A 72089-nucleotide genomic window follows, 5' to 3' on the forward strand; every position below is an offset into this window, starting at 1 on the left:
GTAGAGCAACAATTCTTTATTTCAGATCCTCAGAGAGTTCTTTGCCATGAGGTGCCATGTTAAACTTCCAGTGACCAGTATGAGAGATTGAGAGTGATAACACCAAATTTAACACATGTGCTCCCCATTCACACCTGAGACCTTGTAACACTAACGAGTCACATGACACTGGGGAGGGAAAATGGCTAATTTGGCCCAATTTGGACATTTTCATTTAGGGTTGTGCTCACTTTTGTTGCCAGCGGTTTAGACATTAATGGCTGTGTGTTGAGTTATTATGAGGGGACAGCAAATGTACACAGTTATACAAGCTGTACACTGACTACTTTACATTGTAGCAAAGTGTAATTTCTTCAGTGTTGTCACATGAAAAGATATAATAAAATATTTACAAAAATGCGAGGGCTGTACTCACTTTTGTGAGATACTGTATGTCAAATTCACCTTGTACATAGCAATAAGAAAATGCTACTGTAGTTGCCTGGCTATTATGTTGATATAGTGGCTCCAGAACTTTCTAAGCCTCTGACTTGGAAAATATATTGAGATGACTGGCCAAATAGTTGTTCAGGATTAGTGACTCAGATAGTACTGAAACCAGAGCACTAGCTTGTCAACCAGGGAGCTAGCATTTTTAGAAGAAGGTTGCATTTCTTATGTTTCTTAATTTCTTTTTGTTCTTTCTCAGATTCCAAAATTTAAGTAAAGAGTAAATATTACATTTTATGAAATGATTATTATAGCAATTATGGGCAGAGGAGGGATTTGGGGTCAGGAAATCTCAGACATGGAATACCCATGTAAAGTCCATAGTGAGGGCAGCATACAAGGCAGGGATCTTTAAACTACAGCCCTCCAACTGTTGCAAAATTACAAGTCCCATGAGGCATTGCAAAACTCTGTCATTCACAGACACGACTAGGCATGATGGGAATTGTAGTTACTGAACACCTGGAGGGCCATAGTTTGAAGACCCCTGATATAGGGTATAGGGAACTGCAGTTCATCAGTATCCTACTGTAGCAGGTGTCAATCAGCCACTCGCGGCCCCGCACCTCCAGCTGTCCGCTGCCGGGATTCACATACTGACAGGCTCATCAGGAACCAGAGCCTGTCAGTTGCTCCCTCCCTCTCCTTTTCCCTCCACAGTGTGCCGAGCTGTGCTCATTCACCCAGCCACCCACTCTTTCCAGTCCCCTGCTTCCTCATAGGGGTCACCAAAAGGCTGCCTGGGAGCAGGGAGGAGAGATCCATGAGGCAAGGGAGAGATCAGATGCAAGGAGAGGGCACTGCTGTTTCATCATCAGCATGACTGTTTCCTCGCCAACAGCTCTACGGTCGGAGGTAATCCCATCACCTCAGGCACCCCATCGTATAGTTGCCAACATTTGAAAAAAATTTCCAGGGACACTTTGCAGCACAGCTATCAATTACTTACCACACCCACTTCCCCTGAAGCTCCACCCACTCTGCATAATCTCCGCCTACTTATCAGATTATAGGGTCTACCCAATAAAGAGAGAATTACAGGAAATGGAAAAGGCTTAATAGGCTTCAAAAAAGGGTGGGCTCGGGGCGCAGAGCACTGCGCCCTGAGCCCACCCAGTTGTGTGACAAAAGCAAATGAATATTCGCTATTGTTCCACGGATTCTCTTCCTGGACCATCAGGAAGCGGATCATGAGACCCGTTTCCCGATTGGCCGAAAGGAGAAGCCATCTTATTGGCGAAGGAGGAGGAGGAAGGAGACACTGAGGAAGCCCAACCAAGGAAGGGGGACATGGAGGAGACTGAGGGGGAAGCCGCTGCCGCCTCCACATGTCAGTCCACGGGCAGCACAGGGTGAGTGAGCTGGCGACCGGGGGGGGGGATGTGGTGTGCGGTGCAGGCTGGAGCTGGTGTGGTCCGTGGTCAGGTCCGTGTACCACCCCCCCCCCCGACACATGGAGTACCAGTCAGCACTGGTGGGAACAGAGAAAAAGGGGGGCAGGGAGTTTTGGAGAGGGCAAGAAAACAATAGAAAGTTAACAGTTAGGGTCCTTTTACACAGGAGATCCGATCAGCCTGTCAGTTTTTCAGGTGGACCTGATTGGATGCTCCATGCACCCCCATGGGGCAGCGAATGTCAGCGGAGACATCTCCGCTGACACCCGCTGCTATCTGATCCTGTCCATCAAATCCGAACGGATGGAAACCCTACTTTCCATCCATCTGGCTGATGGGATCGGATGAGAACAGACATCCGATCTCCCCATAGAGGACAGCAGGGATCTGACAGCTCGGTCTGTGCACACAGAGTGGAGACGGAGCTGTCATCCACCTGCTCAGCAGGGATTGGCGGATCCCCCACTGAGCAGAACGGGCTCTGTCAGATGGTGCGCCGTGTGAAAGGACCCTTACAGAAGTGACTGCTAGAAGAAGAGAGCAGAGTGCTGTTTATTATTCTGTCTGGAAGAGGAGATGGGGAACAGGGAGACAATACAGAGACAGCTAGTTCCCTATCTTTCTTCCAGACAGAATTTTTGTTTTATGGCACTGCTGAGACTATCATGCTCCCTCTCTAGCATCTCAGGCATCCCCTCATTTTCGCCAATATAACCTTTTTGTCTTTTGTCTTTTTGTTCCCCACTCTACAAACAGTACTGACAGACTCTGCTCTCTCCTTGTCCCCCCTTTTGGCACACTGTATGATCCGTGACATCTGTAAATTCAATGTAATATCTCATAACCTGCCGGCACTGCACACACTCACTGTTAAGGAGGAGGAAGAAGAACGTTGGTCAGGTCCGTAGCTGAAAGCTGTGTGCTGAGCTTGAGCGCACGGTGGTGACGGTCACTGCGAGGGCGGGGCCCGGCTCCAAACCGCCACCTATGCATGCGCCACCGAAGTTACACTATTGGACAGGCACAGAGGCCAGCCCCCACCACAGTTCGCCAAATCACAGGGTGCCAGCTGGCCATCCTGAGCATGAAGATGATCATGGCGGCTGGACTCCCCCACGCTCCCCCACTGGCCGGGACAGGTCCCAGCAGAGAAAATTATCCGGGACAAGGTCCTATTTGGCAGGACAGTCCCGTCAAAAACGGGACAGTTGGCAGCTATGCCATCGGTTGTTTCCATTTTTAAGAGACACTGCATGCAGCCACCTTTAACCTGTCTTCTTGCCAGAGCCTGCCCCAGGAAACACTTTACATTAGCTACCCTTTATTCTTGAGCTTCTTTGTATAGAGATCTCTTTGGGCCTTAAGCTAGCTGAAGATACAGGTTATCTCCACAATGAGGACTTCCATGTTTTTTGTTCATTTAGTATTGACTCAGTGAAACTCAAACTCATTAAGGAGGAATTCTAACTTTAAGCCTAAAGTTGAAAATGCATAATGTTGCCTGTTGTATCACATTTTTACCTTCTGGGCCTATGATTTCAGGTTTTTTTGGGAAATAGACTGACCTTCAACATGCTCTCTATATTTCCCTTCATGCCTGAGCACATAGGTCACATTAGAGTAATTTAAGTTGGTTGAATCGTGCTATTTGTAATTTGCATGTGACATTGTGCTATACTGTTCATATACTGTCCTACTTGCGTATACTTTTACTGTTTTCTTGATGCTGAAAAGTCTTCCAGTAAACAAAATTTCTGGTTTACCACAGTTTGTGTCTATTTACTATTGTGTCTGCAGTAACACTGTTTACTAGGTGCTGTTTATTAGGTGTACCAGAGGGGCTGAAGCTGTTTCTGGGGTTGCAAGGCAGAGTACAGAACCAAATAGACTCAAGCAGCTCCTTTGGGGGTGGCGCTGCACTACTATGGCTCACAGTTAGGCTACTTCCATGCTGGGCTTTAATCCAGCAGGAGATTTAGTGTGCCCAGAAGGCACAGGTGCAGCATCCAGTCCTGCTGCATGCAGTCTGGTAAATTCTATGACAGGATGAAATACACTGTGGCTGGATACTTTACTGAGTAGCACTTACATTTAGGGCTGTATGCATTCCAGACTTTTGCTCAGAATGCAGGCATACATCCGTGAATGCAGAGTGCCACTTGGTACAGCATACAGCAGTAGCCTATTTTAGCCTGTCATTGTAGGGGCTGGGCGCATTATTCCAACGAGACACTGACCACCAGTGCTTTTTTCTCAACAGTTGCTGGTTCTTAAGTTGCCACTGACTGTTTTATGAATTCCCTTTTAGCGTAGGCTAAAGAGAAAATGTAATGATAATGTGTAATCGAAAAAAATACAGTGCTGTTTGACTTTGACTTGTGTCACAGTAATTAAAGCATACTGTGTGGGTATGTGTAAGGTCTGTGGCATATGGGCGTTGTGTATGTGGCCTATGTATGTTACATTAAGACTTACCACTGTTAGCATAATTTGGTTGTGGTCACGGAGCTTACCTTTGTTGGAGTCTGTAACGTAGAGATGTACGCTCACCCTTGCAGATATCCACAGTCCAAGGTGACCAGGTAAGAAAGCCACCTGGGCTGTGAATCTGTGCACAGGGGTTTGGCAGGGGAGGTGCTCCAATAAGCAGGACCGGCAGGAATACAATGGAAAGGGAAGTCCAGGAATAACTGTAGTCACTGGAAGACACGAGTCCGGATAAGGATCGCAGAAACAACAAGGAGCGAAGGCAAGGACGGAAGCCGGAGTCAGTCTGGAACACACGCTCAGGAAACAGGAACAAAGTCTGTCAATCAGGAACAATCTGGAACAAAGATCAGCAATGAACTGACACTGCTCCAAGCAAGAGGCAGTGTTTTATAGCTTGCTTAATTGAGCAATTAGCTTCAGGTGGACAATGAGAGACAGGAGTATACTCAGGTGAAGTCCAGCCCCCTATTGCTGCAGGCAATACCAGATTAACAGGACTGGATCCATATGAGCTGAAGTGTGGCTCAGAGCGAAGTAGAACAACAGGACAGAATGTTAAAGTACACAGGTTCAAATTCCATGTCAGGTACTTAACGGTGACCACGCCTGGCTGTCTGTAAGCCATGGCGAGAACCGTGACAGTTGCACTCACCATTTGGAACGGAGCTGTCAAGTACCTGGTTAGTAAGCCTGATGTGCAGAGGAAGGCCTCTCATACAACTCCAGCTCAGGGACCACTGATAGAAGAACATTAGCCACGAGAGCATGGTGAGGTAAGAGATCCGTCCAGAAGTCTGTGCCGGTGGTAGCTGACACTTTACTGGAGGACACCAGGAAAAAGGAGCAGCAGACAACAGGCAGATATAGTACTTGGTTGGCAGCAGGAAGCAAGCACCAAGTGAGAACTTGCTGGACTGAAAGGGATGAAAAGGATGCAGGGTCAGACAAACCAGGTTAGTAAGATACAGGCAGATAAGGCATAAACAGCAGGTGGAGTAGTGAGGTCACAGGCCAATGTCAGCAACAAAGAAGCAAATTAAAAAGGAACAGAAGGTAGAAGCAGAATCCAGGGACAAGCTGAGGTCAGGACTGGTAGCAGACAAACATGGTCAGGAGCAAGCTGGGTCAGGATTATAGGTCAGATACAGGAACTAGGAATAAGCACACCAAATGCTGTAGACCAAACAGCAACTAGTCAGTGCAGTAGTCTCATTTAAAAAGCCTGTTTGGTGCCAGTATTGGTAACAAGTGCGCGCCTGTACAGTTCCCAAGCCGTGCATACTTATACGCCTGGAAACTTTATTTGTACTATGGGCAAGCCTTCCCTGATAGGAGCACAATGTGCCACTTTACTACTCTCCTCCAGGTCCCGGGGGAGGGGAAGGTGAGTATTTTCACTGTTTTTTTTTTTTTTTTACAGTAAATAAGCCCTATTTATTACTGAATATTATTTTGATGACATGAGGTAATATTAAAAAAATCTGCTTTGGGTGCCAAATATGCTGGGTATATCACTCTTTACACTAAGCTTTGGGATAGGGGAACCTTTGCTTTAGGGGCCTGCATCCTCCGCCACTCATAATAACAGTGATTATCCATTAGGAAACATTGTCACCAGCTTTATGGTGAATGGAAGGACAGGGAAAGGGGCATTTATACATGGTGCCCATCCATTCATAAAATTAACAAATGGTCTAAATTGGCAACTAAGCTAGATGTCACCATAGCTAGATGTCCCATAGACTGGGAACCCTGTAATGAAAAGTAGGCAGTGTAGGTACCTAGATAGCCACTTGAGGTCCTCAGAGTAGTGAGTGGCGCATACTATAGATAGTAAGGTAGTGCCTGTCTCACCTCTATCAGTGTGGAGCATCTTATACAGTGTATAAATAATCTGTCAGGAATCTTTTGGGATCAATGGTTGAAAGCAGTACAGGATCAATGCAGCAAAAAATCTTGTAATCTTTGAGGCTCTAGTTTCTGGGGGCTTTCCCCTTGAGGGAAAGAAAGTAAGGATAGGTGAAGGAATAATGGGACTATTCACATCACTTGGGTATGCAATTTAGGACTCTGGCAAACTGCTAAAGTATGGGCTGTTTTCTACTGGATGAATGTGCCATCACCACTGGGATCACTGAAAGTGTGTAATGATGTATTGTATATATCAACTGTGTTCCAGTAAAATGTTAAGGCTGTTGTTGAATGGACTCTTCCTCTCATAACTTCATAATGGGAATTTCTATTGGATATGAAACCTGTGATCCTAGCAGAGATGTATAGTAACTAAGTAGAACTACTTCACTACTGTACTTAAGTACTGAAAGGCGGTATCTGTACTTTCCTAGAGTAGAATTTTTTTCTCCTACTTCCACTTTTACTTCACTACATTTTTTCAATGATTTCAATACTCTGATATTTTTTTTTTGTGCTGCATAGTTACTCGTTACAATTATAAAAATTACCACTCCCCAGAACAGTAGATGGCAGGTTTCATGAAGCTCAAAACATGTGTATTATCAGCGCATACGAAAATAAAAGCTACTGTATGCATAAATAAAAGCTGCATTTGAAATAATAAAAAACAATATGATGTTCAAACTTTTGACTTCTTTCTTTAATAACTACATAACACAGTACTTGTACTTTTACTTTCAGTACTTGAGTAGCAATTTTTTTTACAAAACTACTGGTACTTTTACTTTCAGTACTTGAGTAGCAAAATTTTTAAAAAAACTACTTGCAATACTTAAGTACAAAAAATGTTGAATACTTTAGTACTTCTACTCAAGTCACTTTTTGATCGAGCACTTCCACTTCTACTCAAGTCACTTTTTGATCGAGCACTTGTACTTTTACTCAAGTATGGGTTTCGAGTACTTTATACAACTCTGGATCCTCAGTAAGCCTAGGAGGCCAACTTATGTTGGAAGGAATGGGTTAACTACTTAAGGACCAGGCCTATTCTGACAATTTTTGTTTCCAAGTAAAAAAAAAATATATATTTTTTTTGCAAGAAAATTACTTAGAACGCCCAAACACTATATACTGTATATATAGAGAGAATATATAGAGAATATAATATTATAAAATGGCGGTCGTTGCAATTTTTTATGTTACACAGTATTACACAGTATTTTTGCAGCGGTTTTTCAAACAAATTGTGTATTTTTGGAAATGCAAAAAAAAAACCCACAATAAATAAACAATTCTTGAGAAAAAAATAAAAAATAACCAATTTTTTGTAAAATATGAAAGATGATGTTATGCCATGCAAATAGATACCTAACATGTCATGCTCTAAGTTTTTTTTTTTTTTTTATCACTTTTAGTCCTATCACAAGGAATATTAAACATCCATGGTGATAGAAATAAGGCATGACAGGTCCTCTTTATGGAAAGATCTGGGGTCTCTCTTCTACAATAGAAAGCATCAGATAAAGAAAAAAAACCTTTGATCTCATTTTTTTTTTTTCATGGCCTGTTGACAGCTGATGAGTCATTAGGAACAGTGGGCTGCTGGCTAGAAAAAAAAAGCACGCTGGAAACCGGTGCTTAGCAGCAGTTGACAGAACTTAGGAGCTTCCAGGAGCCATCAGCTTTTTTTGTCAGCTCTCAAATCGCTTTTTAAAAAAGCAAAAAAATATTTTTCTGTTCCTAGAAGCTAAAAACACTATTAGCTTCTACGGGCAGAAAAGAAGCTCAAACTAGCTGCTAGTAACTTAAAAATAAGCTAATGCGCATGGAACCTAAACTGTCACCGCATCCAGTCGCACTCCATCCATAGATTAGCACAGGACCCGTTGTAATAGGAGCGACACAAGTCGCTCCAACTTAGAAAAAGGGTCCTGTACTACTTTGGGGCGACCTGGAGCGACCTGCATTGACTTCAATGATATGAAGTCCGTGCATGCCGCTCCGAGGTCGCGGTGCGAGCTGCGCACCACGACTTCACAGGTCACCTGGCAAAGTCGGGTCGCGCCTATGTGAACCGGCTCTTATAGTACTACTGCATATACTGTATATTATACTATAGTTTACCATAACATTATCTCCAGTTCCAATTTTTTCCTATCCTAGCTACAGACATAGACTCACCAGCCAAATTGCTTGATAACACAAATTGCTAATCAGCCAATCACATGGCAGCAACTCAATGCATTCAGGCATCTAGACGTAGTGAAGACTACTTGCTGAAGTTCAAACCAATCATCAGAATGAGGAAGAAAGCGGATTTAAGTGACTTTGAAAGTGACATGGTTGTTGGTGCCAGATGGACTTGTCTGAGTATTTCAAAAACTGCTGATCTACTGGCATTTCCACACACAACCATCTCTCACGTTTAGAGAGAATGGTCTAAAAAAGAGAAAATATCCAGTGAACGGCAGTTGTGTGGAGGAAAATGCCTTGTTGATGTCAGAGGCCAGAGGAGAATGAGCAGACTGGTTTGAGATGATAGAAAGGCAACAGTACCTCAAATTACTACTCGTTATAACCAAGGTATGCAGAATACCATCTCTGAACGCACGACACATCGAACCTTGAAGCAGATGGGCTACAACAGCAGTAGACCACATCGGGTGCCACTCCTGACAGCTAAGAACAGGAAACTGAGGCTATAATTCGCACAGGCTTACCAAAATTGGACAAGTCTGATGAGTCTCGATTTCAGCTATGACATTCAGATAGTAGGGTCAAAGCTTGGCATAAACAACATGAAAGTATGGATCCATCCTGCATTGTATCAATGGTCCAGGCTGGTGGTGGCGTGTGTAATGATGTGGGGGGATATTTTCTTGCCACACTTTGGGCCCCTTAGTACCAAATGAGCATCGTTTAAACACCACGGCCTACCTGAGTATTGTTGCTGACCATGTCCATCCCTTTATGACTACAGTGTACCCATCTTCTGATGGCTCCTTCCAGCAGGATAATGTCACAAAGCTCAAGTCATCTCAAACCGGTTTCTTGAACATGGCAATGAGTTTTAAAAAATACATTTCATTGCATTTGTAACATATCTCATGAATTTCTTAGCGTTCCAAGTATAAGCATTTTTCCTCACTGACGGCTTCAGAAACACCAACAATGTTTATTGACTCGTCATCAGATTTAAAGCTTAAATCCAAGTTTGACTGAACTATTTCGTAACAGGCGTGCTTGCGTTCAGCCTGTATAAACTGCATGTAGCATCAGATACATGCAGTATACAGTGCTGTGTTCCGGCAGCGGGATGGAGACTTCCTGCTTCATTCCCAAAATAAAATTGAGTCGGAATGAGTGCTGCTCATTCATTCAGGGGAAGCTTGTTTTTTTTTTCTGAATTAATAAAAGGCTGATTGACTGAAGTGAAGAGCATGACATCATCCACAAGCTCCTTGACCTCAGCAAACCAGAGGAAGATCTGTATTGATTAATAAAATACAAAGCTTCCTGTGAATGGCTGAACAGGGCTGAGCCTGACTCGATTTTGTTATGGGAACAGGACAGGAAGTCTTTGTCCTGCTGTCAAAACACAGCACTATTTACTGTATGCAGCTGATGCTACATAATTTATACAGCGCTGACAGCAAATGCACCTGTTAGTTAAGGAAATAGTTTGGTCCGGACAAACTATTTCAAGTTCAATCAGAACTGGAATTAGGCTTTAACCACTTGCCGACCGCTGCACGACTATTTACTGCGGCAGTCAGCCCCCTACAGGCAAAACGACGTAGGGCTACGTCGCTCGCCCACGAGCCTCTAGGGGGCGAGCGCGTGCCGCCGGAGGCGCACTCCTGCCCCCACTCGTTCCCTGACATCCCATCGCGAGTGACCGGCGGCTCCGATGTTCCGATCTCCCGCTGGAGAGGGAGAAAGGCAGGCAGCTTATGTAAACAAAGCTGCCTCTCATTCAACCTGGTGTAACTGCAGAGATCATACGATCGTGCTATGTAGGATTGTATGTCTCTGTGGTTACATCACAAGCCACCCCCCCCCCCAACAGTTAGAATCACGCCCCTAGGGATACATTTAACCAGCTGATCACCAATAAAGTTAGCCCCTTCCCTGCCAGTGTCATTTTTACAGTAACAGTGCATATGTATAGCACTGATTACTGTAGTAATGTCACTGGTACCCCCAAAAGTGTCAAAAATGTCAGTCAAGGGTCTGATCTGTCCGCCGCAATGTCGCAGTCCCGCAAAAAAAATTGCAGATCGCCGCCATTACTAGTAAAAAAAAAAAAACAATAAAAATGACATAAATCTTTCCCGTAGTTAGTAGACGCAATAACTTTTGCGCAAACCAATCAAAATACGCTTATTGCGATTTTTTTTTTACCAAACATATGTAGCAGAAAACAAATTGGCCTAAAATGTTGAAAAATTTAGATTTTTACATTTTTTTGGGGGGGAATTTCATACAAAAAAATTTGAAAAATAGTTATTTTTTTCAAAATTGTCGCTCTTTTTTTGTTTATAGCGCAAAAAGTAAAAATCGCACAGGTGATCAAATACTACCAAAAGAAAGCTCTTTTTGTGGGAAAAAAAGAACGTCAATTTCATTTGGGTACACCGCCGCACGACCGTGCAATTGTCTGTTAAAGTCACGCAGTGCCGAATCGCAAAATAGGCCCTGGTCTTTGAGCAGCCAAATCCTCCGGGGCTTTGACAGCTGTGACGCTAGTTGTATTTGATTATTATTATATAGCCACCACAAAATTGTCTGTTTGCTAATCTGTGTACATCAATATATTTTATTTGTTTTTTTATTTTTTTTGGTTACATTAAACATTTTTTAACAGTAAATGTATATACTGTTTATATTTGTAAGGCTTTATAAATTGGTTATAATTATACAAATGTGAAATCTAAGAGTAAACTATATGTTACAGGAAATCTCGCAGGCATTTCCTACATGTTTTACTGCACTTCCTCTGGGGACCTTCTTACTAGAAGTTGACATCTCTTTGAACCTCAAGTTCCCCTGTGGCCATCATTTCACTCCAGTGTGCAGACCCACCGCACAGGCATTTTTTCAAAGGGCAACATTATATGAGCTGAAAAATAATATTCGTCTTGAATAGACCCCCGAAGAGCGGCTGTAAAAATAAGGGCATATTATCTGACAATTTTAAAACATGGTATTTACATTAAATCTCTTCTAAGTGCATGGTGATGTTTCTTCTGTGAAATGAGAAGCTGAATGGCTTTCTCTGTGTCTGCCAGAACAGCATTAGCAACGATCCCAGTGGATGCAGGAAAATCTGCGATCATGATTTAGCCAATGATGGAAAACAATGTGATCATTAATCTTTTACTTATGAATCAAAATTTTCTTGGCAGGTTTTTTTAAGCAAATGTTTTTACAAACATGTGCTGTGTGTGTCACAGATGTATGTTTGATTTCTCATTATTCATCTCAGCTATGAGAGAATGTAAACACACCTTCAAAAAAGTGATTAATTACAGGGTAAGAAATTCTGCCGTAACATACTCTCTGATATTCATCTACCTTTGCCAAAAAGTAATATATATTATTTTTTAACTGTCAAAAGTTCCTTTTTGTAAGTACTGATGTGTAATAATCTTTGACTTTTTGTCAGTTAAAATATACAGTATGTGTAGAACAAGTTTTAAAATTGACTTGCAGATAAAATTGGTTGTCATTTTGCAGCTTATATACACTTTATTACCAAAAGTAAACGCACATGAATTTAACCACTTAAGCCCCGGAGGATTTGGCTGCTCAAAGACCAGGGCCTATTTTGCGACTCGGCACTACGTAACTTTAACGGACAATTGCGCCGTTGTGCGACGCTGTACCCAAATGAAATTGACGTCCTTTTTTTCCCACAAACAGAGCTTTCATTTGGTAGTATTTGATCACCTGTGCGATTTCTACTTTTTGCGCTATAAACAAAAAAGGAGCGACAATTTTGAAAAAATAACAATATATTTTTCACATTTTTTTTATGAAATTCCCCAAAAAAAATGTAAAAATCTAAATTTTTTAACATTTTAGGCCAATTTGTTTTCTGCTACATATGTTTGGTAAAAAAAATCGCAATAAGCGTATTTTGATTTGTTTGCGCAAAAGTTATTGCGTCTACTAACTACGGGAAAGATTTATGTCATTTTTATTGTTTTTTTTTTTTTACTAGTAATGGCGGCAATCTGCGATTTTTCTGCGGGACTGCGACATTGCGGCGGACAGATCGGACCCTTGACTGACATTTTTGACACTTTTAGGGGTACCAGTGACATTACTACAGTAATCAGTGCTATACATATGCACTGTTACTGTAAAAATGACACTGGCAGGGAAGGGGTTAACTTTATTGGTGATCAGTTGGTTAAATGTATCCCTAGGGGCGTGATTCTAACTGTGGGGGTGTGTGGCTTGTGATGTAACCACAGAGACATACGATCCTACATAGCAGGATCATATGATCTCTGCAGTTACACCAGGGAGAATGACAGGCGGCTTTGTTTACATTAGCCACCTGCCTTTCTCCCTCTCCAGCGGGAGATCGCGAGAGAGGCTCGTGGGCGAGCGACGTATCCCTACGTAGTTTTGCCTGTAGGGGGCTGACTGCCGCAGTAAATAGTCGCGCGGAGGTCGGCAAGCGGTTAATGGAATCCCAGTCTTTGTCTGTAGGGTTCAATATTGAGTTGGCCCACCCTTTGCAGCTATAACAGCTTCAACTCTTCTGGGAAGGCTGTCCTCAAGGTTTAGGAGAGTGTCTATGGGAATGTTTGACCATTCTTCCAGAAACACATTTGTGAGGTCAGGCACTGATGTGGACAAGAAGACCTCGCAGTCTCCGATCAAATTCATCATAAAGGTGTTCTATTGGGTTGAGGTCAGGACTCTGTGCAGAGAGCTAATGTAAACTAATGTTTTACATTAGAGAGCTAATGTAAAATTTTAGTTTTGGGCCAGACAATACTAACATTGAGTTGGGGACAAGTCTTCTAAAGATGAATCATATTGAACATAATTGTCATAGTCAGAGTACTTACAAGGTAAAAATGGTCCAAAAGCATTGGTAAGCAAATGGTAAAAGCATTGTTGAGGTCAGGTCTCTGTGCAGTCCAGTCAAGTTCCTCCACCCCAAACTTGATCATCCATGTCTATATGAACTTTGCTTTGTGTACTGGTGTGCAGTCATGCTGGAATAGGAAGGGGTCCTCCCCAAACTGTTCCCATAAAGTTGGGAGCATGAAATTGTCCAAAATGTCTTGGTATGCTGACGCATTGAGGGCCAAGCCTAACCCCTGAAAAACAACCCCACACCATAATTCCCCCCCTCCACCAAATGACTTGGACCAGTGCACAAAGCAATGTCCATTAAGACATGGATGAGCGAGTTTGGGGTGGAGAAACTTGATTGGCCTGCACAAAGTCCTGACCTCAATAGAACATATTTGGGATGAATTAGAGCGGAGACTGCGAGCCAGACTTTCTCGTCCACATCAGTGCCTGACCTCACAAATACGCTTCTGGAAGAATCATCAAACATTCCCATAGACACACACCTAAACCTTGTGGACAGCCTTCCCAGAAGAGTTGAAGCTATTATAGCTGCAAAGGGTGGGCCAACTCAATATTGAGCCGTACAGACTAAGACTGCGATGCCATTAAAGTTCATGTGCATGTAAAGGCAGGCGTCCCAATACGTTTGGTAATATAGTGTATAGGTACCTACTCTATATTGTCTCTATATGTCAGAATATTGACATAGGCAGAATGGCATCATTCTTTTATTCATAGATAACCTTAGATTCTAAAAAAGAGAGAGAGAGGCACCTCTAAGTGCAGACTATAAAAAACACATTTATTGGGTAAAAATATGCACTCACATCTGTGCGTATGTAAAGGACATCTATCAAGAACCCTCCTGGGAGATTCCAAGATTGATCGGTTGGAGTGAGGTCATCCAGTCCGTGCTGCCAACTCTAGGGGACCGGTCTCCTCTTCACCGCAGCCGGCAGTAACGGCGAAGCTGGAGCGGAAGCGTCCTTAGATTGAAAGCGAGGCTTGGTCAGCAGGAGCATGTGGATGACGTCACAGGTATGCGACGCGTTTCCGAGCGTGCGTGCTGCCGACGGGCAGGCAGCCGCGCTCCTTCTTCAAAGCAACAGAGATAGGAATGCAGCAGAACAGAATACTAGCCTTATATAACAATCGGAGGGGGAGGAAATGCGGAAGTGATTGTTCTTTTGAGTGTAACAAAATAAAGACTAAGATTAAAATTGAAGAAATGAAAGTGAAAATTAAAATAAATATGAAAATGAAAATGAAAATAAAAATAAGAATAAAATCAAAATAAAAATAAAAATTTAAATAAAATAAAAATAAAAATAATATTAAATTAAAAATAAATGTAAATATGAAGATAAACTTAAATAAAAATGATGGAGATAATAAATTAGTAAATCAATAATAGGGGATGGATTAATAAAAAGTAAATATGAACAATTAACAATGTAAATGAGAAGGACAATTAGTATGATAAGGATAATAATAGATGTGTGACAATTAAAAAAATAATAATAATAAAAAATAATAGTGAAAAGAATTATAATAGTAATAATACCAATATACGTAAAAATGAACATATATGAGAACATGTTGGTGTATCCATATATATGGAACATGTCGTGGATATAAATCTTATCCGCATATGTGAGTGCATAAACATGCAGACACATACACGCACACAGCACCAAATGAGATGTTGTACACTAAAAAATCCTTTATAGGAGCGAATAGGGGAAAAGAGGAAAGGGAATGTAAATAGGGGGGGGGGAGGGACTCACATAATGGTAGCAATTTCAATGCCCTCATTGAGGCCGCCAGGCGAAAGGGCGTCCAGGGAATAGATCCAATACGTTTCCCTGGCGCATAACCTCTTGAACCGTTCAGCCCCCGTGAGGGTCCTGGGCATTTGTTCGATGACCCACACAGTAAGGCCAACAGTGGACCCCTGGTGGGCCTCAGCAAAATGTCAGGGGGAACCCGGCTTTTATCTTTTCCAGATTCAATAGAGCGTCTATGTTCACCAAAACGTTGTCGAATCGCTCTAATGGTGCGACCAACATAGATTAGTCCACATGTACAAGACAAGCCATATACAACAAAGTCAGATGAGCAATTAAAGAATTCACCTAACTGAAAATTCTTTCCCTTGGTATGAAAAGAAGTTTGGCCATGCTGAACAAAAGAACACATTTTGCACAGCGCTTTTCTGCATTGAAACATTCCTTTTAAGGGAATGAGGATGGGTACATTGGTAATCACAGTATTAGATTTTAATTTACTTGGGGCCATTTTGTTTTTTAGACTGGGGGCTTTACGGTATGTCACCTTAGGTTTATTTGATATCACTGTTTTCAAGTGGGGATCTTCTCGTAAGATGCCCCAGTGTTTGGCCAGAATTTTTTCCATTTTTTTTGTGTTGGAAATGATAGGTAGTCGTGAATCTAATAGTGGGATCCAATGGATCCAATGGAGACGAACTCCTTTTTGGGGGATTTTTTCCTTTGTACAATTCAAAGGCTTGATTGACCAAGGGTTCCGGGTATGCTTTGTCCAGGAATTTTCTTTTCATGGAAGAACCTTTTTTTGCATTCAGTTTGGAGAACCCTTGGCTCATTGGTTCTGGACGGCTGCCCTATATGCTGGACTTTCCATGTCTTCCCCCTGTCCTATTTTATTCCATTTTATCTATTTATATTTATTGGACATTATATGGACTTGTATGGACTTGTGTTTTATTGTGTGGCCAAGCGCCTGTCATATGTTTTTTAACCTTAGATTCTAGATGTCTATTTTTCATGTGCTATTAATTTGTTACAAGGGTTATGGACAGTAAGTCGGTCTATGGCTGCAAAACTTTGGCCCATGACTTTAGAAGAAAATGGTAACTGTTCTGTTACTTAATATATGTGAGCCATTTAGGTAACATTCAGTAAGTTCACAAAGACGACTGTTGAGTGCCTTCCTTTAGGAAGTGATATGCACAGTCAAATTATTGGCAACTGATGAGTAATGTGCAAGTCTGGGAATAAAGTTTTTTGTGCACAGCCAATACTAGGAGGATGTATCCTGAAGTTTTAGGATTTGAAGACTTATTTTTAAGTGTGAAGTGCAAACCTGATCTATCTAGTCGCCAGTAGCTGGTGGAAGCTGAAATGAGATTAACCTTTTCATTAGGAAGATTCTGGCCTATTTTTCTGGAATTTTTGTATGGTCAGTCTGCAAGATTTGGGCATGGGTAGGTGGGCACTGCCCTGGTGGATATGTATCAATGCAATTTATTTTTTAAATACTTTACCATAAAAGTGTTACTAAACCCACAACAGTAAACTCAGTATATGTATATGCAGTAAAGCATGCGTGTTATACTCACTATCGGACCTAAGGGGTTAATCCTCTGCATTGTGGAAAAAGGATGTTTGATCCTGTCTTCTCTTATCCTCTCCTTCTTCCACTGTCCCCAATCCATCTGCTTATAAGACAGAACCTTTGGAGTCACTCTGCACATACTCATTTTGGTGTGTATTGCTAGAGTTTTTTTTCCTTGGGAGGGTGAATGTGATCAGCACAGGGCCAATCAGCATTGTCCAGACAGAGGGTCAGGGGTCCTGCAGGCTCATAGGACAGTCAAAATAGAATGAAATCTCCTCTTACAAACACTGATAGAAGCCACAAGACTGCTATATACTGCTGATGAGAAAAGGTATTTATCGGTTTATATTTACTAAAATGATTGCATTTCCATGTTATGTGTACTGTGGGAGACCACATATAGTGAATACAGGGTTCTGGGTTTGCTAAAACTTAAAAAATACAAGATTAATTTAACCAACATTCTTGGGAAATGGGGAAACCTGAACCTCATCGCCATCCCCCACACGTGACAGGGAAACAGTGCAGGAGCACAACTGGGAGACAGTTGTCTCCATATAAGAGGAAGTTCTAGGACAAGGGCCTTATTGGCAGGATGATCGGGCGTAATTTTAATGAAAGTTGTATATTTAAAGAGATTGAAAGCAGATTTGAAATTAGATTAACATGGTAAAATTCATATGAAAATTTGGTTATTCTGTTTCATTCTACTATATATCCAACCAGTGTAAATACACATACATATAAATACATTTTTTGGCATTACCTATATTACATGACTTGAATCCCAGGGTCCACATCCATGCAGCTATGTATTTTTAACATTAATTAGCTTTATAGTAAAGATAAAGCTTTTGTGCTCCATCTAATACTGTATCAAGATAATCCAGCTTGCAATTTTTTTCTTTGAAATAATTCTTCACTACCTATTGGAGAATTATTAGTTACTTGAATACAATGAATAAATGTACAAATGTCTCCATACATCAAATATAAATTTAGTTTTATGCTCACTTTAAGTAAATTTGTTCAGATCTTTTTTTTAAAGCCTGTAATATTACCGGAACAACATTAGTGCACTTTAAACATGTAAATCTTAGTTTTACTAAACCCACAACAGTAAAATCAGTCTGTATATGCAGTAAAGCATGCTTGTTATACTTACTATGGAACCTAAGGGGTTAATCCTCTGCATTTTGTAAAAAGGATGTTTGATCTTGTCTTCTCTGTTCCTTTGGAACCTTTCATAGGTTTACCATAAGACAAGGTTGTTAGAACCCAGTTCTCCATCTTTCTTGAGTTCGTTTCTATCTGTCTTCTCAAGCAGGACATCCTTATTCAGTTCTTTGATCTGCATCCAGTTCACCCATAGGAAGTTTCTGTATTTTTGTAAGATGTGGTAGGGATGGAAAGTTTACCTCTCAGCCTTTACTTGCCTCTTGATTTTTAAGACGGACTCTGTACTGATGCTCCGATTTCTAGCTCCATCATTTCAAGTTGACCCAGCAGACCATCAACCAACTCCATGGTCTAGGATTCAGGTTCCTTCCTGTCCTGACAAGATGCACTCTACTAAATCTATGAGTGAGTCCTGAGCTTTTGGTTGCAGACTACGGTTTCTCAGATTGGCAAGGCTGCCACCTAGGCTTCTATTCTACTTTTCCCTGTGTTCTACGAGGGGCTTGAGGTGATTGTAGCCAGATTAACGCACTTAATTGAGCATTTGGTTGCTGTTCATTGTCCTTTTTCCGTTTGTGGGGCAGGCTTTGTGGGTGTTTCCCCTTGAGGGGGGTGTGCTCCAGGGGCCTATCTTGGGGATTTGAATGTTGGTGCAGATGGGGAGGGTATGGCGGATGATGCTCAATTGTTTTTCTACCAGGCGAACATTCGCCCTTATCTGAAGCCAGCTTCTGGTATAAGAATTATTGGGGAGGCTCTTCGAGCTGCAGGAAGCTTACATCCTTGCTATTGTCATGGCATCAAGACCCTGTGGGTGTTTGTTTGCCTATCCCATAGTGAGATTGCTTTGTCCGACTTAGGTGAAGTACTGCTTCAATAGATCCAGATCAATGATTGCATGCTTGCAAACAGTCATTAGCTAGCCATAGTAGCTATACCTAGCTCCCTAGAAACCAACAATGGTAGAAGGCTCCAGCGCATAATCACCTTGCAGTTCCTAAAGATAATTCTAAGGTCCCGCTATCTGGCTGGGCTTCAACCACCGAAAGTAATTGCTGTATGTTCCTCCAGCAGCATCTGAACATCGTGGGCACCTTATGCAGAGATGTCAGCCAACATGACAGGGAGGAGAGCCAATCAGGTTCTATTATGGTGCATTTTTTTCAGCACTACTAATAGGCTTAGTAGTCCTCACTACAGCTGTCTTTGGCAGGAAGCCAGTAGCTTACACACTTTCTTATGATAGGATTTGCTGATGCTTCCCACCCTGTTAGCCAGTTATTGATCTATCACATGTATGCTGCCACAGAGGCACCAGGAAAACAGAAAATTGTATCATACTTACCAAAATTTTCTTTTCCTGGTGCCTATCTATGGCCGCATACTGAACCCACCCAGTTCATTCCTAGAGATGTACAGGGAATGGGCTGTTGTGTGGATGTTAACTTTTTATAGCTATGCACTGGTCCTGTGGGCAGAAGTAGACGGAGCTACTATCACATGTATGTTGCCATGGATGGGTACCAGGAAAAGAAAATTACGGTAAGTATGATACAATTTTCTGTTTTTTTTTCATTATAATCCCTGTCAGATTTTTCTTGCCCATCTGAGTCCCATTGCAGAGATTTACCTTAACTTTCTGTCCCATAACCAAATTAAGGAAATTCATTGGGGACTCCCAGGTCACCAGAAGAAGATTTCCCCTTTATTACTTTTCTGGGGACAACCCAAAACTTGGAATTTTGTTTTACTTTTACTTTCAATAATAACGGTAAACAGGACAAATAGAGAGGGTGAATCTTTTTAACGGGGGCATAGGCAGCAATAAAAACTGTCAAGCATTTTAAACCCTCTGCACTCAATGCACTTTAAAAAGAAAAAAAAAATCCCTTTAGTTATGCTTTAACAATGTATCAAATACTGCCACCAAAGTTGATATTCTCTTATAGTCCCCTCTGTATATCATGATTTAAGCATAACCATCAGATAACAGATGTGCTCATTTATCTAGACTAGAAGAAAGGATAGTGAAGGTGTAGCAGATACCAACCAGATGCCACTTGTCTTTTCCTTTTTATGAATTTTAACAACCGATTGGCTGTGAGCAACTCCCTAATTTTCATCTGCTCCAGTTTACATCCATCTCACTACTCAATAATATTTGGTATTGTTAAAATCCATTGCTGAATAGACTATTCACTGGCAGCATAAATGAAAACAATGACATTTAAGTCATGTAGACTGACAAAAAACATGAGCATTAGCCTTGCCAAATAGAATAAATTATATAAAATGTCATTTTTACAGAAAATGAAATATATTTTATCTGACTTTTGGTTTTCTGCAAAGTCTGCAATACTCACTTCCTCTGCAATAGTTCCACAACCATGACGTCCTTTGCGGGTGCTGACGTCTTCTCCCTGGCTTTTTCCAGGTACCTATCTTCAGCTGTTTTGATTGGCAGGTGTGGGATGGTGGGCCAGCACACAGGTACCGTACTGGAAATGTAAACTGAGCTGCGCATGGGCAGCTCAGCGTACATTTTACAAAACACTGCGAGCAATTAGGTAAGATTTTATTGCATTGCTTATTTCTTGCATTGTCTCTTCTGCAATACCCTGTCTATTGAAAAGCTTTTCATATTTGACTTTAGTTCCACTTCTGTTGAGGAAGAAAAAAAAACAATCCTCTTGGGTGATAATTGTACAGTGCAAAGATTTAACAAGATTTGTTACAGATTCCTACCTGTTTCTGATCTGAAGAAGTAGCTGTTTGACCATATGCTTTGAATACTGATTCTGAATGAGAGGGTTCAATAAAATCACCTGGTGCACTCTGTTTTCTGAAAGGGACAGCTTCTGGGTCTGCATTCCCTCAGGGATAGGGTGACCAGACGTTTCCGGGGAAAGTCCCTGGACTGAGGACATGGTCCCTGGTTTTGTCCCTGGATTGCAGGGGAGGAGCTAGGTGCAGGGCTGATCCTGAGCAGGTGCTGAGGCAGAGTGGGGAGCTACAGCCAGTGGCACACACTGGGGGGTGTCAGGCCGGCATTGCCCACTGTGTCAGCTTTAATTTGAATCACCAGGCGCCCGCCATCACACAAAGTCCCGTCTCCTGGTTTGGCTCCTTTCATAGACAGCACACTTGTCCAATGCCAGGACATGTTCTGTCTATCATAGGTATGAACTGATCCAGGAGGCAGGACTTGTGTGATGCTCGCAATTCAAATTAAAGGTAGAACAGGGGGTGATGCTGGCCTGTGAAGATCCGGCTGGCTCTCCTCTTCCTCTCTTCTCTCTGATCCCCTGCACTGGTAGAGCTGCATTGCTGGGCACTGGTGAGGCTGCATTAGAAGGGCACTGGTAAAGGCTGCATTGCTGGGCACTGGTCAGACTGCATTGGATGGGCACTGGTGAGGCTGCATTTCTAAGCACTGGTCAGTCTGCATTGCTGGGCACTGGTGAGACTGGATTGAATGGGCACTGGTGAGGCTGCATTAAATGGGCACTGGTGAGGTTGCATTAAATGGGCACTGGTCAGGCTGCATAGATGGGCACTGTTGAGGCTGCATTGAATGGACACTGGTGAGGCTGCATTGAATGGACACTGGGGAGGCTGCATAGATGGGCAATGGTGAGGCCGCATTGCTGGGCACTGGTGAGACTGCATTGCTGGGCACTGGTGAGGCTGCATTGCTGGGCACTGGTGAGGCTGCATTGCTAGGCACTGGTGAGGCTGCATTGATGGGCACTGGTAAAGGCTGCATTGCTGGGCATTGCTCAGGCTGCATTGGATGGGCACTGGTGAGGCTGCATTGAATGGGCACTTGTGAGGCTGCATTGCTGGGCACTGATCAGGCTGAATAGATGGGCACTGGTGAGGCTGCATTGAATGGGCAATTGTGAGGCTGAATAGATGGGCACTGATCAGGCTGAATAGATGGGCACTGGTGAGGCTGCATTGGATGGGCACTGGTGAGGCTGCATTGCTGGGCACTGGTGAGGCTGCATTGCTAGGCAATGGTCAGGCTGCATAAATGAGCACTGGTGAGGCTGCATTGGATGGGCACTGTGAGGCTACATTTGATTGGCACTGGTGAGGCTGCATTGCTTGGCACTGGTCAGACTGTATTGCTGGGCACTGGTCAGGATGCAAAGATGGGCACTGGTGAAGCTGCATTGGATGGGCAATGGTGAGGCTACATAGATGGGCACTGGTAGGGCTGCATTGCTGGGCACTGGTCAGGCTGCATTACTGGGCACTGGTAAGGCTGCAAAAATGGGCACTGGTGAGGCTACATTGCTGGACACTGGTGAGGCTGCATTGATTGGCACTGGAAAGGCTGCATAGATGGGCACTGGTGAGGCTGCATAGATGGGCACTGGTGAGGCTGCATGGCTGGGCAGTGGTGAGGCTGCATAGATGGGCAAAGCTGAGCCCTGCATTCTTTATGTAGCGCACTCCCGAGCCCTACATTCCTTATGTAGCGCACTGCTGAGCCCTTCATTCTTTATGTAGTGCACTGCTGAACCCTGCATTCTTTATGTAGCATGCTCCTGAGCGCTACTTAGCCCTGCATTCTTTATGTAACGCACTCCTGAACTCTGCACTCTGTTTTTTCTCTATCTTATCTTCATATCATTTGGTAGTCATATCTCAAAAAATTCTAAGAAGTATCTTTTTTTATCTCAGACGAAATGTGAGAAATAACGTATATATCATACAATCATTCCATAAACACATACCACATACACTGCATATATAATTTGATGAAAATATCCTTTTAAAATAGTTTACCATTTGCCAATTATAAAAAAAAAAAAAAGATAAATCTGTCCCCGGATTTCATTTAAAATACTGGTCACCTTACTTAGGGAGGATCCTGCCAAAAATTAAATTTATTGCAGAGGATGCCTAAAGTCTGACTTGTATCTTAGTGCAGACTTTTGCGGAAATCAAAGAGCCAATTACACAAGTAGGAAATTACATTATTTAGTATACAGAACGCTTTCAAGTGCCATATAGCCTTGAATTTTACAGAATATAACAGCATTGCAGATTGCAATGGAAAGGTAATTTTTAATAACAATATAATGCAATATGGTTGCTTGGATCCAGACTATAACTCTACCCTCTTCCCTCACTGCTGTTGGGGTTCCTCTTTTAGAAGAAAAACATTTTTGTTTTTCATTGAATACTTTACCCTACAAGCTCCCCCCCCCCCCCCCAGGGGCAATAGGGATTATGGGGTACCATATATCAAGTAATGCAATTTTATTTGTGTATGTGTATCAATGTATGATACTAGCTTTATCTATGTTAGTTCTGACTGCTTAAAATGAAAACAAAAAAGTTATTTGTACAAACTGAACATCTTGAATAAGTGCCGGTTCACATTTGTGCGATGCGGGAACGCTGTGAATATACAGCGTGTTCCCGCATCGCATCCACACCCCTGGGCAGTTCACACTATGCGATAGGCTGGAGGTGTCAATTAAAAGTTAACGACACCCCCAAATAAGATCGCATATCGCAGTGCGATCTGTAAGTTCGCACAGAATCGGATCGCACTAGTGTGAACCACCATGCGATCCGATTCTGCTGCGGACAGAAAAAAGGGTCCTGTGCGTCTTTTAGTGCGATTGCGGTGCGAATTCAGCCATACAAACTGTATGGCTGAATTTTCACTGCACAGAGATCGCATGTAATTTTAGGAGCAGTGCGCTCTGAATTACATGCGATCTCTGTGATCGCACTAATGTGAACTGGCACTAAAGACAAACAAAAAAATGGCTTGTGTAAAACTGTACATGCTACATTTTTTATTTGCTATATTTTATTTTTACAAAAGTGGAGTTTCTCTTTCTGAGCCAGCTCCTCTCCTGCATCCCCTGAACATTTCCACAAGCTGTTTATGAGAATAAACGCAAGCATCTGTGCTCTGCGGTGTTTTGCCAAAGTAGTGATTCTCAGCTAGCTTCTTAGTAGTAATAGAGGGTTATAGAGGTTATGCAGCCATGTTTGTGCAGCTTTCATACTCTTTTATTATTCTGCAGTGCCTGCACACTATCTGGCATCCTAAACCTGTTTTGAACGATTGCTACTATCTTTGCACCTGTTTAGTAAGCTGCAAACTACAGTTGCTCCCTGATCCTTTGATCATTTGGCCTATTCTGTTCAAAAGCTACAGTTTTGTTTTAGTTTTTTTTTCTTTTCCTTCATGAGTGACTGTTGATGTACTATTTTTAATCATATACTACTACTTTTCATTTGGGTACATGTTCCCAGAAGTATCGTGCAAGTGTAAGGTTTCTGCAGCGAATATTTGTTAGCCAACACAGAGAAGCTTCTGTTCTTATGAGCCTCTGATCACAGAAACCTCTTTTCTTATGAGCTTCTGATCACACACTCCTCTGTTCTTTGTGATATATTTTTTCTTATAAAGATAGAAATATTGATACGGATAAAGAACAATATACCATTTTTTTTTGCATAAATATTTGCAAAAATATGTTTCAAAACTCATACATTTCTATCATGTAGTATATAAATATAGAAAAAAAAGTGACTTAAAGTGGGTATTAAACCCAAAAGCAAATTTTAGTGCAATTCAGCTTATCCATTCTTAGATGTGACTGCGGCATTGGGCCGGCCTTACACGGTTCGAATCTCAGCTGGTTCAGCAGTAACTGTCCGAGATTCGAACCGTTAATGGAAAGGCTGAATGATGATCAATCAGCTTGGGTACAACCTACCTGCCTGATTCTCTTGTGATTATCGTTAGTGGCTGCTTTAGCCTCTAGCGATAATCACTGTTTTTTAAACCAGACAGTAAGACTTGATTCACACTAGCACGACTTGTCAGGTGACTTGTCAGCCTGACAAGTCGCGCTCCCTCGCGGTCAATTGACTGCTACAGGACCCGTTCTAATAGTAGCGACACAAGTCGCTCTGACTTAGAAAAAGGGTCCTGTACTTCTTCGGGGCGACCTCGGAGCGACTTGCATAGACTTCCATTATGTGAAGTCCATGCAAGTCGCTCCGAAGTCGTGGTGCATGGGAATGCACAAGTCGCCCACGAAGTAGTAAGGAGTAAGGAGTCGTGCCGCCCCAGTCGTGCCGCCGCAACGATCGGCCGTCTTTTGTCCGGGGCTGTCGGTGTCTGTTGAAAAGTGCAAAAGACTGCACAAGAATTTTGTCCACCGACTACAGCCGACTGCAGAAGTGATGTCATGTAATGGTTAACTTTCCCTGTGTTTTTTCTTTTCTGAGCATGCCCAGTCTTGCAAATCTGCTGTCTGTCGGCCGAATTCTGTACTGACTGGCGAACAATCGGCCGCTCTGGTGTCGGCATACAAAAATTTTCATGCTTGCAAGACAGATTCTTTTCGGCCGAAAGTGCGCTGTCGGCTGTCGGAAGCATCATACTAACAAGCCTACAATCGGCAGATCGGTACGTGTGTACGGGCCTTAAGTCTGTTGTTTTTCAAGAGAAAAGGCTGTCCTGCAGATATAGCGGTGACAAAGATGAGGCAAACCATTTACTACTGACTAGGGTGCTTACAATTATTATTATTATTTTTATAGTTTTTATTTATTTATATATGTAAAACCTTCACCCCAAGAGGAAAAAAAAACTGTTAACTGTAAATGTTTGTAAAGTATTAACTGAAGTTTGGCTTCCAATTGTTAGTGTATTTAAATCAGCTAGTGCATCTATCACAGCCCTTCCCCAGAATGACAATGCTGCTGTCCAGAGGTGCCCCTGTACTCATTCATCCAGAGTGGGGGCACTCTAATACAGGAGGTGTGTTACTGTTCAGGTCATCAGGTGAAAGCAGAGGGATAAAGAACAAAATAAGAAAACGAATGCAGCCACCACATCGAATGATTGGTAAGCTGCAATATATTCCATTTTCGGTTTTGGGTTTTATACTGCTTTAGGTTAATTTACATTTTGACTACACCCATACCTCCCAACGCTAGAAATAGGAACACATTGGGAGAATGACATGAGTGCAATGAGTGGGTGTGGATATGCTTCACTGAATGTAGCACTAAACAACACTATGCACAAGAAATGGGCAAGGCTTAGGAACAAAGGCCTGGGCACTGCACTGGTTGTAAGTCCTGTAAATCCTCTAACACGTCTCTTGAAAGGTCTTAATCATAGCTAAATTGCCCAAGACATATACTATATTGTCTTGTCAAAAGTATTGGGACATCTGCCTTTACACACACATGAACTTTAATTGCATCCCAGTCTATCTGTATGGTTCAATATTGAGTTGGCCCACTCCTTGGAGCTATAACAGCTTCGACTCTTCAGGAAAGGCTGTACACAAGGTTTAGGAGTGTGTTTATAGGAATGTTTGACCATTCTTCTAGAAGCGCATTTGTGAGGTCATTCACTAATGTTGGATGAGAAGGCCTGGCTCGCAGTCTCCTCTCTAATTCATTCTAAAGGTGTTCTATCAGGTTGAGGTCAGGAGTCAGGACCCTATGCAGGCCAGTCAAGTTCCTCCACCCCAAACTCGCTCATTCTTGTCTTTATGGACCTTGTTTTGGACACTGGTCCAAATCATTTGGTGGAGGGGGGAATATAGAGTGGGTTGTTTTCAGGGGTTGGGCTTATGCCCTTAGTTCTAGTGAAGGGAACTCTTAAGGTGTCAGCAAACCAAGACATTTAGGGCAATTTCATGCTCCTAACTTTGTGGGAACAGTTTGGGGATGGATCCTTCCTGTTCCAACATGACTGCACATCAGTGCACAAAGAAAGGTCAATAAAGACATGGATGAGGGAGTTTGGGGTGGAAGAAATTGACTGGCCTACACAAAGTCCAGACTTTAACCAGGTAGAACACTTTTGGGACGAATTAGAGCAGAGACTGCAAGCCAGGCTTTCTCGTCTCTTATCAGTGCCTGACCTCACATATGCGGTTCTGGAAGAATGGTCAAACAGTCCCATAGAAACACTCCTAAACCTTGTGGACAGCCTTCCCAGAAGAGTTGAAGCTGTTATAGCTGCAAAGGGTGGGCCAACTCAATATTGAACGGACTAAGACTGGGATGCCATTAAAGTTCATGTGTGTGTGTGTAAAGGCAGGCGTCCCAATACTTTTGCAATATAGTGTAGATCTCAGTATAAAAGAAACTGCCTACTATGGAAAGAAACAATCTTGATTGCTCACATACATTCAGCGATCATAGTTACATAGTTAGTGAGGCTGAAAAAAAGACACCAGTCCATCCAGTTCAACCTATGATGAGTGTGTGTGATAAATGTTTATGTCAATAGTACATTGTATACCCCTGTATGTTGTGGTCGTTAAGGTGCCCATCTAATAGTTTTTTGAAACTATCAATGCTTCCTGCAGATTCCACTGCTTGTGGAAGAGAGTTCCACATCCTTACTGCTCTGACGGTATATAACCCTTTACGTAGTTTAAGATTAAACCGCATCTCTTCTAATTTTAGCGAATGGCCGCGACTCCTTTTGTATTCCCTTTCACTGAATAGTATGTTCCCGATGCTAGGGTCACCAGTACGGTATTTGTACATTGATATCACATCCCCTCACAAGCGTCTATTCTTCAGAGAGAATAAGTTCAATGCTTGCAGTCTTTCCTCAAAGGTGAGATCTTCCAGTCCCTTTATTAGCTTTGTTGCCCTTCTCTGGACTCTCTCAAGCTCCAGCACATCCTTCCTGAGGCCGGTGCCCAGAACCGGACGGCATACTCAAGATGTGGCCGGACCAGAGTCTTGTAGAGTGGGAGAATTATTGTTTTATCTGTGGAGTGAATCCCCTTTTTAATACATGCCAATATTCTGTTGGCTTTGCTTGCAGCAGCTTGGCATTGCATGCCATTGCTGAGCTTGTAGTCTACTAGGACCACAAGGTCCATCTTTGATTTCCACAAAGGCTCTCCCCCTAGTGAGTAACATGCGTTTGTATTTCTGGCACCCAAATGCATTACTTTACATTTTTAGACATTAAACCTCATTTGCCATTTAGATGCCCATCCCATTATTTTGTTCTGGTTGTCCTGTAAGATTACCACATCAAAGTTATTGCCCTGCTTAATTTAGTATCGTCCGTAAATACGGAGAGTGAGCTGTTTATCCCATCCGCTAGGTTGTTTATGAATAAATTAAATAGGGTTGGTCTCAGGACTGATCCTTGGGGGACCCCACTTTTCACACCAGACCATTCCAAGTACTCCCCATTTATCACCACCCTCTGGACTCGCCCCTGAAGCCAGCTTTTAATGCAGGTGTTCACTCTGTGGTCCATACCTACGTAGCTTAGTTTGTACAGTAAACATTTGTGGGGAACTGTATCAAATGCCTTTGCAAAACCCAGATACACCACATCCACAGGCCTTCCTTTATCTAAATGGCAACTCACTTCATCATAGAAGGTTAATTTTCATGAATCCATGCTGATTACTACTAATGATACCATTTTCATTACTAAAGTCTTATATATAGTCTCTTATCATCCCCTCCAATGTGTTACAGACTATTGATGTTTGACTAACTGGCCTGTAGTTCCCCAGGATATATCTCGGCCTTTTTTAAATATTGGTACCACATTGGCTTTTTTCCAATCAGCCGGTACCATTCCTGTCAGTAGACTATCCATAAAAATCAGGAACAATGGTCTGGCTATCACCTGGCTAAGTTCCTAATATGGCTGACAGACGATCAATGTTAAACATCATGCTTGATTATGAAACTTGATGTTTCACATTGATTGTTTGTCAACCATATTTTAACCTTTTCCATTCTTGGATTCCTTTGACTTTGATTTCTCCAAAAATGTTTTAATCACAAACTGTGGCAAAGGCTTTTTATGACTTTTCGGAGGTATGCCTCAAGTGGTTTGTAGCCATCAACCCCCAGTGCTGGCTTAAGAGGAACCTTTGTTGTTTTGCACAACACCATCCCTGGTGGTTCGGTTCCCCTCCAGCTGCAGACGGCTAACATTCATTACACAGACTGCCATATGTTGGTTCTCCAAACAGCACCTGAACCTTTTAGGAGTACATTTGTATACTATGGTTTAACTATTTTATAGGTGATCTTTTAAAATAGAGATTGTGGAGTGGGGACGAAAAACTTTGCCCGTATTTGACAGTAACCTATAATTTGTAACCTCTTTCAATTTTGTTGTTTTTATTAATTTATTACTCATTATCTGATTGCTGCATGTATGTGAGGAATCAGGATTGTTTCTGCCTATAGCATGCGGTTTCTTTTATATTGAGGTCTATGTCTTGTGCAACATAGTGATGATAAAGGCCTTTTGAGGCAGAAACGGGTTAGGAATTGCTTTTTTTGCTGTTACAATAAAGGAAAGATTTGGAGGATTATGCTATGCTGGATAATTACTTTGCTTACAAATTAATTGTACCCTGCTAATAATGCTTTTATCTAGGTTCACAACTGCATATGTCTCTGCAGAGACATTATCGTGGAAACAGCAGCTCATTTATTTGAATGGGCTGCTGTACCTGGGGGAAATGCATGGAAAAAGTCCCTGACCCTTTTGTAAATCATAGCTGCATTGAACCACATGTTGTGGAATCATGCGGTTTCATGCATCTTAAAACACACTGTAATGGCTTCCCCACACATTTGCAAAAGAGCAGTGCATTTTGCCAGTGGGTCGGGGAACATGGGCAATTAGTATGCATACCCCAACCTGCATAAGGCGGCAATCTCGTTATTTATTTAAAGGCTCATAGAACCTAGTGGCAGGCAGGGGGCAGAATCACACTTCCTGGGCTGCCCTGACCTAATGCTGTCTGAAACAGCAGGAGATCACTCCACTTGACAAAGTCAGAAGTGAGACTAAATCCGCAGGATGCGGGGATAAAACCAAAAACCCAGTACAGTCCCACAGAACCTGGGATAGCTGGGAGTTATACTAAACCCATATTTGAAGGAGTGGAAAACAAATTCAATGGTGTTCCTGTTTCTGAATATGACAAGGATAGAAAGCGCCAACGGGTAACCAGAACCTGTGTGAGGAGGGTAGTCTCTGTAAAAAATAGTTCATAAGAAATTCATAAGAAGTCCATTTAAGTATGAAGTTAATAGGGCAGGAGGAAACGATCCAACAAGAATGGGGGAAATCCTAAAATATGGTGTCCAAGCAAAAGGGCAGGCTTATTCACGGGAGCAGAAGCAGGCTCTAAATGACAGGCTGGAGAGAGAAGAAAAAGTGCCTCTAGGTGCAGACAGTTTACAGGTTTATTAGGTGCAATAAAATAAAAGGGACAACTCATATGGAGTGAAGTAAAACAAGCTCATGAGGAAGGGGAGTCCGGGATGTCTGCTGCATGGAGGAGGTAATAAAATAATAGTATATGGAGTATGGTATATTGTGGCATAGTGTGAAAAGGCAGGAAACCACATCATGGACTGAGAAGGAATGACAATTATGTCTATGGGGAATAGACATAAAATGAGGCATTAAAGGAGTTGTAAAGTCAGAAGGTTTTTTATTGTAATGCATTTTGTGCATTAAGATAAAAATCCTTCTGTGTGAAGCAGCTGCCCTCAGCCCCCTCCTAATACTTACCTTAGCCCCATCTCTGTCCAGCGACATCCGCGTGTCCCTCGGCCTTCTGGGACTCTCCCTCCTGATTGGCTGAGACAGAGCCATTGGCTCCTGCTGCTGTCAATCAAAGTCAGTTAGCCAATCAGGAGAGAGGGGGGGGGGGCAAACTGCTTCACCGTGTCTGAATGGAAACACGGAGCTGTGGCTCGGCTCGGATGCCCCCATAGCAAGCTGCTTGCTATGGGGGCACTCAACAGGAGGGAGGGGCTTGGAGCAACAACGAGGGACCCGAGAAGAGGAGGATCCAGGCTGCTCTGTGCAAAACCAACTGCATAGAGGAGTTAAGTATAGCATGTTTGTTTTTTTTTGTTTTTTTAAAAAGAGACTTTACAATCACTTTAATTCCCATCATAACCCATATCGTATTATTCCCCATTGACATAATTGTCATTCCTCCACAGTCCATGATGTGGTTTCCTACCTTTTTACACTATGCCTCAATATACCATGATAATGGCATTACTTTTATTAGTTTCATACCATGATGTGACATTTTTTGTATTGTTATTTTTAATGTTATGCATGTTATTGCATGGGCCCACCCCTTTGAGGTCATGGTTGTTATGTTTACTCTGCATGCATGCATATTTTATTTACACATTTATCTCAGGATCCTTTCATGGCCGCCCTATCTTTTGTAATTTAGTAATTTTTGTGCATCCACATTATGTTATAATCGCTTACTTAGGTATAGGGTTCTATCATTGTCCCACCATAATCCTTATTGTAAATGCTGCTCTAATTATGCAGCATCTGGTTCTATATTTCACCATACATTGCAGGCACTAGGACCCTGCTAGCTCAGGTGCCTCCACCACACATGGCAGACACTAGGACCCTGCTAGCCCTGATGCCTCTCCATAAACATAGCTCTCCCTGCTTCTCTCTCCTGCCTGACAAAGGAGTGCACATGCCCAGAACCGGCATCACGCACACTCGGAAACGCGTCATGACCTCACCCCCCCCGGTGATGGCTTCTGCACACCATCAATGCCACTATTATTCCCATTGATACCAATAATTGGGCCTCCCATTATAAACCAATGATGGGGCATTGTTTTTGCCAACTAATGCTGGGTCATTTTCTACTCCCACTAGCCACAGTCCGCCCCCCCCCCCCCAAAGCCTGGAGGACAGTAAATTGGCCCTTTGCTTAGAAAGTTTGGAGACCCTTGGTGTATAGCTCTCTGCGCCCATGTAAGTGAGTCTTTAGTCTAATGAAATGAACAGTTTTGATGACATCCCAAACTACATAAAAAGTAGCTCTTAATGCACACAAATGGTGCAAGTGTGTTTTTAAGTGTAATTAGTTGGGTTGACAGTCCATTAAAAATGAATGAGCTGCTTTAATGTGTGTAACAACATGTACTTGGTAAATACTGCAGTAATGTGAATAGGAAAGTAAACTGTTACAATTCTCAACAATTCAAACCAACCACATGTTGAAAATGATGAGGCTACCTCCTTAAAAATAAAAATTTCCAAAATGAACCAGGGTAAAACAGTGCTGGACTAAAAGAGAAGTCGCGGCTCCCTATCAAATGGAGTTTGAATTTACTGTCAAGTAAATCAGAAAAGACTTTATTTAAAGTGTACCTAAAGACAATTTTATTTTGGATAGAGTGGAACGGAAATATAATCCCTGTCAGTTTTTTTGCTGTCTGTCCCCGTGCTCAAAAAAAGCAATCAGTGCAGCCCTGTAGTGATACCCAAAAAAGCTTGTTGCTAGAACATTACCTAGTGCTTTTCACCACACCTCTCAACAATTATGCTATACATAAAATGCAGCACAATCACATAAGTTAGCATAAAATAATTATATATAAAAAAACATAAAGTCCCATCTACAATCTCCTCTTAAACACCCATAAAATCCACCACCAATGTACTGTAAAAGTAATCTCTCTTTAGTTCCTCCAAACTCTAGGTGATACATGCATCATATGGGAATAGCATTATAAAGTTATAGAAAAAAATCCACCACCAATGTGCTGATGAAGTTCTGACTGGGAGTGTAACGCGTATAGGAACCGGAGCAGAGCTGGTGAGCTACATTATCTGTGGTGATGTTACCTATGTCTTTTAATTCTTATATAGCACGTGTGAGTTTACCCATTAAGAATCTTTTTAATAAAATAGTACTATAAAGAGAGCATTATTTCTGGTCCCATTTTATTTTACAGAAATACCTACCTGAGGTGGTGTGAAGCTGGTGAAGAGACAGAGGAGAAGAGGAGTTCCATTTTCCACGGCCATGACCTTGATTCATATTGAAGTCAAATAAAGAAGGTGAGCATATTGGATACATATGGGGTGGATGCATGTATCACCTTGAGCTTGGAGGAACTTAGGATATTACTATTACAGTACATTGGTGGTGGATTTTTAATGGACATTTAAGAGGAAATTGTAGATGGGACTTTATGTTTTTATGTTTTTTTTTTTAATTTGAATTATTTTTTGCTAATTAATGTAATTGCACTGCATTTTATGTATAGCATACTTGTCTGTGCCCCCGTTAGGGAGATTGACCCTGTCTGTTTGTCCTCTTTACCATTATCATCGAAAGTGAAAGTAAAAGAAAATCCAAAATTTTGGGTTGACATCAAAACAGTAATAGCGGGAAAATCTTTCAATACTAGCACTAGTTTTGGTGACCATGGTGACACACAGGGATTCCTTCACTTTTGAGAGATTTCTTCCCACTTCCGCTAAAGGACACAGATGGCAAAAAGAGAAAAAATACCAGGGGTTATAACCCTACCTTACTCTATCCAAAATGAAAAAAATAAAATAAATAAAAAGGTTTGCCTTTAGTTACATTTTAATAAAGATGTCTTATTTTAAGTTTTTATTTCTATGTGTAGTGATTGATATCAATAAATCTGAATCCATATTGTAATGGTCTAACTTTAGCAGATTACATTTTGAGTAGTCAATATAGGTTACTGTATTTAGGAATTATAATAAGAACCTTATTTAATAAATAAGGGTTCAAATGTGTAAACTCTCTTTCATTTAGCTACAAAAATTCCTTTATCCTTCATTGAACCAAGAATTGTACTAGATAGGCATCAATAACAACATGTGTAGACAAAATCAGGAAACCGTAACACTTGTAAAAGAGTAAAGGTTTGATGTAGGGTAATAAAAGCATATGTTACCTGGCATGCAGAACGTCATAAAATGTACGTTATAATATTTATTGTACTTCACCGATACCCATATACTTATTTGTTTTTCTTTTATAATGGCTTGACAATTAAATACTACAAAGAAATATTTCTAAGAAAAAGGCAACTGATGAAGATGTGCGTCTGATGAATTCCAGTTGATGAAACATACTGGTATATGTCCAATATCAATTGAGACGTTGGAGAATGGGATAGTAGCTGTGGTCTGTTACTAGCTTACTAAAACTCTATACGCATGTTCGCTGCTGTTTAATCCTAATTTTCTTTATTAAATCTATTCCACTTAGAGAAACCTCTTTTCTCTTTCATGGACATTGCACACTTATATACTCGTACAAGAATGCTCTGATTATCCAGTGTGTAGGCAGGTGCAGTTCAATTTCCCCTTTGTTGATGGCACTGTTTAGCTGGCCACTGTATAGAAGGAATGAAGGATATGAGGGGCTTTCTTTCCTGAAGCCTTCGTCTGTGTCATCAGGGAAGCAGCTGTCTGAATGAAAGCACTGGTTGATCTCTGTGACCATCTTTAATAGGGGCAATGCTAATAAATAGCACTGCCCCACTGTAGTTGATGAGTATTTGTGAAGTGGATACCCACTGGTTATGGACAGTGGATAAAGCACTAGAGAGAGGTTCCAGTTGAGGAAGGACAGAGCAGGGATACCACTACTGGCTCTGCTACCTGGGGACACTAGAGAGCTGGATGAGGACCTTCTTATTGGTTTAATAAGTGCTGCCCTGCCTGTTAGCCACTGCCATTCTCTAGATGCTGGTCTGGTAATTTACAGTAAGCAATATTATAGTGTCCTTTCAAGTACTGGGACTATGTTCCATTTGTTCCAAGTTGCCTGCGGCAAACACTGTCATACTATAAAATAAAAATGACGTTGCTGACCCAGGATTGTGCAGCGGTGTGATATCAGCACCAAGACTCTTCCTCAATGCATTTCATCCAATCAGATGAAACACATTGGAGAGGACGCTTGGTGCTGGTGATAGGACAAAACACGTCAGGACGGATTCTGGGTGCTGATGATTGGGCGAAACAGGTCAGGGAAGATTCCTGGTGCTGATGTCAAGCTGCTGCATGATTCTGGGTCAGTAGTGGCCATCAGTGGGAGTTGGATTGTTTTTCTTATATAGTATGACTGTACATTTATTTTAATAGAAATGAATGCACTATTGGGGATGTTTGTTGGCTACTAGTGAGCTTTATATGTCATAGCTGGGACCTGTCCTGGGTGCCATTAGGTGGAGGAGGCTTGAGGCTGTTGCATATACCCTGGAAAGATCCTCATTATAACACATACGTTTGATGCTGTAATCATTACAGCCTTTATGTCTGGTGAGTTTTCATTTCACATGGTGGTCGGTGTTCTTTCCGACATATAGAAGATCGGAGTGACTTAAGAAGGTGGTGGAATATCCATTCTCCTTTGCTATACATTGGTGTTGTTTGGGGCATTCTATTTATTTATAAAATCTTCTTGGACAGTGGACACTGTTTACTGTTTTTTAATATTGCGCTGCATTATTGTTATATATTTAGATATGTGGTGCTGGATTTTATTCCTTTTGGGTTTTGTATATCAACCTTGTGTGTTAGTAGCTGTATAGCTATCTACTAATGTTTTTCTTTTTTTAACACAGTGCATATTTATTATAATATGTTAGAAACTACACTGTATAAAGCATCATCAGGTGGTCATTCCGCCCAATAAGACTTGTGAACTGAGCTGTCCCCAAGCAACCACTGTTTTACAGAGATTATCCAAGCAGATCACTGTGATTGGTCATAGAGAGTCTAATTACAGTGATTACAACATATAAACAGTGTGTGTTTACATTTGATGATGTAAGACATTCCTTATTTCCTGAATACAGCACAGATCGCTGACCTTGTAATACTACTTATTTAGTTTAAAATAGAAATGCAAGGCAAAACGTGTGTGTGTGCATGTGTGTATACACACACACACACACACACACATACAGTAAACAGGGGGGTCGTTTCAGTACAAGTCTAACTGTTGGAGGACAGGCAGGCTGTGCTCCCAAGTAGGATGCAAAGAAGCAAACTGACCATTCTGGGATGGATGTGCTCTCATGCCTAGCATGGACAGTTTAAAATAGCAAAGCAGGGGGACTGGCAGGATCACCAGGTATTTCACACAATAGAAGCAATGCAAAGAGAACAGGGTAGAGAAGGGTACTTTTTCATGTTTTTCATGCAAGTACACAGTGCAGCAGGCACATATCAGGAATATGAAATGTTGGGGTAACATACAGTTTAAAGTTGAATACTTTCTGTACATGGATTGGATGTACAGTATATATATATATATATATATATATATATATATATATATATATATATATATATATATACACTCATTTGCCACTTTATAAGGTACACCTTGCTAATATGGGATTGGACCCCCTTTGGCCTTCTGAACTGCCCTAATTCTTTGTGACATAGATTCAGCAAGGTGTTGGAAACATTCCTCAAAGCTTTCGGTCCATATTGACGTGATAACATCTTGCAGTTGCTGCAGATTTGTCTGATACACATCCATGATGCGAATCTCCCATTCCACCACATCCCAAAGGTCCTCTATTAAATTGAGATCTAGTGACTGTGGAGGCCATTGGAGTACAGTGAACTCATTGTCATATTCAAGAAACCAGTTTGAGATGATTTGAGCTTTGTGACATGGTGCATTATCCTGCTGGGAGCAGCCATCAGAAGATGGGTACACTGTAGTCATAAACGAATGGACATGGTCAGCAATAATACTCAGGTAGGCCATAGCATTTAAACAATGCTCAATTGGTACTAAGGTGCCCAATGTCGCAGCTGAAATCCAGTCTCATCAGACCAATTTTGGTGAGCCTGTGTGAACTGTAGCCTCTGTTTCCTGTTCTTAGCTGACAGGAGTGGCACCTAGTGTGGTCCTCTTTTGCTGTAGCCCATCTGCTTCAAGGTTTGATGTGCTGTGCATTCGGAGATGGTACTCTACATACCTTGGTTGTAATGAGTAGTTATTTGAGCTACTGTTGCCTGTCTATCATCTTGAACCAGTCTGCCCATTCTCCTCTGACATCAACAAGGCATTTTCCTCCACACAACTGCCGCTCACAGGATATTTTCTCTTTTTTGGACCATTCTCTGTAAATTCTAGAGATGGTTGTGCGTGAAAATCCTAGTAGATCAGCAGTTTTTAAAATACTTAGACCAGCCTGTCTGGCACCAAAAACCATGCCACTTTCAAAGTCACTTAAATCCCCTTTCTTCCCCATTCTGATGCTTGGTTTGAACTTCAGCAAGTCGTTTTCACCATGTCTAGATGCCTAAATGCATTTAGTTGCTGCCAGGAGAGGATAAAGGGGTAATGTACAGATCACATGTAGATGTACATTTATTAAACTAATTTTTTTCTCAGTTCAATTCTCGGCAGTTCTCAGAGGACAATTGTCTACTCTGCAGCCTGTTTATGAAGCCGAGAACTTCAGTTCTCAGAGGGAGCACAGAGGAGAAGTTTTAGACCCCAAGATCACACAGGCATTGCTTCAAGTGGCGGCAAAGTTGCACGACTTTCAGGTCATACAAGTGTGAAAGGGGCCTTAAAGTCCTGTCCCATCCTGCTCTGCACAGCCTTAGGCCCCTTTCACACTTGTGCGACTTGTCCTGCGCCCTGGGACTGCAAAGTCACATGACAAAGTCGTACTCCATGGTTTCCAATAAGTACTGTTCATATCTGTACGACTTCAAGTCGCAGCGACTCAAAAGTAGTCCCTGCACTACTTTGGTCTGACTTTAATGCGACGTGAGGTCCATAGACCTTAAGATTACACAGGCATTGCTTCAAGGCACATAAAAGTTGCACGTAAAAGTCGCATGACTTTTAGGTCACACAAGTGTGAAAGGGGCCTTAGTTGACTTGTTTTCCCGGCACTGTGACTAATATCAATGAGTCATTAGAGGCCGATCTGCTGACAGATCGGGAGGGGAGAGCAAACAGCGGTGACATAGGCTGTGTGGAAGGATCAAAGATTAGAGAGGAAGAAAGGAAAAGCAGGGTTGGTGACAGGACAAACTTTGCTGTCAGGTAGACACAAAAGAGTTAGGCCAGCCATAGATGGAGCGAATTTATTTCCTGCACCCTCAGGTTGATTCCCCCATCCATACAGACAGTGTTGACAGGGACATTCCTCGCTCTAGTGATAATCACATGTAAAATCTGGCAGGCTGGCTGTACCCAAGCTGATCGATCAATCAACTTGGGTACATTCAGTCTGCCTATTCATGGGTCGAATCTCGGCTGGTTCCTGCCGAACTGGCTGAGATTCACACTGTCTATGGTCAGCCTTAAACTTACAAGGTTAGGGTCTTATCTTATTTCTGATATTCTTTCTATCCCTGCTAGGCCCCTTTCACACTCACGGACCGATGGGATCTGCCTGAAAAACTGACTGGTGGACCCGATTGGTCCGCTAGTGTGAAAGGGGTCTTACAATGGTGGATTCTATAGTCTCCTCAATGGAACAGTGGGTGTAAATGGACATGTGTTTTCTTTACACTCACCAACATCCCATCCAATCCTGTCTGATAAAAACAGACGGATGGGGATCCATTCATCACCTGGTGGATTGGATTGGATGACAGAAGGGCCATTTACATCTGACCACCCATAGAGGAGAACAAGCTTGGTCTGTGTCCTCTTTGCATGAGCATCTGCCTGCTCAGTGGATATCAACAGACAGATTCCCTGCTAAGCAGGTGGACTCCAACAGGGCCCGTCCCATGTGGAAAGGACTTTAAGTTTCTGTCAGCCTTCCCCTCTAGTTGAGCCAAGACATACAACCAAGCCTGGAAATGCACACATTTTAAGTGCAAAAAATTATATATGCTGTAGTTTTTGAGACCAAGGAGAGGGGGAGAGTTTCCAATAAGGAAGTTACTGTTCTGGGCTTCAACAAAATGGCAGCCTCCAGCAAGAAGAAACAGGAGCAACGCTGGAGGCAATTTACAGCACATACTCATTTTGGTAGCATAATTATTAATGTGGAATGTATGCTCTTTTGTTCAAGAATAGTAATTGTTATCAAACGGTTACAGATAAAGTTCTGCTGTAGCCTCAGATCACTCTGCTTTGAAACCATTGTTGTACGATTTTCAGTGCAACTATGCAGTGGGACTTGCTTGCCATTTTCATGCAATATTAGACTCTATGAGACTCTAAGTCACATTGAAGTTGCATCAAAGTAGTGCAGGAGTCTTTTTATAAGTCACTGCAACTTGAGCCACATTGTTTGGAACGGCCAAATTTAAATAAATGTGTTTTTAACTTGTCATGCAACTTTATGTGTCACATGGAAAATCACAGTAGTGTAAACCATGAATTAATGTCAATTTAAAAACTAAACATTAATATTTCTATTTCTATTAGTACTATTAGTACTATTTTGATCTGAAGTAAATTTTAACAAAAGCTTGTTCTGAAGAATACTTATATGTGACCATTTGGGGAATGATCTTTATTGCAGAACTTTTACAAGGGGTAAACACAGTTTTATGTTTAGAGATAACCCGATTTCTAGACCATAACTACTTAGTTTACATGCTGACTTGCCAAAAAAGAAATGGAGATTTTCTTCTTTAGCTGATGCATTTAAGGTATATACTCGAGTATAAGCTGACCCGAATATAAGCCGAGGCACCAAATTTTACCACAAAAAAGTGGGAAAACTTATTGACGTGAGTATAAGCCTAGGGTGGGGAATGCAGCAGCTACTGAACCCAACTGGACCACCACGAGACACAAAACAGGGGCTGCAGGCATGGTACCGGAGATGCAGGGCTGTGGGCATGGTACAGGAGATGGCACAGGAGATGGCACAGGAGATGGTACAGGCATAGCACAGGAGATGGTTCGGGCATGGCACAGATGATGGTACGGGCATGGCACAGGTGATGGTACAGGCATGTTACAGGTGATGGTACAGGCATGCTACAGGAATGGCACAGGAGATGGTACAGGCATGGCGCAGGAGATGGTACAGGCATGGCACAGGAGATGGTACAGTCATGGCACAAAAGATGGTACAGGCATAGCACAGGTGATGGTACAGGAGATAGTACAAGCATGGCACAGGTGATGGTACAGAAGATGCAGTGCTGCGGGCATGGTACAGGAGAATGTCTGTGTACCATGCCCGCAGCACTGCATGAGGAAATGCAGGGGCTGTGGAGGAGACTCACTTACCTGTCAGTGAAGCACCTTACATTTAAAAATGGCACCGCCCGGCGCCAACACGTCACCGCGCGTGCGCCACCGATGCTCGGGAAAGCCCATACACATTCGGCTATTCCCGGGCATACGGTGCATGCACGGTGACATGTTGACGCTGGGCGGTGCCATTTTTAAAAGGTAAGTGAGACCGTGACTCGAGTATAAGCCGAGGGGGGCTTTTTCAGCATAAAAAAACATGCTGAAAAAGTCGGCTTATACTCGAGTATATACGATATATGTATAATATATATTATGTATATATTGCTATTAATAGGTAGTGATGAAGTGTGGATTGATTTTTGCCCTGCACCTTAATTCACAAATCTGCAATTTATCAGAACTGGCCATTGCTGCTCCATTGTTTTCCAAAACAAATCGTTTTTAGGCAAATTGTCCCATTTTTAATAATTTTTAGAACACATATTTAACTGTTTAGCCTGTATCTAAGTACAAAAATATTTACAGAACATTTCCCTGAAAGTTTCTCTATGTCAAGAAACAGAAAGTAATGCATATACGATATTTCGAAACTGAGAAGTGAATCAGCAACTTCTAATTTTTACTATAGATAAATGATGCCACCTAGTGGAAACTGTTATGGAACACTGCATTCTGCTTGAATTGAAGGAATCATGAAAAAGGTTTCAAACAGGAATAATCTTGTGCATACATTTCTAGATGTACATTTGTAGTTGTTAAAAATAAAATAAGGAAAAAACGTCTCTGCCAGTGCACAACCCAAATCAACACAAATCAGAAAAATAAATGATTTTACTGACCGATTTACAAGCCATTTTTAATATGCTAACTTAAAAAAGAATTCTAGATATGGATTTTTTATACATAGTTACACTGGTACAGCTTTGACCAATGTAACAATTTATATGCTTTACCTGAACAATGCTCCCGAAACCTGGAAATCACTGAAGTAGACACAATAATCAAATTAACTTCTCTTGCTTCCTGGTCCAGTGTCCCTAATGGGTGGGGTGGTGACGTCACATTCTCCCCCTTGTCCAATCATAGGAAGTTTTGCATTCATTCAGAAAACGAATGGCCCTCATGCCTAACAGTCGACTGTTGTATTCAGAATGCAGCATGGTAGCTGCTCGGCATGGGACCCAGAAGCAAGTGGAAATCATTAGAGTAGTGTTGTCTACGTCAGTTATTTCCAGCTTCTAAAGGATTTCCACAGGAATGGTATATACATGGTTACATTAGTCCAAACCAATGTAGCTATGTATAAAATATCCATATCTAGAACTCATATTTAAAGTTTTTAGTAAAGTTGAAATAATGGTTTGTACCAAGCTGTTCCAAGCAAACTATTACCTTCACTACTAAATGTGCCTGCTGTGTGCACTATGTAGCCCCAGCTACATACAGTGTACAGTGCTGTGTTTCAACAATGGCATGAGGACTTCATATCTCACTCACCGGGACAAATTCTAGTCGGGCTGAGCATTGCTCAGCAGTTTACAAGTTTTCTATGTATGAATACAAAGCTTCCTCTGATTGGCTGGGGTGGAGAAGCAGGTGGATGACATCCCAATCTCCGACTCAAACATTCAGAGGAAGCTTTGTATTCATTCATAGAATACAAAGCTCCCTATGAATGGCTGAGCAGTGCAGCAGCAGAGTTTGTTCTAGGAGTGAGACAGAAAATTCCCATTCAATGCCAGTACACAGCACTGTATACTGTATGTAGCTAATGCTAAATACTACCTATATAGTGCACACAGCAGGCACATCTAGTAGTAAAGGCTCGGTCCAAGCAAACTATTTAAGCTTCATTAAAAGCTGGAAGTCAGCTTTACAGTTTAGCTTAAAAAAAAAAAAAAGCCATATAGCTTTAGTCACTTACCCATTTTGAGGTATGTCCCACTTTGTCCAAGCAGCTGGATCTTGGATAAATCTTCACTGCACAGATGCCTGTCCTCTTCCTGTCTTCCAGCTTCCAGCGCTGCAGTGGTTAACACCAAGGCCTCATGCACACTGGTCATAAAAAATGCCACTTTTAAGGGAATTTGACTTTTTTAAATGCCTCTATACACCCCTCCATGTTAGCCTACGTGTCCATGCAAACATAGGCATTTACAAGCGTTTAGAGGCAGGAAAGTTTAACTACTTCCGGACCGCCCACCGCATATATACTGCAGCAGGGCAGCCCGGCTGCACAAAATCACGTACATGTACATCATTTTGTGCAGGAGTTTCCTGGGGGGCGTGCTTTCAGAGCGCCACTCCAGCTGTGATTGGACACAGAGGGAGCAAATCAGCAGGTCCGGCGGGATCTGTCGTTCATTCGACGAAATGACATAACAGCAGTCTGCCTATGTAAACAAGGCAGATCGCTGTTCTGTCACAGAGGAAGAGAGAGATCTTGTGTTTCAGCAAAGTTTCAGCAAATCTCTTTTCCTCTAGTAAATCCAGTTCCCACACAGTTAGAAAGCACTCCCTAGGAGCACACTTAACCCATTGATTATCCCTAGTGTTAACCCCTTCCCTGGCAGTGTCATTTATACAGTAACAGTGTATATTTTTAGCACTAATCCCCAAAAAAGTGTTTCCTCTGCAATGTCAAATTCCCGCTAAAAATCGCTGATAGCCGCTATTTCTAGTAAAAACAATAAAAAAATAAATAAAAAGTCCATAAATGTATTCCATAGTCTGTAGACGCTATACCTGTTGCGCAAACCAACCAATATAAGCTTATTAGGATTTGTTTTTACCTAAAATATGTAGCAGAATACATATTAGCCTAAATTGATGAAAAAAATAGATTTTTAAAAATTTTTATTGGGAAGTTTTATAGCAGAAGGTAAAAATATATATATACTGTGTATTTTTTTAAATTGTGGTTCTATTTTGTTTATAGCGCAAAAAAAAAAAAAACAGAGGTTATCAAATACCACCAAAAGACACGTCTATTTGTGGGAAGAAAAGACATCAATATTATTTGGGTACAACGTCGCACAACCGCACAATTGTCAATGCAGTGCTGTAAACTCTAGTAAACTCTAATGACAAAAAAAAATAAAAAATCACTGCAAGACAAAGGCATAATGAGCTAGTATGCATCACATGCTAGCTCATTATGAATTACTTACCTTAGAACGAAGCCCCGACACGGACCCCCGGACACCGCATGCGCGCGGGAGTAATTTTCCGCTAATTCCCGGCAAGGAACTCTGAAGGTCCACCGGACTTTCAGAGCGCATGCGCCGCACTCGTCAGCGGCTGCATGCAGTGGTAATATCTCCTAAACAGTGCAGGTTTAGGAGATATTAATTGTACCTACAGTTAAGCCTTATTATAGGCTTACCTGTAGTTAAAAGTAAAAAAAAGCGGTATACTACCGCTTTAAGGGGGTAAATCCTTCCGGAGCTGAAGTGATTAAAAGCAGAAGAAAACCCCTCAGAGCCATCGCAATTATGGGAGGAGCTTTTTATCGCAAAAAAATGCCCAATGTGCCTAAAAGCGTGTAAATGCATCTAAACATGTGTTAACGCTAGGCTCATCTAGCTCTTGACCGTTCATTCATTTCAATAGCTAGAATAAAGCGATTGATACACGCCTTTGCAAAAATGTGACTTTAGGTGCATCTTTGACACTGCTTTTCTCCTGCTAGGAGAAAGGTGTTTAGCAAAGCTGGGCAGAACAGCAGTACAGATGGTCTAACAGGTACATGCCCCCTCTGCCCTCCATTGAGAAAAGTTTATTCATTGTTGCTTGATCAATAAAAGAACTCTTCTCAATGGAGAAGGAGGCAATGTCCCATGCGGAAATTTAGGGCTTGTTTACACTAGGTGCAATGCCTGGCAGTCACCGCAAGGGTACACAGGAAACAACTGTTCACACTGCAACAGAACCCCTTGGTGTCAAGTGGTGTGGAAGAATGCATACTGGATGCATTTGTACCTAATGGACAGGAGCTGACCTGAAGAATCTGTGTAAAGACATGTCCGGAGCTTGAAGGAAATGATAAGCATAGGGCATACATTACAGGGTGGAAGGAAAACCAGGCAGTAGGGGGTTAAATTAGTTGTTGGGATATGAGATGTCAGGGCTCTTACCTTATAGGCAGAGCAGACAAGGTGATGGGGAGGAGCAGGAGAGAGAGTAGTTGGAGGGGAGGAGTGAAGGGGCTTCACTTGCAGACTGGAGAACATAGGTGAAATGTCCCTCCTGCCCTCCCTAGCAATGCTGTTTTCTGTCTCTCTGCTAAGGAGGTTGGATGTTGACGGTTGGGGTCCTTGACAACGGTCCAAAACATGGTGTTGAACAATAAAATGGTGGGACCCATCTCAGCTATGAAGTCCTATGGTTGATCTGGTTCAGTCTAGACTGTCCGGGTAGTGTAAGGTGGTAGGGGTCTGTGGTCAGTTAGGATAGTCCTCGAGGCTGCGTTTTGGCGGCTGGGGACAGAACCTAACTTATTGGTACCACAGACTCCAAAGTTGTGGGCGATGGTATTATCAAGGATCTGCAACCATTCTTTTGTCTGGATTGGTTTGACTGCTTTATGTTTTTCTGTTATTTAAGGTTTTGTTTAACCACTTCAATACAGTGCACTTTCACCCCCTTCCTGCCCAGGCCAATTTTCAGCTTTCAGCGCTGTAACACTTTGATTGACAATTGCACGGTCATGCTACACTGTACTCATATGAAATTTTTATCATTTTTTTCCACACAAATAGAGCTTTCTTTTGGTGATATTTAATCACCACTGGGTTTTTTATTTCTTACAAAAAAAAAAGAAAAAAGACAGAAAATTTTGGGAAAAATTTTTTTTTTCTTATTTTCTGTGAGTACGTTTTGAAAATAAATAATTTTTCTCCTTCACTGATGTGCGCAGATGAGGCGGCACTGATGGGCACTGATAGGCTGCACTGATGGGCACTGAAATGTGGCTCTGATGGGCACTGATGGGCACTGAGATGCGGCACTGACAGGTGGCACTGATGGGCACTGATGGGTGGCACTAATAAGCACTGACGGGCAGCACTGATGGACACTGATTGGCAGCACAGATGAGCAGGCACAGATGGGCACTGACTGGCAGCAATATGTGCACTGATTGTGGGCACTGTGGGCACTGATAGTGGCCACTGATGGTGGGCACTGATTGGCACTGTTTTCACTTTTCTGTAATCAGGGCATTGATGATCAGTGCCCTGATTACCTGTCCTGGTCTCCCCTGTGATCAGCTCATATCACCACACACTTTGACAGTATGAGGCGAGGGGAGACGATAAACTGCACTTCTTCATTTACATGTGACCGGCTGTGATTGGACATAGCCGATCACGTGGGTAAAAAGTCATGTCATTGACTCTTTACCAAGATCGGGGTCGCATCGTGTCCTGGTAACATGGCGCCACCACAATTGTCGCACTGCGCGCAAGAGGCTGTTCTTGTCCCAGAACAAAAGCTGCACCGCTCCGCCTTCATTTGACGGTGGGCGAGTAGTAAGCGGTTAAACACTTGCCGACCGCTCACAGTATATTTACTGCGGCAGTCAGCCTCTCCTGGGCAAACCGATGTAGTACTACGTCGCTCGCCCAGGAGCCTGTAGGGGGCGAGCGCACGCCACCGGAGGCGCGCTTCCGCCCCCGCTCGTTCATGGCCATCCCCGCGCGTGTGACCGGCGGCTCCGATGTCCGAAAGGCAGGCGGCTGATGTAAAAAAAGCCACCTGTCATTCTCCCTGGTGTAACTGCAGAGACTATATGATCCTGCTATGTAGGATCGTATGTCTCTGTGGTTACATCACAAGCAACGCCCCTTGACAGTTAGAATCACGCCCCTAGGGATACACTTAACCACTTGATCACTAATAAAGTTAACCCCTTCCCTGCCAGTGTCATTTTTACAGTAACAGTGCATATGTATAGGACTGATTACTGTAGTAATGTCACTGGTACCCCCAAAAGTGTCAAAAATGTTAGTCAGGGGTCCGATCTGTCCGCCGCAATGTCGCAGTCCCGCAAAAAAAAAAATCGCAGATCGCCGCCATTACTAGTTAAAAAAAAACAATAAAAATGATATAAATCTTTCCCTTAGTTAGTAAACGCAATAACTTTTGTGCAAGCCAATCAAAATACGCTTATTGCGATTTTTTTTAACCAAAAATATGTAGCAGAAAACAAATTGGCCTAAAATGTTAAAAAATTTTGATTTTTACATTTTTTTTTGGAATTTCATATAAAAAAATGTGAAAAATATGGTTATCTTTTCAAAATTGACGCTCTTTTTTTGTTTATAGCACAAAAAATAATATTCGCACAGGTGATCAATTACCACCAAAAGAAAGCCCTGTTTGTGGGGAAAAAAAGGACATCAATTTAATTTGGGTACAGTGTCGCACGACCGTGCAATTGTCCATTAAATTCACGCAGTGCCAAATTGCAAAATAGGCCCTGGTCTTTGAGCAGCCAAATCCTCCGGGGCTTAAGTGGTTAACAAAAGGCTGAACCGGCCATTTAATCCAAATGCTGAATACGTGTTGTCATTTAAAGGTAAAGGGGGGTGGTGTTGGGTACTGATCCAGGTAATATGGTTAAACAGGAGGGATCTGAACTACCCTAGTCATGTCTATTTTTACACTCTGCAGTCAGGCTGTGGTTCATAAAAATGTATAAAATGTAATTTTGATTGAAATTGAAAGAACAAAAATGTACACAGTGCGATGTGCTTAAACACGTATTGCACTGCTCAGACCTTCCACTGACATGGGATTGTAGACTGTATTCTAAACGATATATGTTATTTATAAAAAAAGAGACCGAACAAACTTAATGTGGTGTTGAAATGGCCGTGGCACCTTTATTGGTAAATAAATAAATAAATGAATATATATTTTATTGACATAAATACAATAAGTAAATATATATATATATATATATATATATATAAAACTCATTAAACTGTATAAAAGCTCCAAACTTAAAAAATTGCGCTCAGTCATAAAAACTCAAGTCCCCCCTTGATACAAGGGTAACAAAACCACATAAAGGTGCCTACGACAGGGGGGGGGGGGGGGGGAGCTTGCCGCACTGCTCAGGACACACTGAGGTAAGACGAGCCACGCGACCTCTTTTATAGCCCTAGCCTTGTGACGCTTGGCACGCGTCACACGTTACTCCCGCCTGAACTACACGTGACTTTCCCGCCTAAAATCTCAAATTCCCACCCAATTGCTGACTGACTGACTTCCTGCTTAAACTACTGACTAGCTTCCCGCCTAATTTTAAAAAATACCTATAACTAAGTGCCTTCTACAGTAAAAGGCGGCGGACTTAAATGAATAATTTTTTGTACTTCACAACCACAAGCCCATGTTTTGGCATCATTATAACGTGCCCACAATACAGTGGCCTGCATAGTGAAAACCTGCGTGTTGCTGTGAGGGCCTATGTGAAAGGGCACTTAAAGTTCTAGCTGGAGTACGCAGATGTACTGCACTTGATCGCTCTGCACCTCGTCCATTCCGAAAACATGTTCCATTCATTTCATTGAATGCATGGGGTTCTGTGATGGCAGGGGGAAACTGTGACATTCATCTATGCCTTCTAATAGATTAAGGCCTCATGCATACTGGACGTTATCAAAACGTCAGTAGAATGTAAAGAAAAAGGGGTTTGAATAGATGGAATGGTGGCAGGCTAGCTTAACGTTAAGGAAGCCATCTTAGGGGCTTAGGTGGGCATAGCTGTTGCTAGGGCAGGTTAGATAAACAAGGCTACGCTTGGTTAGAATAAGCCCCAATCAGAGTGGGAATTCCCTGTAGCTAGGGAGTTTAGGCTGTTAACCAGTTTTTCCCTGCTTTTCCCGCCTCCAGAGCCTGCCTGTGGGATACTTAAGGGGGCTCAGGTTGAGATGTTTTCACTCACCTTAAGACTAGCTTCGTGTCAAGATACCAGCGTTCTGTTCACTCACCTCAGGTCTAGCTTCGTGTCAAGTTACCAGCGTTCTAACTTCGTGTCAAGATACCAGCGTTCTGTTCACTCACCTCAGGTCTAGCTTCGTGTCAAGTTACCAGCGTTCTAACTTCGTGTCAAGATACCAGCATTCTGAGATGAGTTTTCTTCGGCGCCTCACTGCGTGCAGGGGAAGAAGGAAGAGAAGCATGGATGCGACATGGTCTGGCCTTACCGTCTTCTGCGAGTCAAGCGGAGCCGCCGTGAGCCGTGTCTCATGTGTCAACTGCGCTGGAGCCATCTGCCGGACAGAGCCGCGGACCGGTTGAAGAGGCCGTCGGAAGAGGAAGAGCGTCATTCAACAACGGAGCCGGACGAGGATTCGCGGTCGTCGGCGGAAGCGCGCGGGAGCGGCGCCCCGGGGCCTTCTACGATCGGTCGGTGCGGCGTTGGAGAGACGCGTACCCCGCCACTGTTTCCCCCCACCCCGCAAGGGCCCGGTCAACATCCAGGCGGACCCCGCTCTCATCACCGGGTAGCAGAAGAGAGAGCGGCAGGACAACCTCCTCCAGTTCCGGACGGCTGGCCCAAGTCTCAGGCAGCCTCTGCTCAAGCCCCAAAGATGCCGGAGCATCCCTCCCACCGCAGGACAGGTGAGGAAGCTAACCCCCTTTATGTCATTTGCAGGGCTTCTTTCTTTTAGCTCCTGCCGGCTGGTCTCCCCACAGAGGATTTGCAGCAGCTGGGACTGGCAGGAGCGGTGAGTTTTCAGCTTTGTCCTCCCCTGTGGTAATTTCAAAGCTGTTGCAAGGTTCTCTGAATGAATTTAAGTCTCTTGCGATTGTTTACACTGCCTGTGCAGCAGCTTTTAAAAAAAAAAAATATATATATATATCTCCTATTGACACCTGGGTGCCATCTAGTGGCCCTTGGGCAATAGGCACATTATCGCATGATTAAATTTGAAATATGTACATATAAAGCCTAAAAAAAAAATGTTTAAATTAATTATTTTCTTTATTTAGGTTTGTTGAATACGGATCATTTTATGTTGAGGTATCTTTAGCACACATAGAATTTACACCGTCAAATTACCAAGCCCAAAAATAAATAAATAAATGATTCAACAAAATGTGCATGTCTATGGGCACTTTCCCTGTTCATTACACATGGCAGGGGGTATTTTCCTATAGCGGTTTATATTGCCTGTGCTTTATTGTTCCTCTCTCAATGGCAATAAATCCATTCAGCTATCCAAATTAACAGATTCTGGAGTGACTCGAGGACAGGCTTTGGAAGTAGACTGCTGTAAAAAAAAAAAAAAAAAAAAATTTTTGTTGTTACTAAAACACGTCAGTACTCTAGTTTGTATTCAATATTCAGTAAATTTGTGTAGTGGTCTAGGCTTATAGACAAAGTTTGATAGGTCATGAGTATGTAAGTATTGTGGTAAGTATCCCTGCCTGTCATGCGGGAGACCAGGGTTCGGTTCCCCGACGGGGAGGCATACTTTTAGGCCCGACAATGATAACGCCCTGTGTTCTCACTGTTGTGTGTCATTATTTTATTAGGCCACCTTAATAACCGTGGCTTTGGTAAAGGTTTCACTTTGCCAATAAAATAAATTTTCATATAAACTTTAATTAAATGGGAGTCCCGGGTTCGTTCCCGGTCAATATGATAAAAATTTTAGATATAGCTGTTGATAAAATCACTAACGAATCTCCTGTCGGGAACATATTTTTGCTGGTCCTTTTTGTTCATCCCACAGAAAAGGAACCATATACATACGGGCTTGTTTCACCATTTGTTATCCCCCTTTAGGGAATTTCAATGATGTAATAAGCAAGGATTTAGCATCTAATACTCCACTTTTATGCTTCTCGTTTTTTCTGCCAGCTCATCTTGATTCATTTTACTCCTTGGTTTTTCTTTATGGACCGTTATTATTTTGACAGGTCCCCCCCCCCCCCCATGGGCTGCTTCTTTCATGTTTATTTTGAATGTTTTCATCTTTTAAGGTGGATAATTTACTATAAGTCCAGATTTAATGACTTTGGACATTATTTCCATGATTTTGTTTCAGGTCAGAGGGGATATTCGGACTGTTTGCATCTATTATACCTATTTTCGATCTGCGCGAGCAGTTCGGCTTTCCTATGGCGCATGTGAAGACGGTATGGTTTTCTACATGCGTCCAGTTTTTTGGTTATTACCACCGATTTTATGCTGATTGAGTTCAGACTACCTCAGGCTGATGATGATCCGTAGGCGCTAGGTATTGTTTGAAGAAGTACAATCGTTGTTAAGTTTGTTAGCTTTTGTATCCAAGACCATCCTTTCGGTATATTATTTTCTAGTAAATCGTATTCTGTCGTCTATGGTTTTAAATCTTCCACAGCTCATGTCAGATTGTCTCTGTTGGTAAGGTTTTGGTTTCTGATTTATTTTAAGGTAGGTCTATTGGACAGGAGGAATTTATCCTTGTACAAGAATCTGCTTTGTGGCTTCGTTAATATCTGGCGCACCTACTGGTGCGCTGAATCTTGGAACAGATGGGTGTAATTGGGTTGCGCTCGCAACAGGGTTCTCCTTGAGTTTTTTCCCTTAGTGGTTGCCCTAGGAATTAGGAGACATTACTTTACGAATAGACGCGTTATGGTTCGGACCGTTAATAGGGGATTTATTTTCGCATTGATTGTTTGCCCTCCAAATCGCCCCCGTGATCGAATTTTCAAGTGTCTTGTATCCGGGTGTCGGTTTTTAGATATCTGAAGTAAGGCTACTTTTGCCGCGTCAGACCCCTTGTCTAGTCCACATATGAAAATATCTGTCAGCTGTTTCCCAATGCTGATCGAGCGAGTTTTCGGTACCCTACCCATATGCGGAACTTAAGTTCGAGTCTCGTTTACAGCACTATATCTAAATTTCTTAACCCTGGCTAATATGGCTGGATATTGATTGGCATGGTCAATTTGACTGTCTCATTTGCATTTCCTGGGGGAGTCGCAGGAACGTTTTTTTCTGCACTTTTGGTCTTGCCATTTTGAATTTTATTTTGACATAATACTCTTGATCTCGCATCGATAAGACAATAGCTGGTGTTTCCTTTTTGGCCAATTAGCGTCCGGCGGGTTTTAACAAGCTACCGTAGGATTTATTGGCGTCAGGATTCCAAGAAACCCGTTACACCTGAATTTTTAGAAATGCTGTGTACAGCTTAGATGGCTGTCTGTTATTCGTTATACAAGTTGACTCTGTTTAAGGCGGCCTTTTTTCCACTTACATTTTTTGCTGCCCTGGGGATTTTGGAGCTTGTGCCTGATGGGGGGTATAAGGATTCGGGTTTATTGCTATGGGATGTTTTGCTTTCTTTGACTCAATCAGTTGACTATTGAGTGATTTGAAAACCGACCAATTGGGTGTGGGTAAGTGGATGCACCTACATTAGTTTAATGATTCTATAACACGCCCTGTATTTAAAAAAAAAAAAAATGAATCTGTTGATTAGTTCCCCCGGTACATTCATTTGGGATCAGTGCAGCTAATACAGCTGCCAGGTTGTACGTTGATGATGAAGTTTTCATAAAAATCAGTAGATGAAAGTCGAGTGCTTATCTTTTATTACATTCGTACTAATTCTCTTTATTGATATTTTAGGACACAGGTTTTCAGTTTGGCTCGTTGGCCATTCATTCGTGCATTGGGACCGGTCGAGAGCTAAAAGGAAGATTTATACTGAAAATGTTGGTCTGCATTCTCAAGATTTCAAGGTTCAATGGTTGCAGTAAGCGGGCGTGCACTAGTCTGAATTCATTTTAAAGTTTGTATGTTGTTGCAAGTCATTTACCCTCCGGACTTTCTTATGGTTCATCTGGGGGGTTATTAGCGTCAAAAGCTAAGTTAAATCTTTAGAATTAATTTCCAGAATTGGTGATGTTTCCAATTTCTTGAGTTGTCCAGTCCTCGGATGGTTTTATTTTCTCTGAAATAATACCTAGGTTAGTATGGTTCAAGGATTCACATTTGACGGAATTCTTTATGTTATGTTAGTTCATCTGGGGGGGAACGACATTGGTAAGTTCAGAACCCTTGATCTCATATTAAGTACATTGGTTTAGCAAGCGGGGCATGTATTGGGCAGAATTCTTACCCGAGATTTGTAGACTGTCGCAGGTTCTCCCCCCCCCCCTTGATGTTATGTTAGTTCATCTGGGGGGGAACGACATTGGTAAGTTTAGAAACCTTTATCTCATATTTAAAATTCGGGCTGACTTTAATTATCTCAGGTCCACCTACCCAGGGATTAAGTTTGTTTCTCGGAGATTATCCCATATTAGTCTGGTTAAAGCACCTGCATCTGAAGCCGCTTGAAAAAGTTAGGAGGCGAATTTAATAAGGCCTTAGCTAAATTGTTGGGTAGTGCTGGCATTTTATCATTCGGACCTTGCGAACTGGAGGATGGAATTACCAGTTTATATAGGCACGATGACACTCACCTGTCTGATCTTGGGCTCGATATTTTCAATGCCAATCTGGGCACCTGTGTTGAAAAGGCCGCGTTGTGGGGTGGTGACAGGAGGGCTTGAGCCTCCTGTCTGTTGGATAATTCTTGGATGTTATTATATATTGGTTTAACCTGGATCGTAGTGATCGGGTTAATTTTATGTATATGGATGTTTTAAAGTATTTAAACAAGCATTAAACGGCCGCGGCCTTTTAAAATCCAAATTGGTGTGTAGTGTCATCATTCCTTTTAGAATAAGTTAAAGTAATAGAATTTAAGTCCTGTCTACCATCCCATGTAAAGAAAAAGGGGTTTGAATAACCCCTTTTTCTAGATGGGATGGTGGCAGGCTAGCTTAACGTTAAGGAAGCCATCTTAGGGGCTTAGGTGGGCATAGCTGTTGCTAGGGCAGGTTAGATAAACAAGGCTACGCTTGGTTAGAATAAGCCCCAATCAGAGTGGGAATTCCCTGTAGCTAGGGAGTTTAGGCTGTTAACCAGTTTTTCCCTGCTTTTCCCGCCTCCAGAGCCTGCCTGTGGGATACTTAAGGGGGCTCAGGTTGAGATGTTTTCACTCACCTCAAGACTAGCTTTGTGTCAAAATACCAGCGTTCTGTTCCCCTTCCCCCCCCCTCCCCTTTTGTTTGTCGCGGTCAGTTTATGCTTGTAGGGTCACCTTTGCGTAGTGCAAAGGGGGACGATATTGGTGATATAACTGTTTATTTCAAGACATTAAGGTTGTGGATAATTCTTGGATGTTATTCTATATTGGTTTAACCTGGATCGTAGTGATCGGGTTAATTTTATGTATATGGATGTTTTAAAGTATTTAAATAAGCATTAAACGGCCGCGGCCTTTTAAAATCCAAATTGGTGTGTAGTGTCATCATTCCTTTTAGAATAAGTTAAAGTAATAGAATTTAAGTCCTGTCTACCATCCCAAGCTGTAGCTGTAGAAGGAGTTTTTCAGCTTTTTTGCAGTAGTGTTTCTCAGCTGTAGTGTTTTTTTTTAGCAAAATGATATTCACACAAAAGCTTATGGCTCCAAAACGTTGATAAATGCCACATAGCTGCATTTTTCTGTGTTTTTTTTTTTTGGCGTTTTTAAGCTTTTATTAGAGTTAGAGCATTTTTACAGCTGAAAAATACCTCTTAAAACCCACTAGTTCTGTTTTTTTTTTCCAGCCAGAAAACGCTGATAACAGCCTTTGTGTGCATGGACACATAGGATAACATGCTGGGGAGTTTACTGGCTGCAGAAAAAAAACGTCTGACGCCAAAAACAGCAGCTGTAAAAACTTCCAGTGTGCATGAGGCCTAAGGGGTGAAAATACTTTTTCTTGCCTTTTGAGCTGCTTTCTACAAAAGTAGAATATACCGTATACTGTACTGTATATAGTAAATATATTAGAAAAATATAAAAGTAAAACATTGAATGTCATAAATGCTGCTTTGCCATGTTAAATTCAGAATAACAATAGCGTCTCTTCAGAGTATAAAATACTCACATTCTGACAACCATTTCACAATAGCAGTGGTGACATTTGTAGTGCATGATTTTTAATCTGTATTATAAAGCTTGTTTAATGAGATTTCCTCAAACTTAACAGTAAACTGTTGATGTTTTTTCCAGCTTGATGGATGTAAGCTGATAGCTGGTATAGTGCTGTGACTTATCATGTAGATGTGAAAGCATCAGCAATTAATTCAACACTGTTATAAAAAATACCAGTTGCAGAATAAAAGATGAATTAGTCAGAAGTGACTATGTGCTGTGTTTTTCATTGGCACAGTGTGTGCCTGAAATGTTCAGTAATTAAATACATTACATATTAACAGAATAAACGAGTATAGATCTCACTTTAGCAGGAATGTTGAATCTGGGCATGCGTTGTAAAGCACTTTAAAACCCATTTGATTATTAGGGCATGATTATTTTATGAGATATTTTATACTACAGTGTAAAAAAACTACCTCTGCTGCTGCAAATTCCTAAATTACTAAATTATATAAAGACCCTTTCATTGAAATATAGAAGAAATTCATGCTGCTTTATTAAGTCACGCATAGCATGCTTATTTAAAGACATGTAACCTTTAGCGACAGATAAAGCTAAAGCATAATAGCAAACTAAAAAGTGACAGCACTGTATACAGGTGTATAAACAATGTGATACCTTTACAATCCTTAAAGTGCTAATATCATAAACCGCATTATATTAATATCATAATAAAGTGCTAAACAAATATTATATCAACAAAGTGTTCCAACAAACATATTATGTAACAAAGTGTAACAAAAAGTGCTATAGTGCTCCAAAGATTCCCACATGTAAAACAAATAATTCATTCGTGTTCACAGTCTAATATATCATGAATGTTCATATAAAAATAATGTGCCAAAATTGGTGTATAAAAATTGGCGTAAAAAAAATTGTATGTTCATCTTGTCGTCAAGTGATGTCACCACACCAAGTGAATTGTCCGCCACCACTTATGTTCAAAATCACTCACCAGATTAACTGACTGGTGATATTATAAACAAGCGAACAGGCGTTTTCCCTTTAGGGAGTAATCATCTGCAAGTTTCTTGATGGACCATCTAAAACAATCTTCCCCCACTCCCAATCGATGTTTTGGGTGAGGAAAAACCGAATAAGGAGAGAAAACTCTTTCAAAAATTTTTTTCCCACTTTATTAATAGGCAGTGCACTCACATTTAAAAGTGTCTCCACTGACACAAGTATAACCGGCATGTAATCAAATGCGGGTTAGCTCCGACTCCTCAGCTGTCGCTAGCTGACCCGACGGGGTCATAAGTTGATTGGATTCGCGACAGCTGGGGAGTCGGAGCTAACCCGCATTTGATTACATGCCGGTTATACTTGTGTCAGTGGAGATACTTTTAACCACTTTAAGACCGGAAGGATTTGCCCCCTTAATGACCAGGCCCTATTTTGCGATTCGGCACTGCGTTACTTTAACGGACAATTGCGCAGTCGTACGATGCTGAACCCAAACAAAATTTATGTCCTTTTTTTTCCCACAAACAGAGCTTTCTTTTGGTGGTATTTGATCACCTGTGCGATTTTTTTTTTTTTTTTTTTTTTGCGCTATAAACAAAAAAAGAGCAACAATTTTGAAACAAAAACAATATTTTTCACATTCTGCTATTTGACATTCTTTAAAAAAAAAAAATTAAAAATTAAAATTTTTTAACATTTTAGGCCAATTTTTTTTCTGCTACATATTTTTGGTAAAAAAAGTCGCAATAAGCGTATTTTGATTGGTTTGCGCAAAAGTTATCGTGTCTACTAACTACTGGAAAGATTTATGTCATTTTTAATCTTTTTTTTTTTTACTAGTAATGGCGGCGATCTGTGATTTTTTGTGGGACTGCGACATTGCGGCGGACAGATCGGACCCCCTAACTGACATTTTTGACACTTTTGGGGGTACCAGTGACATTACTACAGTAATCAGTGCTAAAAATTTGCACTGTCACTGTAATAATGACACAGGCAGGGAAGGGGTTAACAGTATAGCTGATCAAGGGGTTAAATGTGACCCTAGGGGAGTGATTCTAACTGTATGGGGGTTGGAGTTGTGAAATGATCACAGAGACATGCGATCCTATATAGCAGGATCACATGAGCTCTGTGATCATTGCAGGGAGAAGGACGTTCTGCTGTGTTTACAATAGCCAACCGTCCTTCTCTCTCAGTGGAGAGCGATCGGGGGTGTCAGGCGGTGATCGGAGCCGATTGATAGTGATGTCGCGAACATAAAATTCCGCCGAACATTGCGAACCGCCATAGACTTCAATAGGCAGGCGAATTTTAAAACCCACAGGGACTCTTTCTGGCCACAATAGTGATGGAAAAGTTGTTTCAAGGGGACTAACGCCTGGACTGTGGCATGCCGGAGGGGGATCCATGGCAAAACTCCCATGGAAAATTACGTAGTTGACGCAGAGTCGGGTTTTAATCCATAAAGGGAATAAATCACCTAACATTCCTAAATTGTTTGGAATAACGTGCTTTAAAACATCCAGTGTGTGTATACGATCAGGTATGATGTTGTATCGATCAGGTAGTGTAAGGGTTACGCCCGCTTCACAGTGACAGACCAAACTCTGACAGACCAAACTCCCGGTTTAACGCACCGCAAACATCCGCAAACAGACCAGAACCGACCAAAATGGGACAGGAACTGGGCTTTAATGGATAGGGTTAGGTTTAGTGTTAGGGGATAGGGTTAGGGTTATGGTGAGATACTTAGGGTTAGAGTTAGTAACCCTACCCCTACGCCTCTAACCCTAACCCTCTAACCCTAAGCACTAAAAATAACCCTAACCCTAGCCCTAACCCTAACCCTAGCCCTAACCCTAATTCTAATTTCTTTTCTGGTTCTGGACATGCTACAGAGCTGAAACTTCACAGGTACACTTTTTAGACCCCCCCCCCCCGGACACCAAATCACACAAAAAAAGTTCTTAAAATTGTCATTTTTGATAGAGAGCCAATTATTGGAAAAATTAAAAAAACCCCCCCCAAAAAAAAATAAAAAAATTTTTCTTTGGATTTATTGTCTGGGGGGGGTCTAAAAAGTGTACCTGTGAAGTTTCAGCTCTGTGGCATGTCCGGAACCAGAAAAAAATTATGAATTAGGGTTAGGGCTAGGGTTAGGGCTAGGGTTAGGGTTTGGGGGTTAAGTTTAAGGTTAGAGGGTTAGGGTTAGGTTTAGGGTTAGGGTTATTTTTATGGCTAGGCTTAGAGGGTTAGGGTTAAGGTTAGAGGGTTAGGGTTATGGTTAGAGGGTTAGGGTTAGGTTTAGTGTTAGGGGATAGGGTTAGGGTTACGGTGAGATACTTAGGGTTAGAGTTAGTAACCCTACCCCTACCCCTCTATCCCTCTAACCCTAAGCACTAAAAATAACCCTAACCTTAGCCCTGACCCTAACCCTAGCCCTAACCCTAATTCTAATTTTTTTTCTGGTTCTGGGCATGCTACAGAGCTGAAACTTCACAGGTACACTTTTTAGACCCCCCCCCCCCCAGACAATAAATCCAAAGAAAAATTTTTTTTTTTAATTTTTCCAATAATTGGCTCTCTATCAAAAATGACAATTTTTAAGAACTTTTTTGTGTGATTTAGTGTCTGGGGGGTCTAAAAGTGTACCTGTGAAGTTTCAGCTCTGTAGCATGTCCAGAACCAGAAAAAAAGATAATTTTTCAGTAGAGCAGGGGTGGTGGGACCCTCCTTTTACACCTATATGATCTTTTTTTTCTGGTTCTGGGCATGCTACAGAGCTGAAACTTCACAGGTACACTTTTTAGACCCCCCCCCCGACACTAAATCCAAAGACATTTTTTTTTTAATTGTTCCAATAATTGGCTCTCTATCAAAAATGACAATTTTTAAGAACTTTTTTTGTGTGATTTAGTGTCTGGGGGGTCTAAAAAGTGTACCTGTGAAGTTTCAGCTCTGTAGCATGTCCAGAACCAGAAAAAAAAATCATTTTTCAGTAGAGCAGGGGTGGTGGGACCCTCCTTTTACACCTATATGATCTTTTTTTTCTGGTTCTGGGCATGCTACAGAGCTGAAACTTCACAGGTACACTTTTTAGACCCCCCCCCCCTCCGACACTAATCCCAAAAAAGTCATGCCTGCCTCCAAAAATGCCTGATAAATATATATAAAAAAAATAATAAAATCAGACTGAAATACCAGCCCTAAAAAGGGCTTTTTGGGGTGCTGTCAGGATGCTGTTCTTACAGCAGGAGTGGACACAGAACACTGGCCTAGCTAATGATTTCCCTATCAATTCAGCAGCAACAGCAGCCCTCTCCCTGCTCTAACTAACTCTGCAGCTTCAGAAATGATCTAAGATGGATGCTGCCCTTGCTTTTTTATAGGAGGTGGGAGGGTCTGGGAGGGAGGGTATGCTGATTGGCTGGAATGTGTCTGCTGACTGTGAGGTACAGGGTCAAAGTTTGCTCAATGATGATGTATAGGAGGCGGACCGAACATCGCATATGTTCGCCCGCCGAGGCGAACGCGAACATGCGAAGTTCGAGACATCTCTACCGATTGACACCCGCATATGCTTCCCCGCTGACGATCAGGGGCGAGAGTGCGCGCTCCCTAGCTGTCTTCAGGCAACCAACGTAACGCCGCTTTGCCTGTAGGAGCCAGCCTGCCGCTGTAAATGTACAGGAGGCGGTCGGGAACTAGTTAAATGTGAGTTGATTGGGAGTAGGGAAAGATTGTTTTAGATGTTCCACCAAGAAACTTGCAGATGATTACTCCCTAAAAGGAAAACGCCTGTTTGCTTGTTTATAATATTACCAGTCATTTTATCTGGTGAGTGATTTTGAATATAAGTGGTGGCGGACAATTCACTTTGTGTGGTGACAGCACTTGATGACGAGTGGAACATACAATTTTTTCACATCAATTTTTTCACATCAATTTTTTCACATCAATTTTTTATACACCAATTCTGGCACATTGTTTTTATATGAACGTTCATGATATATTAAACTGTGAACACGAATAATTTATTTGTTTTACATGTGGGAATCTTTGGAGCACTATAGCACTTTGTGTTACACTTTGTTACATAATATGTTATTATAAACACTTTTTTGATCTAATATTTGTTTAGCACTTTATTATGATATTAACATAATGCGGTTTATGATATTAGCACTTTAAGGATTGTAAAGGTATCAAATTGTTTATACACCTGTATACAGTGCTGACACTTTTTAGTTTGCACCTGTGATTGAGAATTTCTCAATAAGATAGCAGCAGCATCAGGTTAATACTAATCATCAACTAGGCGTGGTCATTTTTTGCATTTTTAAAGCATAATAGCATTGAGTTTTTTTTATAAATGTATTTCTTAACATTCACAGGGTTATAAACTGATGTTTTATACATTGTTTTAATTAGTCACAGTCAATCTTTTCCCAAATAGACATTTAATAAATAATGCATTCCCAACATTCAGTTTATAAAGCATGCTGGACTTTCTTACAGGAAAGCCTAGCACTGCTTGGATGTTTAGATGTACTCTATGCATAACTAACTAGAACAGACAGTCCTGTTTCTGCTAAGTGAGAGGGGAAGGGGGTTTTCTGACTTAGGCCGGCCATACACCTTGTAAATTTCATTCCTGCAACCATGGTGGTCCATTTTCATTCGATCTCCCATACAGGAGAGCGGGGCTCTGACAGGTTCGTCTCTATACACAGAGTGGAAACTGACCTGTCATCCGCCTGCTCAGCGGGGATTGGCAGGCGGGCAGAAAAGCCACGTGAAAGGACCCAAAGAGTGAATAGATACAATTCAAGCTCCTTACTATCTTTTCCTATTTTGCATTACAGCTGTTATCTGAGCCTCCAAAACACTGGTGGCCATGCCTAGAACTCAACAACCCCTGGCTGCAAGTGGTAAACATTAAGGTTTACCAGACAAAAAAAAATAAACTTTTTTATAGTTCTAGAACATAATAAAAAAATGCATAAACACTATAAATTCCCAATACAGGGGCTGGTATTGTCATAGAAGAATTCTCCTGTTTCTGATGTGTTCATGAATAACACTTTATAAACATTTCTCATGATAAACACTTCACATCTAATGAATTTGTTCTATGTCTGTAGAAAAGTGTTTCATTAAGAGCACTCAACTGAATTGTTTTACTGAATATTCCTGAATATCTGGCTCTATTGCTGAGGATGTTGCAGTCCTCTTTCAAACACTTCTTTCCTTTCTCTAGTCCAATCAATTTATGTGCATATGCCAGTAGGTTTGTTGTGTTTGGAGATTATTGAGTAGGCTGACTGCAATTATTATAAGAAAACTAAAACGAAAACATGAAATGATTAAAACATCTTCAAGTAATATCTGTTCCAATTACAAATCAACGCTTAACATCTGTGCACAAACTATATTGCATCCCAATAAACAAGATAATTGGATGATGGTGAACAAACGAACTTGGGTTGGGTTTTCACTGTAACAAAAAATGTACATGTACATTTTTTGTAACACAGTCCAGCAAAACACATGGTAGTGTGTTACTGTGCCTCATGGTGTTACAATGCATATTTGTTAGCGAGGTGGGTTTTCACTGTTAAAGGGTAATGCCCATTGGTATGCGTTAGTGTGCTGAAGTGCCATTCATTCTTAACCACTTGCCGACCGCCGCACGACTATTTACTGCGGCGGTCAGCCCCTCACAGGCAAAGCGACGTAGGGCTACCTCGCTAGCCTGTGAGGCTCTACGGAGGGAGCGCGCGCCGCGAAGGTGCGCTCTTGCTCGGTCAGGTAACCCCCCCGCGCGTGTGCCCGGCGGACCCGATGTCCTCCGGGCTAGCGCGATCGTCCGTTACACCAGGAGAAAGGCAGGCGGCTAATGTAAACAAAGCTGCCTGTCATTCTTCCCTGTGTAAGAATGGAGATCATACGGTTCTACTATGTAGGACCATTGATCTCTGTTCTTACACATCAAGCCACATCCAATCACAGTTATAATCACGCCCCTAGGGACACACTTAACCCCTCCCTCTCAAAAAAAAGTTAACCCCTTCACTGCCAGTGTCATTTTTACAGTAACAGTGCATATGTATAGCACTGATTACTGTAGTAATGTCACTGGTAACCCCAAAAGTGTCAAAAATTTCTGTCAAGGGTCCGATCTGTCCGCCGCAATGTCACAGTCCTGCAAAAAAAAATCGCAGATCGCCGCCATTACTCGTTAAAAAAAAAACAACAAAAATGACAAAAATCATTCCCTTAGTTAGTAAACGCAATAACTTTAGCGCAAACCAATCAAAATACGCTTTTTGCGATTTTTTTTTTACCAAACATATGTAGCATAAAACAAATTGGCCTAAAATGTTAAAAAATTTAGATTTTTACATTTTTTGGGGGGGAATTTCATATAAAAAAATGTGAAAAATATTGTTATTTTTGCAAAATTGATGCACTTTTTTTGTTTATAGCGCATGATCAAAAAATCACACAGGTGATCAAATACCACCAAAAGAAAGCTCTGTTTGTGGGGAAAAAAGGACGTCAAATTAGTTTAGGTACAGCATCGCAGGACCGCGCAATTGTCCATTAAATTCACGCAGTGCCGAATCGCAAAATAGGCCCTGGTCAGGAAGGGGGTAAAATCTTCCCGGGGCTTAAGTGGTTAAAATGATTGTAAAGTATCATTCTTTTTTTTTTTTTTAAATAACAAACATGTTATACCTACCTCCTCTGTGCAGTTGGTTTTGCACAGAGCAACCCGGATCCTCCTCTGCTCAGGTCCCCAAACTGTACGTCGGTTGCGCGCGGAGCTAGGGGACGCACACACACACACACGCGCCCCCCATCCCCGCGATGTGCTGATTTAGTTCATAGCTGATCAGTCATCAGGTCCAGGCCAATGATTTTTGGCCTGGACCTGTTGATCGGTTCTGACCAATTGCAGAGTGTCCTGTGCCTTTGTAATGTAAACACAGGCACAGTAAATGATGCAATCTTCTCTCCTGGAGCCGTTTTCGATTCCAGCAGGAGAGAAGAAAGCATCAGACAGTGAGTACACATGCACTACACTAACACCAGGACACATAGGCACATATTTAACCCCTTGATCACCCCCCAGTTAACTCTTTCACTCCCTGTCACAGTGTCACTATATACAGTATACAGATAATTTACTGATCACTGTATTCGTGTTACTTGTGACTTCAATTTGTTTGAGAGGCAGTTAGTGGTAGTTAGTGTCTGTTGCCAACAGGTTTAGGGTACCCACCATACATCCCCTAATAAAGATTTAACCCCTGATCACCCCCAGTTAACCCCTTCATTGCCCTGTCACAATGACACTATTATAATGTACAGATCTTTTTTCTGATCATTGTATTAGTGTCACAGGTGACATCAGTTAGCGGTAACGATAGCGTCAATCCAGGACAACGTCAGATTGCCTGCCGCATATTTAGTAATACATTTTAACCCTTTGATTGCCAGTGACACACACACACACTAAACCCCTCCATTGCTAGTATAGTTTCTGAACAGATCAATATCTTTGATCAAATCAGAACTATACTAGCGTCCCCAATAGTTTAGTATAGTGTTCCCAAGATGCAGTGTTAGCAGGATCAGCCCGACACCTGCCAGCACCTGCGTTTAGCCCCTCTGCCCATCCCCCAAGAAGTGCAGTATCAGCAGATTACTGTCACTTCCAATACACAGCAAACTAAACCGCAGCGTTAACAAAGTCAGGCTTGATTTCTGCTAGCACTAGCAGTTACCTTTTTTGGTAGCGGTTCAAACAGTCCTTGACAACCAGGTGCTTTTTTACCTGTAAGCCAAACAGAGGTACACTAGTGAAGAGGCCTATACGATGCTGAGCATGGCAGATGAAAGTGATGGGGAAGCCTCACTGTCAGAATCAGGCTCAGTATTCAAACCTGTAGAGAACAGCGGCACCCTGACAGATAGCTCTGACGATGGAGTAGTGGTCCCTGGTAAGGTCAGGTGAACCTGACCCCGTTCTTCTGTTTCTGAGGCGCAACAATCGCAGGGTTCTCGTATGCAGCAGAGTGTCAGTACTAGTGCCGCTCAACCTTCTGGTGAACTGGCAAGCACCAGCGGCATAGTACATCCTGGTTATAGTCAAACCAGCACTGCAGTAACACTTGGTGATGTGGCGAGTGCCATAAGTGCAGTTCAAACTGGTGCAGTGGCTAGCACAAATAGTGTCCCTCAGCCACCAATAATTCAAAGACAGGCCCATAGAGCCTATAGTGCCCTTCCTGATCTGCTTGCAAATTCTGATTTGGAGACCACCACTTCTGCAGCGCCCGTACTTCCCCCATTCACTGGCCAACCTGGAAATTTAGGTGGAAACAGCCGATTTTACTCCCCTTGGCTTTTATGATCTGTTTTTCACAGAAGATCTGTACAGATCTATTGTGGACCAAAGCAAATTATAAGCCAATCAATTCATTGCCGCAAATCCAAATTTGACCCTTGCCAGAGAATTTGCATGGAAACGTATCAATGTTTCCGAATTTAAAACCTTTCTGGGCCTATCCCTCCTTATGAGCATTACTAAAAAGTGTGAGTTGCGGTCATATTGGTCCACTGACCTAATTCATCATATGCCTGTGTTCTCTGCTGCCATGACCAGGACTAGATACAAGCAAATCTTGCAGTTCATGCACTTCAGTGACAATAAGACCCCTCGTAAATCACTTCAACCAAAAGTTTGCAGCCTTGTATACGCCCCAACAAGCGTTTTTGAGTCCCTGGTTAAATTTTCTGTCCGCTTTGTTTTCAAACAGTTTTTCCCCAGCAAGCATGCCAGATATGGGGTCAAGATCCATAAGCTCTGTGACAGGGCAACAGGCTATACATGTAGATTCCGGATTTACGGGGGAAAAGATAGCAATGTGGAGCACCCCAACTGCCCAGACTACACGGGGAGCAGTGGCAAGATTGTTTGGGATTTGGTGTCATCCTTATTTGTAAATGGGTATTATTAATACGTGGACAATTATTACACAAGCATGCCACATTTTAGTCACATTTTTGATTCTGGAATTGGCGCATGTGGCACCATGCAACCTAATCGCTGGGACTTCCCCCAACAGCTTGTAGATTCCCGACTTAGACATAGCTAGACTGCCAAAAAGTCTCACACATGGTATCCCCATACTCAGGAGAAGCAGCAGAATGTATTTTGGGGTTTAATTCCACATCTACCCATGGCATGTGTGATCAATATATAATTATAATGATAACTTTGTGTGAAAAAAAAGTTTATTTATTTGTTTGTAATTTTTCAATCACCTGTGACAAAAAATGTTTTATATTCAATGGGCTCAACATGCCTCTCAGCCTCGGGGTGCCTACTCTCCAAAAAGGGGTAATTTGGGGGGAGGGGGTTGTACTGCCCTGCCATTTTAGCACTTCAAGAAATGAGAAAGGCAGCCAGAAAGTAAAAGGTGCGTAAATTCCAGTATATACACCATAGTTTGTAGACACTAAAACTTTTGCGCAAACCAATAAATATACGCATATTGAGATTTTTTTTATCAAAAATATGTAGGTAAATACATTTTGGCCTAAATGTATGACAAAAATGTAGTTTATTGGATATTTTTTATAAGAAAAAGTAGAAAATGTAATTTTTTCTTACATTTTTCAATCCTTTTTTTGTTTATATTGCAAAAAATAAAAACCGTAGAGGTGATCAAACACCATCAAAAGAAAGCTCTATTTGTGGGAAAAAAGGACATACAATTTGTTTGAGTACAGCATTGCATGACTGCGCAATTACCAGTTAGAGTTACGCAGTGCCAAATTGCAAAAAATGGCCTGGTCATTAAGGGGGAAAAACCTTCCAGTCCAGAAGTGGTTAAAAACATCCTCCTGCCTGTATGCCCACCCGCCTGAGCTAAGGCTAGATGGATTCCAGGAATAAAAGGTTACATGAATCATCTGCTCTTACTCATGATGGCAGTGGCTAGAACTGTTGTGGGTGGAGGGTGTTTCTCAAAGTGATTTCTCAAAAAAAATAAAGCATGAAGACATGGATGGATGGGTGAATTTGTTTTAAATTTTAACAATGAATGAAAAGTTCAATTTGTGGAGCTTAGATACAGTAAAGTCCTGCTTTAACTATTTAGACCCAGAGGTATTTAAAGATCGCATCATAATATTTACAAAAACCTTCTTTAAAGTGTATTTGCACTTTTCAGTCAAATTTGAGTAAACCCCACTATACAGTCAGGTCCATAAATATTGGGACATCGACACAATTCTAATTTTTTTTTATCTATACACCACCACAATGGATTTGAAATAAAACAAACAAGATGTGCTTTAACTGCAGACTTTCAGCTTTATTTGAGGGTATTTACATCCAAATCAGGTGTACGGTGTAGGAATTACAACAGTTTGAATATGTGCCTCACACTTTTTAAGGGAAAAAGTAATGGGACAGATTAACAATAATAAATCAAACTTTCACGTTTTAATACTTGGTTGCAAATCCTTTGCAGTCAATTACAGCCAGAAGTCTGGAATGCATAGACTTCACCAGCAGCAGGATGAATTCTGAAGTGTTTCGGGCAATATTATCTGCTTATATTCAGCCAAATGCTTCAGAGCTCGTTGGACGGCGCTTCACAGTGCAGATGGACAATGACCCGAAGCATACTGCTAAAGCAACCAAAGAGTTTTTTAAGGGAAGGAAGTGGAATGTTATGCAATGGCCAAGTCAATCACCTGACCTGAATCCGATTGAGCAAGCATTTCACTTGCAGAAGACAAAACTGAAAGGAAAATGCCCCAAGAACAAGCAGGAACCGAAGACAGTTGCAGTAGAGGCCTGGCAGAGCATCACCAGGGATGAAACTCAGCGTCTGGTGATGTCTATGCGTTCCAGACTTCAGGCTGTAATTGACTGCAAAGGATTTGCAACCAAATATTAAAAAGTGAAAGTTTGATTTATGATTGTTAATCTGTCCCATTACTTTTGGTCCCTTAAAAAGTGGGAGGCACATATACAAACTGTTGTAATTCCTACACCTTTCACCTGATTTGGAAGTAAATACCCTCAAATTAAAGCTGAAAGTCTGCAGTTAAAGCACATCTTGTTTGTTCCAATCCATTGTGGTGGTGTATAGAGCCAAAAAGATTAGAATTGTGTCAATGTCCCAATATTTATGGACCTGACTGTATGTTGGTTATGTGTTCCCATTCATACAGATTCTTTTTTTAAAATATTTCTTAACTTTTAGATGTTTCTAAAGAGATGGTATCATGACAGATTGTAAGCATTTCCGAATAAGTTCAGAATAGTTTCTGTAACATGTTGAACAGTACATTTAAACACCAGGAGATGCAAACAATGTATAGCTATGCACACTGGGGAGAGATTAAAGGAGCTCCAGCACACAGCCTGTGATTAATAGCCTCAGTTTTGCATTGTTTCTGTGTGCTGTGAGGGTGTGTTCCTTCTTTTCAGTCAGCTCTAAAAGCTCTTGTACACTGTGTAACTTCGGCTCCCTGATTTGTGGGTCTGTGAGAAATCCTCTTTATCACTGAATTTTACAAGGCTGGAAATGACAAATGGATAAACATGTACAATGTATGAGGAAAGATTTGTTTAATCTCTGTGTATCACCTGAGGTTAGTCACCTAACTGGGTATATGTAGGGGTTTACAACCACTTTAAGCCAAGGTAAACATTGGAGAGGTATTTCTGACAGTGTTTGCTCTAACTGAATCCATCGTTTGTGAAGGCCATGAGCACACCACCTAAGGACTCCTGTCATATGTACTACCATGTGGTATTTCAGAGGATCCAGGAATCCCCAACCTTTCTCTCTGTTTGGGCTGAGTATAACTCTATGGGACTTCTGCACCCAGAGGAATATACTGAACTTGCTTTATTTCTGAGGAATGTCTCCGGTATTCTAACAGGAGAAGTGTTTGGAGAAGATAAAGCAGACTGTGAAGGACTTTCCTTTTAAGAATGTTATTCCTCCCAAAGCAACACATTCTTTAACAGAACGCATAAGTATATGGTATACTGTTGGGCCAAATGGAAGTGGAAATTGGATATGATGTTACAGTGGGCTCATTGTGTACAAGTAAGGTTCAAAGCTTCTGATTTTTGGAAGTTTATTTTAAAGTTAGACAGCTGCAATGTTAATTTTGGCTTAAATTTCGTTTTAGTTTTAGTCATAGTCTTTTGACTAAAATGCCATTATCGTTTTAGTCAAAATTTAGTCTTTTGACTAAAATGCCATTTTAGTCGTATTTTGGTTATCTAAAATCTCCAATACATTTTAGTCTACTAAAATCTCACATTTTAGTCAATTACAAATCGAATGGGTTTAGATAAATTGTAATACATTATTTAAACATTTCTCTAGAATTTCCAAACGAATTACATACTGTAAACTCTATTGGCTATAATGTCATTGCATATATTACCTGAATATACCAACAATAATTATTAAGAAAAAATATAAGCAAAGCCTTTTTCCTAATTGTTACTCTTTCAGCAGCTTAGTAGATGCCCGTTACTTATGTGGTAGAGCAATACATGTTTAAACTTTAATGTGTTATTATTACAGGCTCTGGATGGAATTGTGTTGCCGATTTAGAAATGGCTAGCAGAGTATTGTTAACTTTAATTGTCAATTTTCAATTTAGTTTTAGTCATAGTCTTTTGACTAAAATGTTGTTTTAGTTTTAGTTTTAGTCGTATTTTAGTCTTACGACTAAAATGCCATTTTAGTTTTAGTCGTATTTTAGTCATCTGAATTGTTTTAGTTTTAGTCATATTTTCGTAGACTAAATTAACACTAAAATACGTCTAAAACTAAAACAATTCAGATGACTAAAAATGTACTCACCGAAATTAACACTGGAGAGCTGTCCATAGTGATCAGAGAAGGTTGGGGATTGCGATCAACTGGAGAGTAAAGAAAAATAATACGTCATCTGCTTATCCCTCAACTTTGTGTTCGCCAGATGAAGAAAAAATACCTGAAATTCTGGGGTTAGCCCTAACAGACATTGTTAATTTTCAATGTCGCAGAGGGGCGAGAATGTAGCTTCTTAAGGTTTGCCTAAGGTTTCCTTCCTACCCTAAGGTATTGTAGCACAGCTTTAATAAAGGTCCAATCAACATGATCAAATGCTTTGGTCAAAAGGAGGTCAAAAGGAGCAAAAATGGGTTGTGTCACCAAAATGGGTCATCTGGATAATATTGAGGGCTCTACTAGTGCTGTCCTTTGCTGCTATGGACAAAGTCTACCTGATTGTTCTATATTATTCTTTATTCTTTATTATTGGCGGAGGCGCTGTGAGATGGGGCGGAGGCGCTGTGAGAAGGAGGCGGAGGCGCTGTGAGAAAGAAAGACGGAGAGACCGGAAGCCGGAAGCTGTGTGTGTGCGCAGCATGTGCAGCGTGTGCAGCGCTGTGAGTGTGTGTAAGTGAGGAGAAGGAGCTGCGGGAGACGTGCGGGAGGCCTCCTGGGGGAAGCCTGTGACCACCTGGCACCACCAGTGTAAAGTAACCGAACGGCGGCAGCAGTGGCTGAGGACGGTCAGGGGGGCTGAAGAACTGGGAGCAAGCTGGTGACCCGGAACAGCAGCACGTGAGTAGGTGACCGATCAGCTGTTCGGCAGCTGGTGGGGGGGAACCAGAGGGGAATAGCTAGGGACTGTAGACGACTGACTGTGCTCTGCGACTGACTGTGCTCTGTGACTGACCGCGCTCTGCGACTGACCGAGCCGTGTGACTGTGTAACGCTCCTGCGTTTCTTATATGGTGTGGATTTTCAGCTGCAGAAATAGTTCCACGTCAGTTGTCATGTAAGAGATATGCTGAGATACCATTCCCAACCTCAATGACTCATCATGTGTGGAAGGTCTTATTTCAGCCAGTAAATACACACAATTAGCAAGCTGGTTCCTAGAGTGACTTTATATATGTGGTAACACAATGATGAAGGTTTGAGGGATAGGTTGAGTGGAGGTGGTAGGTGATAGACACTTGAAGGTGAGACAGTAGCAGATGGATGCAGGAAGGTTTAACAATGTTGTATGATAGCAGATGATAGAATAGCAGGTGGACATACAAAAGAGATCAACCCAGTGCAGAAAAGTAGCAGTAGTCTCAAGAGCTAGCAATCTAGTTTATGCAGATGTGATAAACAGTCTCTACTATGCAGAGCTAGATAGTGTAAGCTTAGTATAAGTTTATAGAGAATTCCCCTGCGGGGTACTTAGCACTATTAGCGATACAGCCGAAGGGTGGTTCAGGAGAGGCGGATGATCCAGTAGCGGGATACAGGGATCAGCGCAGCGAGGTTCCGTCAGCGAAGTAAGCTTGCAAGCATGGAAGCTTCAAGCAAGGTTAGCATCCAGATAAGGGTGTTTGAACGAACACATGTGAGTGAGAGCCGACGCCTTAAATAGCCATCTAGTCCGGCGCTGAGTGATGACAGCTCCAGTCTTAAAGGTGTATGCGCACCTTTCCAAAAGTAAATGGTAGGGCGCATACACTTGTGGAAAGTGTAATTTAGGGTACCAAAGGTACCGGAACATTACAGACTGTGAGTGTTGTGCGACTGTGAGTGTTGTGTGACTGTGAGTGTTGTGTGACTGTGAGTGTTGTGCGACTGCGAGTGTTCTGCGACTGTGAGTGTCAGTGAGTGTAGCGGAGTACCAGAGGGTGGGAAAGTAGAGTTAGGAAGCTATAAAACAGCTACACAGGACAGACTTAAATTACTGAATCCCCATTAGATTAGATTAGTGGGTACAATGCCCGGCGGGTGTGGAGATGCGATTCGGTGTACATCTTGTGATATGTATGCGTTCCTCGATCATGCGATCAAGGGCGATTACAAATGCGCGAAATGTAAGCACGTTGCTTCCCTGGAAGCTCAGGTCCAGGGAAGGAGTAATGGAGGTGCAGGCATCAGAGCAGAGGAGATGGGTGAAAGTTAGGAGGGGTAGAAGGGAACAAGGCAAGGAGGCCGGTCCTGGGCTGGAGCACCCCAATAAATACGCCCCGTTGCGTGATGTTGGGGAAACCAGTCAGGGACCAGCATTGCTGGAGCAGAGGGACGCCGCTAGCTGCCAGGGGAAGATCTCCTCCAGTGAGGCCGGGAGAAAAGGAAAGGAAAGACAGGTGCTGGTGGTAGGGGACTCAATCATTAGAAGGACAGACAGTGCAATCTTTCACAAAGACCGTGAGCGCCGAACATTCTGTTGTTTACCGGGCGCTCGGGTTCGGCACATCGCGGATTGGGTGGACAGATTACTGGGTGGGGCTGGGGAAGACCCAGATGTCATGGTACACGTGGGTACCAATGACATAGGCAGAGGAAGATGGAGAGTCCTAAACGATTTCAGGGACTTAGGAGTTAAGTTGAGGACTAGAACCTCCAAGGTAGTATTTTCAGAAATACTACCTGTACCTCGAGCCACACCAGAGAGGCAGCGGGAGATTAGGGACGTTAACAAGTGGCTGAGGAGCTGGTGTAGTAAGCAGGGTTTCGGGGTCCTGGAGAACTGGGCCGACTTCTCAGTCGGCCACCGGCTCTTTGGTAGGGACGGATTGGACCTAAATGGGTAGGGTGCAGCAGTACAGGGGGAGAGGATGGCCATAAAGTTAGAGGGGCTTTTAAACTAGGTGATGGGGGGAAGGGTACAGATGTAGAATTAGCCAGTGGGGAGCAAGATTCAGAGGTCACAAATGAGGACATTAGCGGTAGGGTGTTCAGAGCTCCTAAACCCAAGGTGGGTATGGGGAAAAATCACAAGAGCAGCCTAAAAACAACATCAAATGAGGATATGTGTAACCGGTCAAAATTACGAGGTTTGTATACTAATGCCAGAAGCCTGGCCAACAAGATGGGAGAGCTGGAGATGCTGATGTATGAGGAGGACTTAGATTTTGTGGGGATAACAGAGACGTGGTTCGACAGCTCTCATGATTGGATGGCTACCATTCAGGGGTATTCCCTTTATCACAGGGATAGAGAAGGTAAAAAAGGGGGAGGGGGTATGTCTGTATATTAAGAACAGTGTACAGGTAAATATGAAGGATGATATTAATAATGGAGCTATGGACGAGGCAGAATACCTATGGGTAGAACTTAAAAGGGAAGGCACTATAGGGAAGGTAATATTGGGCGTATGCTATAGGCCCCCCAACCATAGGGAGGAGGGGGAGGCGGACCTCCTTTTACAGATAGGATTGGCAGCAAGGATGGCAAATTTCATTATAATGGGGGACTTTAATTATATAGATATAGACTGGGCAGAAGGAACCGCACATTCGGCCAAGGCTCGGCAGTTCCTAAATGTTTTGCAGGACAATTTCATGGGTCAGATGGTGAATGCACCGACAAGAAACAATGCGGAGCTTGACCTACTGGTTACAAACAATACAGACCTGCTCACGGATATAGAAATACGGGGCAACTTAGGAAACAGTAACCATAGGTCAATTCGTTTCAGTTTTAATAATAGTGATAGGAAACACAAGGGTAATATAAGGACACTGAATTTCATAAGAGCCAATTTCCCAAAACTGCGCTCTCTGCTAGAAAATATCAAATGGGATAGAACCCTGCGAACAAAGAAGATGGAGGAAAAATTGGAGTGCTTCAAGGGCATACTAAACAAAGGGATTGGCCAGTGCATTCCAAAGGGAAATAAATTTAAAAGAGCAAAACTAAAACCTGGGTGGCTAAACTCCAACATAAAAATGCATATTAATGCTAAAGAAAAGGCCTTCAAAAAATACAAGACTGATGGGTCATTGGCAGCATTCAAGCATTACAAAGAGTGTAATAAGAAATGTAAAGACGAAATCAAGGCGGCTAAAATAGAACACAAGAGACATATAGCGAAAGAGAGTAAAAAGAACCCCAAAAAATTCTTTAAGTACAGTATATAAACAGTAAGAAAGCGAGGCCAGAACACATTGGCCCAATAAAAGACGACAAAGGAAACTTGGCCACAGAGGACAGAGAAAAGCGGGAAGTGTTAAATAA

The sequence above is a fragment of the Pelophylax lessonae genome (genome assembly GCF_965119305.1).
Source record: "Pelophylax lessonae genome assembly, chromosome: 4".
In the NCBI taxonomy this organism is placed as follows: domain Eukaryota; kingdom Metazoa; phylum Chordata; class Amphibia; order Anura; family Ranidae; genus Pelophylax; species Pelophylax lessonae.